Here is a 64,615-nt window from a genome sequence, read left to right as displayed (position 1 = left end):
GGGGGGGGGCCATCAGGTGGTTCGAGTTGACGCCTGCCCATCAGTCTTTGTCGCAACGCCCCGACTATCTGTTGTGGCGGCGTTCGCAGTGGCGAATTCTGTTATGTGTCGGTTGCGGTCTGCGCAGTTCGCCGTCGACATGTGCCGTCGCCTTCTTTTGCGCCTGCGCACTCTGCTGCACCTCCTCGGCATTCTTTGCTTGTGCGGCGTCGGCCGTCGTCGTATCGTGCCAGTTGCCCGCGCCGCCGCGACCGGCCAGCATGCCGTGCTGGTGGTGGCTGCTGTTGTTGGAGGCAGCCACCGCGGCCGCGGCGTCTGTGGCCGTCACCTGCGGGCCCGAGCCGCCGGCTTCGAGATCCTGCAGCCTTCCCTGCGTGTGGGCAGCGGCGTCGGGCTCCGATACGATGTTGCCCGCGCCGCCGCGGCCGGTCAGGGTTGGTGCCGACGCGGGCTGCGTAGCGCGGGCGACTTGGCTCTTGCTAGGCGCAAGCGGCACTGCGTCCTTCTGCGCGCGAGAGGCATCTTGTTAGCTAATAGCTGCTAGTTATGCTGACGACATGGCAAGCCCAGTTCGGCAACTCATGCTTGTCTTTTGCGTGCGGCGCGCAGCGTCCGCTTCCAGCTCTAGAAAGGGGGGGGAAAGCATACATTGACCGGGGCAGAGTGGTAGTTGCCGGCCCCGCCACGGCCTACTCTGACCATGGTATCCGAGGTCATGTTGGCTTTGTGTTTTGCAGCGAAGAGTAATCTTTGCAAGGGTTGGGAATTCTTCCTCTTGGCCCTTGTTTGTTCTTCTTTTTTTCCCTTTTTCTGTGACGCCAAAGTCGAAACCGGGACTGTTTTATCGCACGCCAACCCTAAAACTAGCTAAAAACTTTCTAGGCTGTTTATGCCTCGTAGCGCGTCACAAGGAAACAAGCTCGGTTGAGAAAGCGTCTGTCGCGCATTGACAGCTTTCCTATGGAGTAGTGGAGCATAGAATGCCTGGGCGGATGATTCAGTGGCTGAAGACGGCCAAAAGTACTTGCCGCAAGGTGCAAAGCGTTTATCAACAGTCAATGAACACCAAGATCAATCGTAATCGCACCCAAATAACAGGCTGCTACTTTGCTTCTTCAACGGTCTTTCGAACTCGAGCCCAAGCTTGCTTCGAAGGCTCTGGCTCGTCTCCTCAGATAACAGAAAACCGGGGCGTTGCCATGAGTTTCGCGCGGTGATCCAAGGGGACATGTAATGCGGCCTTTGATGGGGGCATTAACTTGACTGTGTGCCAACACAAAAAGTAATTGGAGAACTCGGATCAAGTTATGTTCATAGCATGACAGTTGGGGGCCAGATCCAGAACATTATGGGCATGAAAGAGGACTGTGTATTGATAAGGAGGCAGCGCTGTTAAAGGACAAGGGAAGGTGTAAGTGGTATCTGAAACGGCTCTCGCCAGTTTCGGACACGATCGGCTACCAAGAGACGGGAAGGCCCGGGAGATGTTTAGCTTCCAGTAGTGTAATCAAGTATGACAAAACTGCTCCTATGGTGTTGCTCTCTTGGCATGGTTTAAAAGGCGTTTGGGACCGAAGAGGGTGCGCATCACCTGCGCTGCTCGTCAACAAATCAAATATTGACATCCAAGATGCTCAAGCCTCCATCGGGGTGAAGATGATGGATGCTCTGAGGATGTCAATGCTGCATCGATGCTGTTGACTTGGACGGTATGAACAACACTTGACAAGAAGCACTGCCGCGAGTCAAGATCAGCTCTTTGATAGTGTCTTCAAAGACTGACTCGTTGGAGTTTGCAGCATGCTTGATACGTATTTGGGTCTCATCGTAATGGTGTGCTAAAGGGGATGTGCTGGCGCTTTACTGGGCTAATGCGTGCAACAAAGCTATATTTGTAATGCGACCTGCAAGAATATATTGTATTTTTATAAGAGCGAAGAAAAAAAGAGAAAAAAAAAGGAGCAGCATAGGCAAACCTTTTGTCTCGCATGTCAGACGAAATGGGCGTGATCTGGGCTAAAGCCGGCTCGGCATAGGGTGGGGGGTCGTTGCTGGACATGCATTGCATGAAGAATCTGCAGTGGAAGCAAGCAGAGAAGCAATGGAAACGCGTAGAGCTGAAGATGGGGACTCGAGACCGAAGCGAGGCAAAAGCCCTAAGAAGCTAGCGAATTAAAGAGGGAGAGCAAGATGTAGTAGGGGATATGTGAGGGATAGGGTTTATGCGCGCATTGGTCCTCTTGCTCTGTTGCCCAGCGGGGCAGAACCGCTTGAAGGCTTGAAGGATCAAGACAGGGTACATGTCCCGCGGTGCTCTAAATAATTACTGATGCTTGCTGCTTGAGTGACAAGTACGGATCCGTATTACTGGTAAAAGTCGTCCCAAGCTGGACCGCGGCTGTGGCGCTGGACATGAAGTTTGGTGGGCACTGGGCACGCAACCCAGAGGAGGGGTTTGAGGTGTGAGGCCCTTCTGAGTTAGAGAGTATGTGTGCCCTGACACGCCTGACAGGCAGCTCAATTGGCCAATTCAGCTGCATTGTTTCATTTCCCTGATTATCCTAGTTTCATTTCGGCATGTCAGGCTTGGGTTGCCTTCACTCGTCTATTGCCTTTTGCGGTGTGTAAAATATGCCGAGTAAATCTGAATCAAGGTGTGTGTGCTGTTTTTAGGGTTAGGTCAATGCCTCCCTGTATTATTACTGGCAGAAAATGCGTATATTTTTGTCTATTTGTCTTGAAGGTTTTTTACTTTTTTTTTTTTTTTTCGTTGTGGTTTCACACCCCAGCGGCCCTGCCCCCATGTCGCGATCGACGCTTTCATCGAGATTCGTAATCATGCGCATCAGGTTTTGCGCTGGTTCCATCGGGAACCAGCCGAGGCAAAAAGGAAAGGAGGAAAAGACTCGGGGTTGAGAAAATTAAACAGTGATTGGACAGGATTACTCGACTTTTGAAGTGACAGGCGGAATGAAAATAGAAATAAAAACAAAAATAAAAACCCCGTAACCATCGATTTTGGGCATCTAAATAGTGGCAGCCTAGGGCTTTGACCCCTGACGGCAGCACACATTGTCCTGGATCGGAAGGAGATCAGCCAATCCAACTGTGGTCAACCAATGACAAAACAGTAAACAGGAGACTGATGGCATAAATTTGCCCAGTAGAAGACCAAGTTCGGCAATTGGCATCTCTCCAGTCTCTTGTTGCTCTTTGGCTCTCCGGCAGCAGTCGTGTAATGATTATCCCGACTTTTTCGATGATCAGGAGACTACGATAAATCATGTATTGGACACACACCACTGCACTGCACGTGGATGTGGATGGAAGCGGCCATGATTGACAAGCGCTCGTCTCTAGCTTGACACCCTTCCCTTGGCATGACCGCTTCGGCTTAAAGCTCTCCTCAATTTTAAAAAAAAAAAACAACCTTGCTTGGCTGCTTGGGCTCTGCTGCTTGCGTTCTAGACTGGGCTGATCGACAAGAACCAAAGAACAAAAAAAAAAAAAAACAAGAGGCCATCGCAAAAAGGCTCCATCTTACAACTGGCAGCGGGGGCCGAATTAGATGCATATTGTTTCGAAAAACAAAGTGTTGTTTTGACCAATCTGATGTCCATAGGTAGTCATGGTCCCCCCTCCCCCCCCATATGTCGCCTATGTCGTTTATGTATAACTCTGGAAATAATTGTATGGTCATATCGAGAGGGACAGGATGAGAAAATTACCGAGCTTATGCTCATTCGTCCTATCTGGACCACTTTTGATGCCATGGGATCACAATTGGCAATCAAGGCCCTACCTTTTTCTTTTTCGCTTCGTTAATATTACTTGGCACAGGGTCATGTGTTTTCTGACCCAAAAAAGTAAACTCTTGTGGCTTAAACCGAACCTGATAACTCGGTGGTACTGGCCGGCACGACCGGGGTAGGAAGTGCGACGAGGGCACAGAGCGAAGCTGTTCAATTCCTGAGCAAAACAAGCTATCGTCTACTCCATTTCGGCTTTCTGTTGTTTTCCTTCTTCCTCTCTTTTCGACCAAAATTTTCCTTTTTTTACAAACATGTGGCATCCGTCAATAAAATAAGTTCCAAATCCTCAGCCGTAGCACAAACATTCACGGAAGGCTACTCAATTGTTCGTTTGTGGTTCTCGCCAGCTTCGCTAGTTAGGCTGGGTCAGTATTTCCATTAGCAAGCCCCTCTTGTATGAGGAGCACTGTCCACCCGCCCGCGCAATTGGGCCAAGGAGTGAAAGCCGGGGGGTGCATGATCGAGGAGCACTCGGGGGCAGCTAGGGCACATTGGGCAGGTCAAAAGTGATTACCCTGGGAGCCATGGCAGATGTGCCCCGGGTTTATTCTGTCTGCTCGATTTGACAGGCAAGAAACGTCAAATTCAGCATTAACTAGAGGGAACCGCCGGACTGTCCACCAAGAGGAGTCCGGGGCCAACAATAGATAAAAACTGGATGCGGGCTGGACGGAGGGGGCCGTCAGCCGGGCTGTCTTTGTACAGGGAGGGGGTGTCCGCGTGGTGTCGGGATAAATGCACGATATTCTTGAATAGGTCAAAAGCTTGACAACGCAGGACGCAGATGCTCCAAATGGCCATCGGAAGCAAGAGCAGCGAGCCTTGGCCAAATGGACACGCCATTGGCAGCCTGGCTATAAAAGGTGTAGAGGAAGTAGGAACTGGTTCGGAGCGGAGGGGAGCCGTCTTTTGCCGTCCCTCCATCAGCTGGCGCAAGAATTATTTATCAATAACAGCCTGTTTGGCTGTATGAGCTACGGCTATCTGATCTGCTGACGACTTTCAATTGGCAGCCAGAGCGCATTGCTTACTCGTACTCCGTGTACCAAAGTTGTCGGGTCCGGTAACTCTTGAGACCCTTGTCGCTCTGGCTTTCAGGAACGCGAGGGGACGAAAAAAAAAAGAATAACCGAATTAGAGTGAATAATGAGTATTGTTGGCCGATTTTCCTTGGTCTACCAGTCATAATACTAATTGTGTGTCTTCCTATTGAACTCTTGTCGGCCTTGCCCCGACCCGCCTCTCAGTACCCCTGTTCACTGAGAACAAGCCTCACTGGGGAAACCCCCTCCATTACTCAACATGCCGACTTCTGCAGTGCGGTCCAAGATGAGACGAATCATCAGCGACACATGTATGAAAATTTCCCTGCTTGCATCAAACTAAAAACGTCCGAGTGCATTGGAGACGATTTCTGGTTAATAATCCATACCTATTCCAAATGATTTGTGCGCGGGGTGGCCGCGAGGGCGATCGTCAAGACAACCGGCGCGGGCTGAATTAAAATAAAAGCCCCGTAGTTATGCATCGGCGCAGCGGTCGTGCGGGGGCGGGGAACGGGTTTTTTTTCTGTGATCTGGCCGTATTATCATCGGCGCGTGTATATCGAAGAAAACCAAATTTGTGCAAGCTTGGTGCATTAATGCCACAATGGCATAATAACGAGGCGGCAATAATTCTAGTCAAGCAAAGGCAAAAAGGCGAATCTCTCTACGCTGCCGTGTTATTGTACTCGGCCGATATGCCGGAGATTGCCGTTATCGGCGCGCCAGTCTCCATCTCGTCACCAACCCGGACATGGTAACATAAATAATGAAAGCAGGATGCTTGCTGAGCTGAGGTTTGTTGATTAGGGTTTGGGGCTAGATTTGCTGGAACCCTTGCCCCGGCTATGCACAAAGATCATGACGGCGGCATTGAGTCAGGGTAGCCCCGTGTAAGATAAACACGATACACTACTAAAAGACATATTGAACGAAAACAAAAGCTATGGGTGAAGGCTTGGAATAGAGTACGTCAAGAAAAGAGTTGCGTGTCCTTGGTGTCAATGACGCAAGGAGACAGATATCACGCATTCGATGGATTTTGTCACGAGTTAATTTCTATCTCCCGTCGTGGTATTTTTGGATGCAATTGGAACAGGCACCAAGAAATTAATAAATTTTTCATTGAGGTATTTCGACACATACGCATTTGGCGTCATGGTGATGAGAGCAATGGCCGGATGCGCAAAAAAAAAAAATTGTACGCATCATAAAATGGGTCGAACTTGTTTTTCTTTGCCATCTTTTCTTGGTACAGAGTAATAATTACAGCTCTTCAAAGTCCCGCCCACAGCCGCCCACATGCCCTAGGCATGCCCGATGGCAGTGGGGGGGGGGAAGCTGGAGACCGGACGCTACAGCCTACCTACAGGGGAGGGGAGCACGGAGGTCAGGCGCCTAAATAAGGTGATGGCACTTGTGGCGCAATTTTTTGGGCAGGCCACGCTGCACCAAGAGTCATGCCCATTGGCGTGAGATATACGGTAATGAAAGGTTTAGCAACAGGGAACAAAACCTCTCATTTTTCTTTTTACCAGTATATTTATTCCCTAGTTAGCGTTGTTGCTTTCTAGAGCAGCAAGCTAACTACACTTCTTTCCTGAAAGATAATTGTTTCCTTTAGTTGTATACGGATATCTGCCTTATCCCCTTGTGTAATTGCCCCGGCCCGCAATGCAGTTTGCCCGAGCCATAAACATCTTTGACACGGAAGCAAAGAAAAAAAAGAAGGAGCAACGGATATTTCCAAACGCCTTTGTTGAGAATTGGTTCTCTTAATGACACCGTCTTGCGACCATTTTTCCGTTTCCTCGCCAGGGGCATACCCCCTTCCATTGGTCCACGTCAGGAATTTTTGGGTTTGAGGACGAGCCACACACCATTGAAACTTTATAGCGCTCGCACGCGCGCCAACTGTTTTTGTTTCTTCTTCTGCAATGTCCGAGACAAACATGATTAGGGCTTTATACGGGACGAACACGTGTGTGCGTGAAGAAGAATTTAGAAGAAAAAAATTTGGTTTGGTGGTTCTTTGCTCATTGACCTTGATACCCCGACACCACCATGTCCATCCATGTTATGACTCCCTTGGGATCAAAATCCTTTCAGGCACAGGCAGCAGCTTTTTTTTTTTTTTTTCCGGTGCCTTGCGCTAGCTAATACCTGCTCACACGCCCCCCTTCCGTGCTACCCTCTGAAATGAAGGAAGCCTGGGCGAGACCCGTGGTGTATTTAATATATATTTTACGTGCCCGGAAAGCAGGGCATCTTACCGCAGAAACAAGGCTACTTCACGCTGTACCTACAGGACGTTATGCAAAACATATCTCCCGCGTGCAGCCTAAATTGTTATGTAGCCAAAGATGAAAAAGTCCACACCTCCATAAACTATCAACTGGTTTTTTTTTTTTCCAAATATCATCATCCTTTATAAAAAAACTTGGCTGCCTACGGGTAGTGTCGCGATAGTCGCTGAATGCCCTGTCCTGGTGATGAACTTGTCAAACTCCATGCGCCCAATCAGATACCGTTTCTCGGCTCCACCGACGACCGTTCACTCCGGCCGGTCTGGATGAGTGAGAGCGTCAAATTGCCAGAACGCCAATAAACCAATTTTGATGGGAAGAAAAAGAGAGAGAGGGAAAAAAAAGGGGGTGTGTGGTTACAAGACTTACAGTCTTTCCAGCACCTCCGTGCTCGATTACCCAACACCTGACGATGTATGCCTGTGCTGATGTTACCAAGTGGCCCTTTTGCGGCTGTGGGCAGAGAGAGAGCACTTGTGGCGCCCCTTGCGCTGGAAACTGCTGGAAGCATGGCTCAGCGTGGTCCGTCCGAGCCTGCCCTACACTTACCTACTTAGGTACTACCTAGGTACCGACTTACGGATAAAGTACTTGTCTCCGCACGCTTGCTACTAAGCTGTCATAAGTATTTACCCTTGCCTCTCACGGTTTTGGGGACGGGGGCCCCATTGCCGTCTTGGGCCCCGCACAGTAACCACCACGGCACCAAATACGAATCCACGCCCAGACCCGCACTGTGCTGCCTGCTGCGTGGCCCTCCCTCTCCGTTGTCGCCGCCACTGTATTTTGGGAAACAGTCATTGCCATGTTCCTCGGACCGGCGTGGCCAGATATTCGCATTGTGTGCCCTGCTGTCAGAGTTGTCAGTATGTACACCGTGTCCCGTGTCCCGTGTCGTCTCAGCGTCACTGCTACTTTCCAACGGTTGATAGGTACCTGCCAATCCTGCAGTCCTGCAGTCCTGCAGTTCTGTTTGGCTGCGGTAGCTTCGTAGATGCTTTTGCGTACCAATATATATTGATACAATCAAACAGCACAAATATTGTGTGTCTTGACCTTTGGCCCATTAGCCCCCAAAATTCCATACTCTTGACTCTCTGCCGTACTCGTCTGCCTCGTTGATACGCTCGCGCCCCTCCCAACGTTAGACCTCCAGCTGGTGGGCAGTGCCACACGCCATACGCCATGCGCTACTACTTACAGAGGTAACCAATTACACCCTCCCTCACCCTGCTCCGCGACTGGACGGAGCACGTCTAGATTCTAGGCACAGAGAGTACCTGCACGACGCTGACTCCGCCCATGCTGGCCAATGTACCTTGTCCATCGACAACTCCTCCTCGGTCGCCGCCGTGTCGCTCGTCGCCCTCCACACACACTCGCACACACACGCCCCTCCGCTGCCCACCAGGGCCACCACTGCCGCATTGCTCCTCCCAAAATATTATTTCTCGTCTCAGCCTACCTTTTCTCACGAAACATTATCTTTTTTTTTTTTCCCTTGTCAAGTCTTTTCGTGCCTGCTTCATGCTCTCCTTTTCCATCCAACAAGCACACACTTGCTCAACCATCTCAACGATCCAATCGCTCCCATCACTTTAAACGCTCGCTAGCGTCATCGTTCTCTCTCGCTATCACGGTCCTGTCTCGTCAGCCAATCTCCCTCGTCTCGCCCTAAGCCTACGACCCATCCGGCGTCCTTCTTCTAGCGCCACACAAGCAATCCAAAAGTCGTGGGCAATGGCGTCGTCCAAAGTATGAATGACCATCCTTCCCTCCCACCGCTTTCAACACTGGATTGTTTATGCCGCTAAGAAGTGACCCCTCTTGCTGACTTGGACTCTCTCAACTCAAAGGAGATGCAGCAGCAGCCTTCGAGACCATTGGCGTACCAGCGTCCCTCGCTCTCGGCAGCCTCCTCGTCACTGCCTACACGCCACACGCACGCGAGAAACTCCTCCCACTCTCTGCTCACCGGAGCTCTTAATCCGAACCACCGCGTCACCCGACGCAAATCTGTCACCAACCAAGCTCCCAATGTTGCCGCCCTAACCGCCGCCATTGCCGACGGCGATCCTGCCACGGCAATCCCCATTGCCAACGCTTCTACTCGACGAAACACTTTGTCCAAGGCTGCCAAGATGTCCATCGCAGCCAGTCTCCCTTCTCCGCCTGCCAGTCTACCGCTGCATCGTTCTCTCGCCGACTCTAAGATGCACCAGGACAGTGCCATCGACGACGATTCCATGTCAGGCGATGATGCCGAAGGCTCCGTGGATGGCAGCCGTGCTCGTCGTGCTAGTGACGGCCAGCCCTTGACAAAGGACGGCAAGAAGAGCAACCGCGTCGAAATTCGATGTGAGACGTGCGGCAAAGGCTACAAGCACAGCAGCTGCTTGACCAAGCACTTGTTAGTCTTCTCCGAACTGAACAGCATGCGCTCATCGGCCGCATAACTCACAAACCAACCGAGTACTAACGTCTTGTATCATAGGTGGGAGCACACTCCTGAATGGTCCTTGACCTCGAAGCTGCTCATCTCCAAGCACCAACAAGTCCAGCTGCTCGAGGCTGCCTCTGTTCTGTTAGCCATGAATGGCCCCAATAAGGAGGCCGACGTCGTTACGCCTCCCGATTCCGCCAAGGACTTCAACAGCGAGCCCGAATCCGCTTCGCCATCCGCCTCTGGCTACTCGGAACAACGAGAGCGTCTCAGCTCTGCCGACACGACGCCACCTCCCGTTGGCGAGCCTCTTGCCTTTAATGGAATGGCTTATCGCGAAAAGCGTCTTAGCGGTGGCAGCGGGATTGCTCAGAGTCTCCAATCAACCCCCATTGGCCCCCAGCATCTCTCGAGCAGCACCCCGCGCGCCGGGTGGAACAGCGGTCGCCGACCCTCGCTAGGTCATGGCGGCACTGGCAACGAGGACCGCGATCTAGCTGCCGCTGTAGAGCTCCTGAGCTGCAGCTTTGGTAGCAACGGTGGCCACGATGTTGTCGGCGTCGCTGCCGATGCTCCGCCTGTACCTCCAGTTCCCGAGCAGTACCGTGATCAGGCACGGTCCTTTTCCACCGCTGGGTTTCTCAACAGTTTCCCCAGCCGCCAGCCTGAAAGTTTCACGCGAGGCGAGTTCCGTCGCGGTAGTCAAGATGTCAAGATGGAAGACAGTGGCGAGTCGGCGGCCGACGACGACGATCTCGAGTTCCGAGCCCGCGCTCGTAGTGACGAGGATGACGATGGTGTGTTTGGCCTGATGGAGGAATAACTGGACAGGAGCCGACCCCTTTTCTTTTCTTTTTCTTTTCTCTTTGGAAACGCATGGAGCATATTGGGAGTCGGGAACTTGGAACTCTGTCATTGGATTATAATCATTGGGAGGAACGGCGTGATGTCTCTTTTGTATAACGATATACACACAAACCTGTATGAGGTGGTTCAGCTCCGCCCGGACGTTTAGCACCGAAGAGTGGAGAGCCCGTCTGAGCAGTCATTTTGGGCCGGGACGCGATTGCTACTCCACGAGGTTAAAGTGAAGGTCTGTAGGCGTCGAGCGGACACCCGAATAAATACCAAACGAAGCGAATATATTCTGACTTTGATGCCTGGACGATGTTGTGATTTGCTTACGGTCAAGAGACAATTGAGTGGATGGTGGTGTTTTGCTTGTGGTGACGGTAAAGTTGCAAACGGGCACCTTGGCGGCGTATTTGTGCCCGCGATGCTGAGGCGATGAGCTTGGGCTATTTAAGATGCAAGCTGGGGCAGGTCCTTTTGCCACTGTGATTGACCTTTTTGAAACGGTAGCTAGCCGTACAAGGAAAGTGCTTTAGGAAATCTGTAAAAAGATGTCAGGATAGTGAGATTGTGCAAAGAAGGGGGGGCTGGTCTGCAGATCGACCAAGGACATGACGGCACCACTACTAATGTGCCAATCAATGTACATAGCAGTGCCAATGTATGGACAATCTTGCGTCTTGTCAAGTCGATAAGCACCACAGGTACATAAGGGTGACTGATAAGTTGAGTTGGCAAGCAATGCAAGTTGGTTGGCTCGAGGTGGACCCCATTTTGGCTCATCCTCTTGCCAGCTGCCAAGTGCAACTAAGCGAAGGTCACTGCCGAATTTTCAGACAGAGTATTCACATATCCACTTCCATCCATATTTCCATTACAATCATCCCAACCTCAGAGTCACATCGGAACCGTTCGAATCCAGCCAGAGCTCAACCAATCGTTGCTGTAGATTCACTACTTTTCTCTTCCACTTTTTCTTTTTTTTTTCTCTCGCTTCAGCAGCTCTTCACGCGAGTCTATCGTCGATAATCGCTTCTGCCGATCAGGTTTACCCACCCACTCTTCAAGACAAACGCGATTCCCCGCCGTTTTCAGCAGCCGAGACGCGCCACCACGCTAGCTCTCAGCTTTCAGACAACAACAAAAAAAGACAAGTTCAAGCTCTTGACGACGCGATCTCGCCACCCACATCAACGGTGATATCATCGCATACGAGAAACCAGATCCCGCACAGTTTTCAATTGATCCTGTCATCGGACACAAGATGCCCAGAAAATCCGTCAAGAGCGAAGCCAGCACGGCGTCGCCCGACCCTGCGCCGGTCAAGTCGACCCCGGCCAAGACCGCCACCGCATCCACGAAGAGCACGCCTGCAAAGAAGAAGGACAAGGACACGTCAGCAAAGACGCTCTCAGTCAAGAGCACGCCAGCCAGCAAAAGCACCAAGGCGGCCCGGGACAAGGACGCGGTTACACCCGCATCCGGCGTCGCCAAGCAGCGTCGCCAGAGCAAGCCTCGCGTGCCGTCAGCCGACAAGCAGGTCCAGCGCAATGGCTTACCCGCTAGTAATGGTACGCGCAAGGCGCCCCTCTCCAGCTTGCCGCCCGCCGGCAGGTTTGTCGCCGCCGAAGTGGTGACGCTTACGCTGCTCGTCGCTGGCCGCTTCGCACTTGCGTCCGCGACCGACAACGAGTTGGGTGCGCTGCGCGCCCTCCCCGAAAGCGCTCGCGAGTTGACTCTGCTGGCTGGCTGGCGCGCGGCAGAGGTAGCGCTCGCGTGGGCCGCAAACCTAGACTTCATCGACGTGGGCCTCGTCTCTTTTGTCGCCCACGCTCCCTCGTTTTGGCTCGTCGCCATGTTCTACGGCATCCGCCCAGTGACCGCCGTGGCCGGCACTCTCGTCGACGTGGCCGCGCCCGCCGCCGCCTTTGCCCTCGCGCGACCCCTCGGCAGCCTGCGCTTCGCCGGCCCCAAGCTGTACAACAAGGACCTTGTGTCTGTTCCCTTTCAGCTGCTCATTGCTGTGCTCGCCAGCAGCGTCTACGCGTCCGCCGTGTCCCTCGCTCTGCGCTTTCTCCTCCCCCGGATCCTGGTGCTCAACTTTCGGGGCATCCCCACCGTCGAGCCTGCCTATGCGGCCTCGTTCCTCGCGCTGCTGCCGACGGCGGCCTTTTTTGGCGTCGCCGCCAGCCAGTTCCTCTTTGCGCCGTATGTGACGACGGGCAAAAGCAAGGAGGACGACAAGATTCGTCAGTTCGATCCCGTCCAGGCCAGCCTCGGCGAGACGGTCTGGTGGAATTTCTGGGGCTACACGCTCCGCAGCCGCGTTGTCATTACGCGCACCGCCATTGTCGCCGGCATTACGGCCGTGAGCACCTACCTCGCTTGTGCTGTTGCCATTGACGGTGTCAGCCGCTTCGGCGCTGTTATGTACGCACTTGTCTGGGCTTTTGCTACTGGCGGCGCGGGTCTTGCTCTGGGCCTCGTTGGCCAGGAGTAAGATGGCTGCAGTCTTGCATGGAGCTGCTCCTGCTCTTGTCTGTCGCTTTCAGAAAGAAGATGAGTATTATTATACGGGAAACATCCAGCCGGTGTAAATTTGTGACGGGCCAATGCAAGGAAATTTAGGAGGAAGGATTATACCCAGAAGTCTTTTTCTTTTGCGGTGGAGTAAAGGGATGGGAATGTACGTGTATTTAGAAGCCACGCTGCTTCGCATGTTGGGTGTCGTTATTTTGATCTGCTCTCCCTGGGTCTGTTGCGCGAAACGCTTTTGCTTACTTAACTATAGTTACAGTCGCTGATGTAGCCAATCGATGCTGCCTTCTCTGAATAAACGCACGACTACTTTTTTTGCTCTCTACACTCCGTGCAAAGGGCACGCGCGGCAATCCCCTGAGCAAGCCACCAGGGCAACGCCTTCCTTTCTCGAGTCCCCCCCCCGGGGTGATCTGTCACCCAGCCTTGCCCTAAGCAGCTGACTGGCTCCTTGACGTGCATGGAAGGATCGTGGAAGCCCCCCTTTCCCCTTTCACCAGGGAGGCATCATGGGCACTGGATACTGATAGACGAACGGGCCAACCAAGGAAAAAGAAAAAGGTGCGCCCGCCCGTCTTGTGTGGCAGGGCTGCGCGGGGACTCGCGACGACAAAGAACCTTTTTGGTGGCGGTCGGGCCAGACCGTGCCCGAAATGAGCTTCTTGTTGTCTCGCCTCGTGTGCTTTGCAGCCCTGTAGCTGGCCCTAGGTGGGCAAGATGGGAATAAAACATGGCCGGTCTATTAGTAGGCCATCAGCAACCCCTAAATATTTATACTGATGACTACCTTTAAGAAGAATTGGGAAAATTTGATGAACTTTGAACTAGTAGTACGATAAGTGGTGGCTGTGGATCGGCGATGTACTTTTTCCATCCCTTTTGGCTGGGCTTTGTTCCATGTCTCTTGATCTGGGGCTGGGACGTCGATCATGGGTGGGATTGACCGAGGGAGAGCCGAACGGACAGGGTGCCGATGAGTAAAAGGAATGCTTATCTTGTTCTTTTTTTGTCTCAGTTGCCTGCGAGGCCAACCACCTCTTGCAGCCCAAACCCACGACAGCCGACCCACGAGGCTGAAGTGTCGGCTTGCGAGGATATATACTGGATATATTAGCTGATTGGTTGCCCCCCCATTGTAGGGCGACTCCGCCTTTCGTATTTCGCATAAAACTCTCCGGTCCGCGATCGAGTTTTAGCCTGCAGGTGTTGGGGGGGGGGGGGGGGGCCGTTTGTTTATTCTAAATTTATTTTTATTTTTATCTTTTACAATTCTGAACCCCCTCAGCTTTTGCATCGAACCAAAGACATGGTCCAATTATGAGCAAGTGAAAATGGGTAAACTAGATTTGCGCCCGGGCAAGGATCATCCAAACCCTCTCTCGGGCTTGATGTCACTTCTTAGGCAGTCGATGTTTCTGGAATGCCCTGCCCCACGGAGAAGCCAGAACCGTTTGTGATCATCACCAAGGGGTTGCTCACTGAAGGTGTTAGTTAGCCTTGGCTGAACTGATGTGCAGGAGAAATTGTTATTTTTGTAAATGGCGGAAATGCATTTCCGTTGTCAAGTGGAACTGCAACACCTACCTCTCTCTCTCTTCCTTCACCCTTGGGACTTGCTCAAGATCCTTGTTCAGCCCTGCCTTCCACTTGCAGTTCAAATCTCACCCTTTTTTTTCCCCCTTCGCTCCTGCGTCTCCTGCCTAGCACGTGCGACCAGAACCCCGTGTGTTGTGTGTCATTTCTTATCTGCATATACCTAGAGTTAAACGGCTTTTTCGCCGCCCACCGTTAACCGAACGTGTGACTCGACAGGGCACCTCTCACGCCCGTCTTACCCCGGCATCTGAAGAAGAAAACTGTTTTTTTGGTCTTGACCCCTGCTGAGACTTTTCCTTTTTTTTTTCTCTTCACTCTTTATAGCTATCACAGTTTGATACGAAACAGAGCATAGTTGTTGGGTTTTCTTTTCCATCAGCAAGTATTGGGACACCTAAACCCAAAGTCACACAGCGAAAGCTATATACAAGAAAAGCGTTTACCAAGTTTTCTCATTCGGAGAAAGATATGGACTCTCCAAAGCAAAAGACGGCGTCGCTGCGCCATCAGTTCAATCCACAAAAGGCCTACCCTTCGCCAACGTCGCTGCCGAGTCCCGAGGTGGCTCAGTTTCAGGAATTCGCCCGCATACCGCACCTCGCCCTCGACCACTACTCGTCGTCGTCCGCCTGGTCGGGGCTGGGACCGGGGCCGCCGCCGCCGCCGCCGATGACGACGCATTGCGCGGGGGTGGTCATGTCCGAGTACTTTCACCACGCGGGCAGCTCTCTAACCGGCGACGTCTACGGCCTCGACTTTGCGCGGTCCGGGGCCATCCACAGTGAGCGCAGCCTGGAGCTGACAGGTCCGCTGGACGTGGCCGGCACCATCACGGCGCGGAGCATTGGTTTTGACGGCGACTTTATCGTCAGCGATGCCATTTACGCCTATGGGAGCATTGAGATTAACGGCAATATGACGGCAGAGTATGCTAACCCCCTCCCCCACCCTCTTTTTTTTCTTTTTTTTTTAGCAGTAGAGCAGTATGATGATGAGGTGCGAATTTGCTAATGGGTTCAGTGTAGAGGCAGGATCAAAGCTTTTGGAGACATTAAAGTCAATGGCAGCTTGACCGCAAGGTGAGTCAATCCGTCGCACCCTTTCAGACGTAGCTCATAGAGTACTAAACGCCCGTGTTTAATAGCGGTAGAATTGAGGGATCCTCGAGATTGAAGCTGTGTGGCAGTATTCACGCCGCTGATGTGGAGATTTACGGCAACGTCACCCTTCGTGGGTATTTGTAAGTAATCAGATTCAAAGGACAAGCGAACCATGCCTGATATCAAGTAGATGTTGTCGCCGACTTGTGGTATACGGCTCGCTCATCTTGATTGGGCCTAATTCAACATATGAGGTGGCCGGTTATGAAATGATTACGGGTTCACGTACGCGACGAGATCATGAACCGGATTGGGACATTTGATTTAACCACATTTTTTCATGATGCATTACTTCATTATTCTTTCTAGCATTGCCAACAGCTTGGTGTAGAACGGCGTTATTTTGGAGGTTGGCCTTTTGCCTTATGTCTTTCATGTTTTTTCTTTCTATTTTTTTTTCTTTGCCTCGGCAGTTGCCTTTACAGCGAAGCGTTGTCTCGTCTCGGGAGCTACATCGTTCAATCTTGGGTGAGCTCAAGTCTAGTGCAGCTTCAGCTGACAACTGGCTCAATGAAAATTCACTACTCATTCTCGCAGCTACAATTTAGATTGCCAAGCTTAGAGTCTGGCGTCGGCAATGCATTCAGGTGTCCGAAAGTGGTTATATTTTTCGAGTAGCAAACACAATAAGCCTATAAAATCATTATGATGTAAACGAGGCTGGCGCGGGGGTGAATCAGGCCGATTCTCATGGAATGAATCTGGCTGCTTATTATTTGACCTTTGTCTTCTCCAGACTCGTCGGAGCCGCATCATCTGTGCGACCCCAGGCTTGGGATAAGCGGCAAAGCAGAGGTCCCGACATGGCCAGCACCATTGCAGCGCCAAGAAACGCCGCAGTCACACCGAAGCCGATTTGATAGCCCGGGGAGTCACTCTTGGGCCAAATACGACTGCCGTAGACGCTGGAGAAGTTGCCAAACGCATTGACAAGAGCCAGCACAATGGCGCGCTTTTCTGACGGCAAACTGATGACATCGCTGGTCCAGGTGAGGATCAGCGGCACGGCGGACCAGATACCCGCGGCGATGAAGCAAATCATGACGTATCGCACGACGGCATGTTGCACGGCGGCGCACACGACACTGCCGACAAAGCCGATGGCGAGAGCGCCGGTAATGTGCCAGCGGCGCTCAATGTGTCGGTCAGACGACCAGGCAATGATGTTGAGGCACACGGCCGCGACAGCGTAGATTGGCACTGTCATGTATTGCGCCTTGACAGTATCGTAGCCCAGTGTTAGAGTAATGGTAGGGATGAAGTATGATATAGTGCCTGCGCCAATGTCGAGCATGTAGAGCAGGATGAAGATGTATGTGCGGGGATCGGAGATTGCAGCTAAAAAAGCCTGCCAATGTGACAGCCGGGGCTTTCCTGCGCTTCCGTTAGCGATTCCATCGTGGATGATTCGTAGCGTGGCCAGCCTTTGTTCCTCTGGACTCAGCTTTTTAGAGGTAGAAGGGTAGTCCAGCAGGATAAAGTACGAGGCCAGAGCGACGGTGACGGTCGCAACGCCCTCAATGATGAAGAGCCAGCGCCACCCGGCGATGCCGCAAGCGCCGTGCAAATTCGCAGTGATGGCGCCCGCGAGGATGCCGCCAACGGCACCCGACGAGACGGCGGCGGTGTAAAAGACGGCGAAGCGCTTGCCGAGCTCGGCCTTCGTGTACCAGCAGCTCAGCACGTACAAGACGCCGGGGAAGAAGCCCGACTCGACGCAGCCAAGGACGAAGCGGAAGCCAAGCAGGGCGCCGTAGCTCCGCGATGCGGCCATGCAGGCGCTCAGCGCGCCCCAGACCAGCATCGTGGTCGGGAGGAAGACGGAGGGCCGGCTGCGGCTGAGGAGCATGTTGGAGGGCACTTCGCAGAGCAGGTAGCCAAAGAAGAAGATGGAGAGAACCCAGGCATAGCCGTCGTCGGTCAGGCTCAAATCGTGCTGCATGCCGGCGATTTTTGCATTTCCCTAAACCACGCGACCCCGGATGAGTTGGCGTTTGCGTAAGAGGTTGTGTGCTGGTGTGGAACTCACAATGTTGGTTCGATCAATGTAATTAAACACATATTTGATCCATAGGATCGGCATCAGATAGAGATCAATCTTGCGTACAAGTTTCTTCTCTTCTGGGGAGCCGGGCACAAAATCGCGAAGCTGTTCTGCCATCTCGCTCTCCTCCATCTCTCGGGATATCGGTTCCATCATTACCATGACTTCAGATTTTCTGACAGAGTCCATCAGAAGAAGAACGACTACCTCATCAGTACTGGTAACCTTTCGTAGCAATGGGTTAGTAGCACTGCCGTCTAGATTCGATATCTGATGACTGAAAATGTGTTTTGATCTGTGCGGTGGGCGGTGAGGTAGGTGCCTGTATCCCCAGGCTTGGCAGCGGGAGCGCCGCCCTTTGACGACCGCGTCGGGGGTCAATTGCAGCAGGTTTCCATGCTATTTCCGTCTTTCAAGGTGCTGCAGCTACGGCAAGCGTTTCTTCTCGCGCATCCGTCGTTGTATGATAATGCAGCTAGGAACGGGGAGGGGGCGGAGGCAAACGGCGGATGAGTTCACGGCCCACCGACCTGATAATACCCTGAGAGTTTTTTTTTGCGGGATCCATATCACGACCTTGCCACGAAACCTTTTTGCCTTCAATAGGCAAGTAATGAGAAATTTCATTGCTCCGAGATGTTTTCTTTTTGTTCTAAAAATGTTTGAGCGGGCAAGCTGGAGTAGAAATGTTTACGTGGAATGTCAAGATGTATAGTTTAACCTGGGACTCGCAGCTTTGCAAGAGCTTCGCTAGCAGTGGTGGATGCCAATATTTGATATTATTGCAGGCACGCCATATACAGAGCAAGGATTATTACTTGTTCTTTTGGACGTGAGACTTGACAATGTGCAACCTATTAATAATGAACCATAGAATTCCCCATTATTTTCTGCAATCCGTTTTCTTGATGTGTCTTTTCATTCTCCCCGATTTTTTCTTCATTTCTATCCATTTTGCCCATTTTTTCCTATATCGGCTTCAAGTAGCCAACTACAATACAGTTTACAAGAATTAGTGTAAAGGTAGCAAAAGTGAACACTGGTACACGTTGTAGGAAGAGCACGCAGTTCATCGTCGAGCACAATACGGGGAAAGCTCGTCATTTTTTTTTTTTTTTTGCCAACAGCTTATGATGAGAATCGCTTCCAAATATGTAACAGGAGCGTTGGGCTAGTAATGTACAGTATGACATTAAAACGAGCAAGACCAGTATATAGAATCAGTAAATGTCCTCGAATCCGTTTCTTTTTATGGTGTGGCGTAAAATGTGTTAGTGGAGCTAAAAGTTGTCTCTTGCATGTGCCAAGTCCGATCGGTGGTGGTGGAGAGTCCAATGACCCCCTACCCCCCCTCTCTCTTGTGTAGATCAGATGGAACTGTGATCATGCGGTCTTCTCTCCGCGCCAAATTACCCCATGGGGTATTGTCTCAGTGCAAACCTGCAGGCACTTGCGTTGCGTAACCCCAAACTGTGTAGCACTACTTTTGATTCATCATGCTTGTGTAGAAATGGGCAATGGCCAAAATGCCTGTGTAGAAATGGGAACAATGGCGTGGCTCAGCCCGGCATTTGCGAGTTGAGGGCATCCAAAAAGTTGAGTCCATAGTTGTCCTGGGTCAGGGTTTGCTGCGACAAATCGCCGTTGCCAAACATCCATACGTTCCAGTCGGGCCACATTTCACCCTGTGGCCAAACTTGTTGCGCAGAGGCCGACTGGTCCCCGTTCTCTGGCTTGCCCATGTCAAGATTATAATGCTCCTTGAACTTTCCGAGCATGCTGCCGAGGCCGTTGCCAAGATAGTGGGCAACGTGTCGAACACAGGGCCTGGTGGCGTTGAGAACAGCTATGGCTCCTTCAATGAGTGGCACGACTTCCTCGTAGCTAATGTTGAGGTTGGCAGACTTCCACTGTGCTTGGCACTTCATAAGAAATAGACATGCGTAGGCCATGGTCGTGAGCAGATATAACGGCACTCCAATGATTGATGCCCTCATATCAGGGTCGTTGAGAATCAGGTCCAGGGCAGCAGTAGCACTGCTAATGGCCTTGTTGACGAATTGCCGTCGCTCCGGCGACATTGCATAAACGCCAGACGGTCGCAAGCCGCGCAAGCAGATGGAGAAGAGCAGTAGCCGGGCGAAATGATAATGCAGGAATACACCTTTGGAGGGGTATTGTGATACATATTTGTTTGGCTCTGTCACGATTAGTATCTTTGGACTTGTGTTTACTTTAGAGTGCCAACTCACGTAGCTTATCCTTCCAGCGATCGCGCCAAAATCCCATGTCAGCATCAAAGCGCCGCAGAGCCTCAAACTCATCATTGCCAATCATGCGAGATCTATCCGGGCCAAAAGCATGAAAGACTCGGCTGAGAATAATAAAGATACCAACTTGGCTGTGGAGTCTAAAGTCGGACTGTGTCGCATCTGGCCGTTGTAAAAAGTGCTCGTGGCAAGTGATTGTCGGGGTTTCGCTAATGACAGGCGGCCTTCCGTAGGCGATGCTGAAATGATGGTCGCATACATAGAGAAAGTACCACAGTCGAGCCTCGTCTCCATAGCGACTACCGTCTCTCAACGACTTTGCGCAAAACTGGTGGAGATTGAGCTCTGTGGCGATGCGGACGGCAAGACCAGACAGCTTCCAGCTCAAATCTGAGAGCCAAAAGGCTCCGATGCACAGGCCGCGAACGTCATCCAGGGTATGGTAACGATCAAAAACGGCCTGGCTGACGAGGCCTAGAAAAACAGGATAGCATACATCAAAGGCTCGGCCCTCGTCTTGTGTGTGCAGAGAGGTGACGGCGAGAATGGCCGAGGTGAGGATAGAGGACGAGGCGCGCGCTGCGTCTAGCGTTTCGTGAACCAGGGCAATGCCGCCCCAGAGATAGGCGTTGAGGGTTCCGCGAAAGGTGTCGAAAAGGTATTCAGCGTCGCATAAGCTGACCCGACCTTGGGCGATGAAATCAGTCTCTGGCGATTTGAGCGATGGGTGCTGTTGACCGTGATGGGCCCAGGGATCGCTTCGGATGTTTCGCAGCTTGGTCGCTTCAAATAGACTGGCCATGGGGGCACTGACAATAGCCTGGGGGTCATTGTCTGGAGCTCCGGGCTCGATTGAGTTTTCTCTGGTCATGGCGGTTGCCGTTCGCTGCAGCGACGGCGACAAGCTGGATTGCGCGCCTTGCGACACCACTGGTGAGGGGCCACGCAGCGGCTGAGGTTGGGATTGTGGTTGTGGTTGCGGTTGCGGTTGCGGTTGGTGATGGACGTGCGACACTGAAGTATGACGGCTGCCCGCTGTGCCTGGCGTTGTGTTGGTCATGTTACCGTTGTGTGCGCCGAGGAGGCGTTGTACGTCGGCCAATGCGGTTTGCAGAGCCTCAACCTTGGCTTCCATCTGATTCTTCCACTCATTCTCGCCATCGAGCAGCGTCTGGAGGCTCTTGTTGACAATGCACTTGAGATCCAGGCGCGTGCAGCGACCGCAGCGCTCCTGGCCATTCTCGAGATCGCACTTGACCTTGCGATGCTGGCACGCCTGGCCTAGGCGCACCTCACGTTAGTTACTTTTTTTTTTTTTTTTTGCCTTCTTTGCTGAATTGCTTCTCTCCAAAGACCAAAGGAGGGGGAGAGGAGGGCGAGACAAGAGCGCGCGGCCCATTTATTTTTCCCTCTGGCCAACAAACTTACAGGCACGTATCTTTCGCGAAATCTTGGGCTGGTGGGCAGTCGTCTCTGCATCACCAGCCGGCGGCGGGCTTGTGTCCGGGGACCTCGCCCGCTTCATTGCGTTTCCAAAGCAGTGGAGTCGCAGAGGTAAAGGGATATATCCAGAGGTCCCAGAGGCTCCAGACTGGGGATCGAGAAGCTTGTGGGCTTGTGGAATAAAGGCCGCCCCCGTGGTCCCAAGGCCAGGCGGGGATGGGGATGGGAATGGGAATGGGGATGCGCGAGACGTTGCATAATTAAAGTGACAAGATGGCGGTGCGTTTGGTGGGGAAAAAAATCACGAACCCTGTCTACCTAGGCAACTACCTTAGGTAGGCTGACAAGAAGCCTGTCGGAGCTTGTCAGAGCCTGTCAGAGTCTGTCAGAGACAAGCAGAACCTATCAGAGCCCACCAGAGCCCATCAGAGCCCATCAGAGACAGACTAGTCATTACTTTGTAGTTACATGGCTACCTATCGGGATGATCTCCGCGGTTGCTTCTGTGCATAACAAGCTAAAATAACCAACTACTACAGTGGCTGTATGTCGTGTGGCAACCAACTACCAGCTTGGCTGCCATTTTCTCTCGAGGGTACGAGGTGCGGCTGATAGAAAAAAAGAAACACCGATTACTATAAAGCTAGTTAGTGTCAATACTGATAATTGAGTGTGTGAGGGAACCCTATTTACCCGTCAACTTGTTCTTGTTTGTTCTTCTCTACTCGGTACTGTTTGTTGCCAGCATGGCTAGTGCTAATACCATTGCCGTCATTGCCAGCGCCAGTGCCAGCACTGACAGTGACTGGTAGTACATTGATGCTCCGCAAAACTCGTGTACCACTGTCCAGCGGTATTCTTTATTCAGCAAATTCCATCACCTCGCCTACTAGCAATTTAACAAATCTGCAAATATTGTCATGTCAGTGCGCACCCCTCCCTGTCTCTTTCTAGCTGAAGAACTAACTGGCTTACAAGGCTTCTAGGCCTGCCTCGTGATGCTTTGATTCGTGTCGCCGTACCCGTTACAGACGACTTCTATTCATCCTTGGAGACAGTCTGTTGCCGGACCAAACCACGCAGTCAATGTCTGGTCACCACTACTGCAGAGTCCAGGCATACCTGTCCATCGCGTGTCGGATAATTTCAGCTCGGCTGCCAAAACTGCGCCTTGTTCACGACCACTTGCTACGAGTTCATGTTGTGGCGGCGACAGAGGCCATGGGTCTGGCAGCCAAGGCTGGACTCAATACCAGCCAAGTTTACGACATGATTGTCTCGGCCGCTGGCAATTTCTACAGGATTCGAAACGAGGGCCAAGAAGATGCTCTCCGCGGACCGGGCGCCTGTATCTACCCTTGAGTCAAACCACCGATAAACTGGCAAAGTCCTCGTCACCTCTCATATTTACCTTGCTTGAGTTCTCACATTATTACCTAAAAAAAGTCCAGAGTGGTGGGCAGAGCACGAGACCTGCGTTTTTCCACTGCCACTCGCTTCTGCAGCAGAACAGCTGTACATCATGGCGTCTTCTTGTGGGCACGGCGCAGAAGATGACTCTGGATTGATTCGCGCCTACATGTCTACCTGCACCGACAGTGTCGAGGAAGCGAGCACAAGACCAACAAGCACAAGTGAACTTACACAAACGAGTAGCCCTGGTGAGGTTGCCTCCATCGGCATGGTCGGCTTAAGCGCCATGGGCCAGGGCATGGCCGCCTCGCTCCTACCAGCTGGATTTGCCGTGGATGACTTTGACATGAATGCTGCCGCAATTAGCAAATTTGCATCATTTGGCCCCAAGGCACGAGTCATCGTCTCCGCAGCAGATTTTCTGAAAAATTCTGCCGTCGTTATTCTCATGGCCCAAAATGCAGCACAAGCTGACAATATATTGTTTGGTTCCGGCAATGGAGCCGACGCCTTGTCTGACCATACGGTTGTGATTTTAAGCTCGACAATTCCACCATCTTTTGTGCGAATATTAGAAAGTAAATTACAAAGTCTGGGTCGAGGAACATCTCTATTGGATGCTCCCGTAAGCGGAGGTGTCGCACGTGCAGCAAATGGCACACTTGCGGCAAGTTTCTGGTGTGCGCCACTTTGTCTCAGCCAGCAGCTAACTCTCATGGGGTTTGAGTAACTAGATAATGTGCTCAGGAAAAGGTTCATCTCTTGCCAAGAGCAGAGCCGTGCTACTGGCTATGTATGGCTGGGCCAGCCACAAAATCTGCACACCCGTTCAGGGAGGTTATAGGCGCGGCTTCGTCGGTAAAAGCTTGTAAATCAACTCCTCGCAGGTGTACACATTGCGACGGCGGCTGAAGCGACCCTTGGCATTGCACACTAGGGGTTGCGTTTTGAGATCCTAATCCAGACAGATGCATGGAGAGCTGGATCATGGAAAACCGGACTGGTCAGATGCTCGATGCTGACTGGACTCCGCATTCTGCTCTTTCTAATTTTCTGTCCAAGATCTAGGCATCGTTCTTGACGAAACAAAGCGTTTCGCTTTCTACTCATCAATGGCTTCCGCTGCACATAAACTGCATCTCAACGGCGCGGCTCAGGCTTGGGACAAGGAAGCCGATGCTGGTCTCGTGCGTCTTTGGGAGCTGACAGGCATCTCCGTCTCCTCCGGCAGCGCCAACACGCGGCCTGATATAATACAGTCAGCCGAAAAGAGCCTTGTGCGGTTGCCGGCAGCTGAAACGCTCGAAACACTACCGAAAAAGTATCCTGATGACGTCTTTAGCTCTATTCAACGTGCGGTTGTGGGTGGGCAGGTGCCGACGCTGGTAATTCTTGATGACGACCCTACCGGGACGCAGACCTGCCATGACATCAATGTTCTCGCTGTTTGGGATACAGACTCCTTGGCGCGTGAATTCAGCTGCAATCCTGCAGGGTTCTTCATTCTGACAAATTCCCGTGCGCTGCCATCTGCAGATGCTCGGCATCTCATTGCCGAGATTTGCGCAAATGTCAAGGCTGCAGCGGCAAAGGCAAACAAACTCTTTGAGATTGTCCTACGCGGTGATTCTACGCTGCGCGGGCATTTGCCAGAAGAGCCAGAAGCTGTCGAGGAATCCTTGGGCCAGTTTGATGGCTGGGTGCTTGCTCCCTTCTTCGCCCAAGGTGGTCGCTTAACCATTGACGATGCGCATTACTTGAAAGAAGAGGACGTACTTGTTCCTGTAAGCCAAACTCCGTTCGCTCAGGATGCTTCTTTTGGCTATAAAAACTCGAATCTGCGTCAATATATCGTCGAGAAGTGCGGCTCGAGGTTTGATCAAGAGTCATTTCTGTCCATCAGCCTCGACAACATCCGGCGCGGGGGTCCCAAGGCAGTGGCAAAAAGGCTGCTCTCTGCGCCTAGCAGCCCAAACCTCGTCGTCATTGTCAATGCCGTCGTGGATGCAGACATGCACGTCTTTGTTGCGGGTCTGCTACAAGCCCAACAACATGGCCGGCGCTACCTCTTCAAAACAGGTGCCGCTTTTGTCTCTTCCAGGCTCGCCATCTCACCGATTCCGCCGTTGACCTTGGAAGATCTTGGCATCGACAAATCCGCCGCATCGCAGTCTGGCGGGCTCGTCTTGGCGGGCTCGCCCGTCCCCAAAACGACGGCCCAGCTTGAGAGATTGCGGGAGCGCAGGGGCAATCAGCTGCACGTTGTCGAACTACCCGTGACGCAGCTCGTCAGCTCCGCAGGAAAAGAGGCAGCAGAGGTTCTCGTCAGCGCAGCTGCACGCGAGGCATCCGAGACACTGGCTGCGGGCCAGGATGTGCTGGTCCTGACCTCGCGTGAGCTGGTCAAGGGCACCGACGCGCTCAGCTCGCTCGGCATTGCTTCCAAAGTCGCGCAGGCCTTGGTGGCCCTCACGAGGGGCATCACTACGCGACCGCGCTACATCATTGCCAAGGGTGGCATCACGTCGTCTGATGCCGCCACAAAAGCCCTGGGGATGCGTCGGGCCAGGGTGCTCGGTCAGGCAGCGCCAGGGGTGCCTCTTTGGATGTGCCATGAAGAGACGAGCCGCCACCGAGCCGTGCCGTATGTTGTCTTTCCCGGAAATGTGGGCAGTGACGACACGCTCGCTGACATTGTGGAATCATGGGCGGTCTACTAGTTAGACAAGTATTCCAAGTTTAGCAGAGATTTCGACTGTAGCTGCCATGAGCCTACATTCTTAGTTTAGATCATCTGATAAGCTCCCTGCGCCATGAATAGTGATCAAGTCATCAATCATCAATCAACATGTGCGTTCATTTCGTTCATTTTGCGCTGTTGGCTTTGACACACCTACCGATCCTGTCTACCTGCAGCAGCAAATGATTCTATAATAAGGACCAGCAATAAATACAATAAATACTACCAAGGTTATGAAATGACCCCTGTAGGCCTGAAAGTATCAATCTTATATATCAATTTAGTACTCAGCCACAGATCCACAGCTTACAGCCTCCATGATACATCCCGCTTGTCATTACAGATCATCACTCGCACTCTGTACATATTACTCGAGCCATTACTCCGTAGATACCGTCTGTGTCTTGACTTTTCTTTCGTCGTTTATGAATACAAGTCAGATGATGGATAGGTCTCTGTGCTTGAAGCGTAGGTTTGTCTATGTTTGCGTGACACGCCAGCTCTCTCGAAAGCGCGTCCCCTTTTACTCGTGAAACAGGTCCTCAGTGTGAAGCAGTTGTCAGGCTTGAATTCGCAGATAGACCATCCAAAGTTCCCCTCGTCAGGATCCTCGAAAGACTTGGCCGGCTTCCACGCGTAGATGTTGGGAACAAGACCACCGAGTCCGACCAGAGTCAAAGCTTGCCGCGCCAACGCGGAGCATGCCGCTTCATCTTCTGCTCGATTTGTATGATTCAAGTCATGCACCTTCAAGTTGCCCATACGGATGATGAAAGTGGAGAGACCCCCATAAGGCGCTTGAGCAGTTCCTGGCTGCGTACCAGGAAAGTGTGCTGCAGATGCTGGGCTCTGTAGTTCAATTTTGTATATGAAGTTGTTGTAGGGCCATTCATAATTCGAGAAATAAGCTACCGGTGCTACATTCTCGGACTGTACGGCGCAAATCAGCCTTTGCCAATGAAGTATATCCGTTGACAGTGTCTCTCGCCTTCAGTTCATATTCGCCTAAGATGGTTTGGATGACAGTCAATCGCTGGTGATATCCAATCTGGTTGACATTCATATCGCATTGACCGATTATCTCGTGTCGTGTAGTGGTGGATGCAGAGAAGGTCGGCGATCCAGATATTTATGAATCGCGAGGCCACCACTAACTCGTGCCATTATACAGCAGTGAAGTTGTTCACAATCACTGTAAGGCTCAGGGAGTTGAACCAATTACTGGCTCGGTCCCTGCTAATATTAAGTCATATTTAGTGGCTTTCAGCAGGGGATGCTGGTCCACTCTGTCGTAAAGTTCGCAGCTTTGTTAATGACCATGTTATACAGTTCACGGTGGTACAATGAGAGTCCGGCTGGTCGCTCTTGATAAGCCTGGTTTGCTCGATTTTTCTCCTGCTTCGTCCTATTGTGCCTCCTTTTCAGCAGCATCATGAATCTCCTCGACTTTGGCTTTAGGCTACGACACTGCAGACATGGGGGTGCAGCGAGATGATTCGGGATATCAGGACCAATAAGGAGTGCCAGACGAGCAAAAAAATTGCAAATGCTGCCATTTTTTAATGTTGGCAAATCTTTGTTGATCAGGTTAGTGTACCTCGCTGTAACCAGAATCCTGATTAGCTAAGCCAACGCCCGCGGGAAGCGGCCAAATGGCTCCACTAAGCTTGAAGGGTAGCGCCACAAACGCGACAACGTAAGCCAAATCGCGAGTCGAGGAACTCGGTCGCAAACCAGCTACCAGTCATTCTACGCATGCCGATGGAATTCAATCGACTGGATCCTGAAGTGCCTTCGATTCTGTGGTGACGCTACTGTGAGTGCTAGCCGCGCATAGGGGCCATGACGGACGGAGACAAGGCGCCCGTCGCCAAGGTTGAGGTGGTTTCACCAAAAGACACCTCCGGCATCAGCGATGGTCCCGTCGCATCGCTACGAAGCTCTCTAGAGGCGCGCGCAGATCCAGATGCACAAAACACAGTCACGGATTTTATCGACTTTACTGAGTACTTACCAGCCGATGTCATCCGATCTCTTACCCTCATCGGCAAGCTCGACGAGACGTACTACCAAGCATCCCTTAAAGTCGATGACTTGACAACGACATGGGCTCGGTTGCCCTCGATACCGGCGCGTGAGCGCCCTGTACCACTCAATATTCGGGCCGATATATCAAAACACCTCAGGCATGCTGTTGATTCGCGTACCTTTGCGCACACGGAGGCGGTTCGCATGTCGGAAAATGTCAACCGCCATTACTTCAAGGCCAAAACTCTCCTCGAGAAGCTACAGGCTATGATGGATTGCTACCCCACCGAAGACCAAAAGAGCCCAACCGAGGCCAAGTCGCCGCAAATTACCCGCGCAAAGCTCACAGCTCGCCCTACCGGGGAAGATGGCAAGAAGATCAGTCGGCGCAGGGTGCCCAGAATTACGGTTCCTGGTGAGGTCCTCGCGCCCTACGACATTGAATATGACACTTTCTCGGACGATAGCGACATCAGTACCGACGAAGAATCCGATGCCGCTACCAACCGCAGAACACCTGGCCCGCCAAAGATCAAGCTCATCACCAGTAGAGGGGTGCCAAAGACGCTAAGCCGGCCAATTCGATCGCTCTCTTATCCTTCTGCTGCAATGACTGCGGCAGCCGCCGCAAATTCCGCTGCCTTGCTGAATCCTCCACCACAGAATGCAGTTATTGGCAGCAAGGATGCGCCGTGGCTACAGCTTACCCAATACGAATTGGCTGTGCTTAGAAAGCGCATGAAGAAGAACGCTGCGTGGGCTCCCAGCGAGACTATGATTGCCAGAGAACTCAAATCCCTGGGGCGCGGGCCGGAAGCCTACCGGGAGGCGAAGAAGAAGGCCGAGGACGAAGGCCGTATATTCGACGCGCAAGTTCCCACTCTGGTGACGGATGATGAGTCTGGTTCCCAGCAGCTACCTGCAGGCGCGATCAGCGCTGATTTGCTCGATTCTACAGACATACCCACTAGCAACAAGGGCATGAAATTGAACGAGGCTAAGAAGCTCAAGCGGGAGGCTTTGGCCAAGCAGGCTGCCGAAGAAGCTGAAGAATCGGAGCGAAAGATGCGGGAGGCTGCTCAGATGTTTCTGCATACTGATAAGCCCAGTGGTGACAAGAGCCAGCAAGCGAGTAAATCACGCTCAGCCTCACGAAATCAGCCAAAACGTAAGCGTGACGGCGATGCTGAAGATGACAAAGAAACACCCGCGCCGGCAGAAACGCCGCGAAACACAAAGCGCACAAAGATTGAAACACCCGTGCCGCCGCCTAGGCATCCGAGCTTCAATAATGAAACATCGGCGACCTCGAGCGTTGCTACACCTGCCAGCAGTGTCCCTCCTCCGGCCACGCAGACACCTGTCCCTATTCCGATATATACCAGATCGGCATCAGCGGCATCAGCGGCAGATCATAGCAATCCTACGGTGACCACTTCAGTGCCAGTGAAACCGCCAGCGCAAACACCCGTGCCTCTTCCGAAAACAGAACAGAGACATACCATAACACCAGTCTATCCGCCGGTGCGGGATATCCCTTCGCGAGAAGCTAAAAAGACACAACTCGCAACACCGCAGCCGCCGGCGCAGCTTGAACTTGGCTCTCGGCGATCTGTGTCGCGCGGCCTCACACCGAGCGCAGAATCAAGCCGGCGTCCTGGGTCGCGGGGCAAGGCTACGAGTCAAGAGCCGCCTACCCTGGCATCAGACCGCCCGCGCCGAGCAAGCACTACAAGAAACACGCCAGCACCGGAGGCCAAGCCGCCGGTGCGCCGCACCAAGCGTCCTGCTCCTGGCATAGTAAGCACCACTAGCAGCGGCGGTAACAGCGCCGTTGGCAAGCGGAAAGCCGCGCCTAAGAAGAAGGCTCGCGCCCTCAAGAAGGACAGGGGCCACGGGCTGCTGGAGACGGAGATTGAGATGGAGGAGGTTGACGACGAGGGGAACCCCATTGACCCTAACGAGCCGCGCTACTGCGGCTGCAACGGAGTCAGTTTTGGGACTATGATCCAATGCGAGAATTCCGAGGTATGTGTTCTCGTAATCACTTGGTCTGCTTTTGTCCATGTCACTAACAAATGTGCAAGAATTGCAAGTACGAGTGGTTCCACCTTGAGTGTGTTGGACTTGAAGAGGTTCCTGCACGAACCACGAAATGGTATTGCCCCGGATGTCGCCGGCTTCTAAACATTGGTGAAAAGGGTGAAGTGAGCGCGCGTGGCGTTAAGAAGTAACTAACGCCACTGCACATCTCCTGCCCTTTCACGTCAGGCACGCCCCAAAGACAGGGAAATACCGCGGGCCAAGTTACACATGTATTGCTCTGTACACGATTCAAATACCTTGGCAGCTACGCGGCACCAATAATAGAGAGTCCTTCATCAAGGGGCCTCAAGAGGTGGCACTCGGCTGCAAACACTTTTCTTACTTGTCTTTTGCGAATATGGAGCGGGCCAGGCGGCGCGATACGGTTGCTTGTTTGCGATTGCCACTTGATGTGTGCTTGGCGTTTTGCTTTTTTGGCAGTTCATAGCAATATGTAGGGTTTCCGTTTCATGAGAAGCCGGGGGAACCAAATCTTGGTCGAATGATAGTTGCATATGTCAAGTGATGTTTGTTCCAGCTTCCCTCACTCCCGTCGGATGTATGCGCCAGTCGGATGTGGGGTGGCAGACTCGGGTATGGGGGGACCCGCCATTGCCGTCATCCGTCACATCAGAGTTGCGAAATCCGATGTTGCCTCTCTTGAATACTACGATAAGATCATTCTGGATTCTTTACAAATCAAACAAATTCCAACTTCCTGTTGATTCATAGTCATCACTATAACAATGGCTTCCTCGGTGCAAGGAGGATACTTTCCCATTTATCCAGTCCAAGACCTCCTTCCGGACCCGGAGATCCGGACCTTCATCACCAACTTTTATCACATATCGGACAAGCCGGACTCCAACGAGCTCTGGGTCAGCCATTTTACCGAAGATGCCCATGTCACCATGGGTAATGATACGGGCCATGGTCAAGAAGGTGCGCAGCTTGGACTCTACTCCCCCGGGCAATGACCGTGACAGCAACTAACTACCCGTTAAACATAGCGATTCGGGAGCTCCGCAGCCGAATGTGGAATGTCGTGGCTGAGCGCAAACACACGGTGAAAAAGGTCTTTCCGGCCAAGTTTCTGGACGAGGACGGCGAGTGTGAATGCATGCTGTTTGGCGATGTGCATCTCAAGACCAAAGAGGGCCAGGAACTTGTCGTGCCGTGGGCCGGACACGCCACTCTGACCAAGGTTGTCGATGGCTTGAAGGAGGAGTGGAAATTCGCGCAGTATCGAGTTTGGCTTCAGAGGTGATTTCTACGACCTTGAGATGCATCCAGAAATGTACAAACAAGACTGCTGATGTTGGGTGTTTCAAAAGTCTGGTGGGCCCTGTAACAAGCAGCAAATATAATATAGAGACAAGTCATTATTATTGTCCTGAAAGACCCCCTTTACGATAATGATTTTTCCGGCTAATAACTCATGACCTATCAATTCCACTCGATGCTGTTCTTCAATGTATACCTCTTTGGAGGATGTACTAAATAATATCGGATTGAAAGCAGCTGGGTGAGCGCCGAGAGGGCTGCATTGCAGATTCAACATACGACGCGGATGCCTGAGAGGTAGTCAAGCTTCCTGCAGCATCTCGAGGCTTCACGGCGCAAATCTTTGCAAGCAGCATCTTCGCGGTGCCACATCGTCCCCATCTGTTTGCATGCGGCCAAACCGGCCCATGGCGGGGACTCGCGGAAAGGAATTCCTTTGGCGACCCATGCATGACTCATGTCTTTGCATAAGTACAATCATTATTGTAAATGAGGATTATCTTGCATTTCAATGGTCGGTGAGTAGTTGACGAAAAAACGGCGATCGGGGGGGCAGGCTAAAGCTGCAGTACTCGCTCACCACAACAGACCCTGAACGCGATCGCGAAGGCAGATTTAGCATGCAGTGCCTGCCATCAATCACTGGTATGAGTAGCAATGTATGGCGGCATTTTCTCCGAGTTCTGAGGCCTACTGTACAAGCTACTGCAGGATGCCGAATGCCGAATGCCACGGCTTTCGAAAAGCGCAACGTCCGCCGCCGACAGTGCAGTGTAGATGATGGGTAACGAGGCTATAGCTTAGGGTAGATATGGTAGATATGGGGCCAAGCTTGGGGCCAAGCTTATAAGATGATATTATATCTCCTATCAATCTATCTATGCTTGTCCGTAATCTTGTTGCCTTTGATATTCTTCTACTTGTGTAGAACAATATTGGTAGCACTTATACCGGCAAGCTGCCTGATATTTACCAGTGCCCGACGCATGCAGATTCATCAACTGATAAAAACTGCATCCATGTCCCGCATATAGCACTTTGGGTCAAAATTTTCATGTATCTCCTCGGGCAGATATTCATGACCGGAGGCGCACTCGTGCTATGTCGCGAGAAAGAAGTCCCCTCATAAAATTTTCGTTATACTTCTGTTGGACCTACCCATTTGTGTCTGCCGATGCCTGTCCCTTGCAGAACCGTAAGATCCAATCCCATTTTTCTGGACGCCACTTATATAACCCTCCATCTATATTCTATCTTAACACTATCGGCCAAGTAGCGTTAGCTGGGTCCTTGAAGGCAGTGACAAGTGACAGGTCTTGCGCGAACAAGCCGAGCCACGCATCGTTTAGCAATCGCTGAGAGGCGCTTCCCGATTGAGAGAGCCAATTGCCGTGACGGCAATACTGGGTTCTCCGGATCGGTGTTGCGTGTGCGTAGTCCTGTAGCAATCGCATGTATTAAAGAAGTCGGCCAGCCTTTAACGTTGCTCCTCGACCTTCTCAACCATCTCAAGCCACATATTGCAACACTCTCATGTCATTCTTCTTCTCCTTCTTCGTCGCTGCGCTGGCTGCCAGTGCCAGCGCGCGCAGCGTTGTGCTCGAGCACGTGCCTGTTCTTCCCGCAGACTGGAAGCAGTTGGAGAATGTTGTCGATTCTGCCGGGGAGGTCAGCTTCTCGATTGCTCTCAAGCAGCCAAACATTGACATTCCGGCCTTGATGTCCCAAGGCGGCAAGCACATTAGCCTGGATGAGGTGCGCGCTATACGCGCTCCGGACCAGTCTTGCGTCGACAGAGTCATGAAGTGGCTCAAGGATAAGAACATTTCCAATGTCAGACAGGAACGTGACATGATTCACGTTCATACCACTGTCGCCGACGCTGAGAAGCTTTTGAGCGGCAACTTCAGCCACTACGCCTATGACGGCAAGGTTTCCAAGCTTAGGACCCAAGAGTACTCTATCCCTGAGGAGCTCGTTGATTCCATCAGCTTCATCAACCCGGTTTCCAACTTTATGAGACCTGCAGGTGATGACGTCCACCTTTCTCGTCCTCTTGCGAATTTCCATGCTGCCAAGCAGAACCAGACCGCCGCCAAAATTCCCTGCCACGACGGTGTCGGCATCAGCTGTCTCAAGAAGCTTTACAACATTACGTATGAGTCTCCCGATAGCAACTCTCCCGCGCGCTTGGGCATCTCGGGCTATCTTGAACTGCATGCCAATCATGACGATGTCAGGTCTTTCCTTTCGAAGCAGACTAACATCACCAACTACGACTTCAAGGTCGAAAAGGTCAATGGTGGCGAGGACCCCGGCACTCCGGTCGGAAGCGAGGCTGTGCTGGATCTCGAGTATGGAATGGGCATTGGCTATCCTGCTGCAGTCACATATTATGCTACTGGCGGCCGCGGAGATATGATTGAGCCAGACGGGCAGCTAGTCAAGGGAAACAAGTCTACCAATGAGCCGTATCTGGACTTTATCAACCATCTCCTCGAGAAGCCCGATGACCAGCTCCCGCATGTCCTGTCAGTTTCATATGGTGAGGATGAGCTAAGCGTCCCGAAGCAGTATGCGAAGCGTGTTTGCGATGCGTACGGTCTCTTGACTAAGCGTGGCACCACCATCGTCCATGCCTCTGGTGATGGTGGATCTACTGGTGGCCACGATGGCAATTGTCGTAGCCGAGACGGCAGGAACACCAATACCACCATGCCAACGTTTCCTGCTAGCTGTCCCTGGGTCACGACTGTTGGCGCTACGCACCAGGGAAGCAACCCTCAGAAGGGTGCCAACTTTGCCTCTGGCGGATTCTCTTACTACTTTGACCGCCCTTCGTGGCAGGCGAGCGCCGCCGACGGATACATCAAGGGTCTCGACGGCCATCTCGACGGCTACTATAACAAGAACGGCCGCGCTATCCCCGATGTCTCAATTGTAGGTGATAATTTCTGGGTCATGCACAACGGTACGTCCAAGTACATTTGGGGAACGAGCGCCAGCGCCCCCGTCTTTGCGGCTATGATTACGCTGGTCAACGATGCTCGTCTCCGGGCTGGCAAGCAGTCTGTGGGCTACATCAACGAGTTGCTCTACTCAAAGGAAGGCGTGGCGGCCTTTTCTGATATTACCAGGGGCACCAGCTACCACTGCGACTTTGCCGCCCGCGGCTGGCCGGCAACGAAGGGCTGGGACGCTATCACTGGTCTGGGAGAGCCAAGGGATTTTAGCAAACTGATGAAGCTGCTATACGCAGCCTAAAACTCGAGGAGGTAATATAATGTTGGAAGAGTAAGTGTGTATCAGAAATGGGGTGGCCAGGTGTGGAGAGCAGGTCGCGGTACCGGGAAGAAGGGTAACACAGTGGTTTAAAAATAGCATACCAAGTACAGACTTTGTGCAGAACAATGAAGATGATTGAATATGCGTAGTAAGAATCGGAGAGTAATTTCATCGTCATGACTTGAGCAGCGAGGTGATGCCGCTTTCAATAGCAACCCGATAACTATTCTCGAACACAAGATGAGCTATAGGTCACAGTGTGTCGTCATGACTGCATGGATTGACTCATGGGATCCGAAAATGTCAGTGTCGATGAGTGCATTGTGTGGCTTTGAGGCTGGAATCTCCACGTGATTGTCCATGTTGGGCCCCGCAGAAACCGATACGCTGAAAGTAGATTAGCTGGCAAATTTGTACCAATGAGCAACTGCTTGGCCTGCGCCTGTTACTCACTTGGCCGAATCGGCGGGGTGGCGCTGGCTTGCTGGTCTCTGCTGTCTGCGGCGCGAGCTGCACGTCATAATAGGTAGCTTGAGTAGCACCAAGTACAAGATACATTCTTCACGCAGCCATTGGAGCCCAGCGCTGCAGCCCATGTGCCAGAGACTAGCACACTCTGAATGCGGGCTGTCATGTAGACGAATCGGCAATTAGCTAAAAAGGGCGTGCAGTAGGCTGCAGCAACCTGCAAAGAGCGCACCTCCCGGTCGCGGGGCAGAAGCCGCACAGCCTTGATAGGTACTCGGTACCTACATTCTCTTTGGAGACGCATTGGACGCCCCGCGGAAAAACCCCCCCCCTTTCTTCAGCGCTCTTCAGTGGTCCACGAGACGTCTGCAGCGTGCTTGGACTTGCTTCAGCAGGCTCCGGCGCCTGAGCCACAGTAGGCCCAGACACCTGACGACTCCCTATCCCCCGTCAGCGCCCATACAGGTGACATCAGTCACGTCCCAGTCCCTTTTCCTCGACGTGCTGGCGTCCCATCTTCCCTACTCCCTTTCCAATCAACTCTGACCAGTTCCAAACGCTTCCAACAAACGAAAAGAATACAACACTCGCGCTCTTTAATATTACGACCCTTGGATCATTCACTAGATTTCTTTACTTGTCCATATCTTCATCGTTTCTCTTCACTGTTTATAGACGACTTGTCGCTACGGCTGCGCCGTTTGCCCCGCCACCTTTGCTACTCGAAGCCCACGCCGTTCCCCAAGACTCCCCTCCGAGGGTTCTGATAGCTTACGCAAAATCAAGCCCGCGTGCAAGAAACCGACTTCCGAAACCTGTATATACTCGCGCAAACTCGTCGAGCGGCTTTCCAATCTCCCAGATATCACACCGCATCCCGATATACCACCCGGCTCGAAGCTCATCAGATCGCGTCGCAACTTCGGTAGCTACCCACCACACCCCGCCATAGCTAATACTGGCTGTATGCCCGTTACGCCAACTACCGTATCGTGACACCAGAAAGGCCGTCTCGGCCTCCAGGGCCATACAGCTCCAGCTCTCTGCGCATAGTGACCATGGCGAAAAAGGACAAGAAACGTGCCAGAGCCGCTGCCGGAGGCATCACTGCCGCGGTGACTGAGCACGGTGCCGCCCAGTTCTCGTGAGCTTCCCTGACCTGCCCCCCTCTCTTTAGTCCCCCGGCACCCCGCCCCGTGACCTCGAGTCTACCGTCTGCCTGCTACCCCGGCATCTGCAACAAAGAATATTCCCTCATTATTAAAGTCTTTTTCTTCATCATGCTGACTCGATTCTCGTAATGGATAGACTCGGTCATGCTACCAGCACCGCCTCGAGCCAGAGCCAACCCACCTCGGACGCGTCGTCACCGCTCGATACCCCGGATCTCCATCCCGCCGCGGTCTCAAATGGCCACGCCGAGGTGTCGCCCATGCTGGATGCCATATCCGCCAGTACCGCGCCAAGCATGGTGAACGAGTGGGCTCGTGGTGCCATGGCCGGCTCTCCGGGCAATCTCATTAGTCTGATGGGCGAGTCGCCTCCGACCCAGCCGTCCTCGTATGAGGACTCTGGCCGCCTCCACCAAGGCTGGGGCCAGCGCAACTTCATGACCCCGTCCCCGGCATCCCCTTCCCCTCCTAACCGCCGACCGCTCAGCTACCACATGGATGCTCCGATCCCGGCCGGCGAGACGCCTCCGCGCGGAGCAGGCGCTAGTGCTGGTAGGCCGACCTCGATGCACTCGCCCTTCCCGCACGGTCGCCTGTCCGCGCAACCAGCACTCCCTCACCAGCCCCAGGCGCACTTCTACGGCGCTCCGGATATTGACATTAATTCGGGACCACAGACTGGACTCAAGGCCGGCGACGAGGGCCTCTATTTTGGTTTCGACACCCTGCCCCGATTGGATGATGTTTCTGCTGGCTCAGATGACGTGGTACTGGCTGGATTCAACGGTGGTCTGGACGTCTATGTCATTACCAAGAGAGGCCTGGAGCCTACTGCATGTCTCAGAGGACTGCGTGGTACAGTGCATGCCGCCAAAATTTTGCCCTGGACGTTCGGTCCCAAGGACACCATCGGACCCCTCATTGCCGTGACCGTGCATGGACCTGTGCTTCCGGCCCGTAATACCGGTGATGCAGCAACACAGGATGCATCAGACAATCTCAGGAGAGATGGCGGAGCCAGTCCGAGATCGGTAACAACCTACCAGGATGGCTTCAACCGGACAGGACCTAGCATCGACTTTTACCAGACCACTGTCGAGGTTTATTCCCTCAAAACATCCAAGGCCGTCGATTTACTTCTTGAGGCCCCAAGAATCGCCGTCAACGCCGGAGTGTCTATTGCGAGTACCCTTTTCAAACCTCCCTCGCCTAGTGGCGCTTTCACAATCAAGGCAGACGGAGGAACCATCTTGGTCTGCTCGGGTAACACAGGCGAGTGCTGGGCTTACACGCACCTTCCGGAGCCGCAAAATGGCCATGCCTTTGCCTGCATTGGAAAACTGTGGACATGTCTACAGCACAGTTATCGGAGTGAAGTTGTCGAGGAGCCAGGTAAGGTCATGCCGTCGACAGCCCAAGTCCGCTTCAATCCTCAGACTCCCATCGTCTCAATCAATGGTCGCTGGATTGCCTATTGTCCTGCGGCGCCCTCATCGCAGACATCTCTGCGTGCCCATCTTCCTGTACCAATTCTCGGCCGGGGCCCCGGTGCTGGATCACTGGCGCCCCCTCATGTACCCCAGTCAAGCCTGTCTGTAGATTTGCCAATTTCCGACAGCATGGTGAACAAGATCATGCGAGAAACAACACAGGAGCTTATTCAAGGAGCTAAATGGGTTGGAAAACAGGGGCTCCAGGCGTGGAACGCATATTGGAACAAGGGTAACACTGCACAAACTCAGCAGCAACAAGCTCGATCACCTCCTCAGCAGCTTTGGGCCGCCCCGCAGACTACCAAGCAAGATGCAACACAGTTCCCGCCCACACACGGCACGAACGGAAACGTCGCATCCAAGGATCCAGGGCTAGTCTCCATCATTGATATCTTGGCACTACCTCTCTCCTCCACCGTTCATCCGCTGGCCACCTTTGCGCCTCCCGGCGGCTGCAGCGTTTTGTCCTTCTCCCCTTCGTCCATGAACTTATTCACGGCCAGCACCAAGGGAGATGTCCAAACGGTCTGGGACTTGTTAAGAATTCAACATACGCACTCTACTCCGCTTCAAGCATCCGTCTCACCAAGCTCTAATGTCGGAACGCTAGTGAGGCAGGTGGCGCAGTTTTCTCGCATGACTGTCGCGCGCATCGTTGACGTGTCCTGGACAGGACCTCAGGAAGACCACATTGCAATGGTGACTGAACGCGGTACTGTGCACCTTTTGGATATGCCATTCAGTGCCTCCATGTGGCCCCCGCCTCGCCGGCGTAAGATTGCACCGACGGCTGGCGCCGAATCGTCGGAGCCCACGAGTTCTGCCGTTTCGATTGCGTCTGGAGCTATCGGTGCTGCCTACCAAGCTGCAAAACCCTTTGTCGCTCGTTCCCGTCGCAGCAGTAGTAACAGTGCTGTGGTGACGACGAGCACATTCAGGGACACAGCTGCGCAGGGTGGCCGAGTCATTGCCGCTAGCATTAGCAGCTCCTTCGGCAAGACTGGTTCCGCCATCAACCAGCTTCGACACACCGGCGAGAACAGAGTCTCTCTGCCTTCAATTTTGAGTCTGCCTTCTTCGCAGTGCATCAGATGGCACTCCACGCGCAAGTCACAGCACCTCTATGCTCTCGGCGGCGGTATTGTGCGAAAGTATCCTAGCCGCAGTCGACGCGTCACTTCCAAGGAGAACAAGAGATTGTCTCGCGCAAGTCGCTACAAGGATATGAACGTGCCCATTCTTCCCCGCGATCGGCTTGCGCCTATCGTTCGGCGATTTCTGGATGGTGACATCTCAGAGGACCACATGGACCTGTCTGACCTGGAAATGGATGCGGGTAACACCATGACTCTGAACCGCCACACTGCCAAGGCCAAGCGAAACAAGGGCATGATTTCTGCTATTCCGCAGGCCGAGATAGAGACTAGCGCACCATATCAACCCTTCCATTCAGATCGCCGGGTTGCTGTGCATGAATATGCCAGAGATGGACAGGTGGAGCCCGTGACGACGCTGCTCACGGACACTAGCCTCGACGATGATCAGCAATCATCCAAGAAGAAGAAGAACCGGCAGCCAAAATCATGCGCAATTGGTGACTTGGATACTAGTGTCTGGGCATTTGGTCTCGATATTCCCACCAACATGCTGGACATGGGTATCCTGGCGTCGGCAGACGATGACTCGAATGGCATCGATGATAGTCAGGCGCTCCCGCCCTCTGCCATGGAGAGACTTATGCAGATAGGTGACCAGGAGCAGATTGTGGTGACAACAAGACGCCGCCGTGGTCGCCATGGCGAGCCGGATGAGGACGGGTTCTTCGAGGACGACTGCGAGGTGCTTGACTTTGCTGACCAAAGGGTTTAGTTCAGCATGTGAATTCCCCGGTAGCGGAATGTTATGGAGTTTTGAACTTTGGTGCTTTTTCCGGACTTGTCTTTGGCTTGCCACTCCTTTGCTAATGGTATTGCGCGGACTTTATACAAACACGATGCACTATTTCTCGCAATGCCTTACTCGTTGCGTGGACTTCTCAACTTGATATTTTTCTGTTATCTTTATCCTCTCTGGGTACGTAACACACTCGTTTTGTTGCACGACTTACTACCGGCAACTGAATCGACTGTTCATCACCGAATAGAAACCATATTAGATACCCCCAATAGTACCAATTCAGTTTGGCCGCAAAAAAAAAGGCATTTCTTTTGTCCCAGACTTTTCCCATATTATGAGTTGTAGATTCTTGGGTGGTTTATCTGCACCATGTCCTGGCCTTCGTTTGATCGTGGCAAGCATTTTGCGATTCGGGAGGGGTTTTACGCCTTCTTCTTGTTGGCGACGGCAGCCTTGGCCTTGGCGGCCTTCTTGCGGTTGCTTCGAATCATGACCATGCCGAGAAACGAGCCGACGACGGCGGAGCCGAGAAGGATGAGGATGACGGGGATGCGGATGGCCCAGACGCGGGAAAGGAAGAAGTTTTGGAGCGGGTGGTCTTCATCAACAAAGGGCTGTGCGAAGAAGAAGGTCAGCGTTGGTCTTGAGCTGTAATTATAGTCGGTGATGCGCCCGGGGCGCAATGGAGAAAGGAGAGGTTGGTGCGTACCATTAGAAGCGTCCAAACGGTATAGTACACAAAGACAACGGTGGCGGCCACAAGCATGGCGAGACCGACAAGTCTGTCCAACTGTTATAATAAAAGGCCACCAGGTTAGCTTTGCGTGTCACGTTTTTGCCTGTTCTTCTTCGTCCTAGCGAGGCGCATTTCGAGGGAGGAGGGGGTGTGCGCCAATCTGTCGACAAGGCAGTAACTAGGGGCCCCCGGGGGAGAGGATCCGACGAACCATTTTTATGTATGCAAAGAGAGGCAATTTGAGCGACTACAGTCAATGGTAGTGAAGAGAATCGAAAGAAAGAATACAATGCGCTCCCAAGAGATAGAGTGGACTGTAAAATGAGCGTGTGGTTAGGGAAGGGATGGGAGAAGAAGGGTCGTGTTGGTGTGTCGTCGCAGCTTGGGTAGCTTTGCGCTTCTTCACACGTAGCCGCAAGCAAAAAAAGGTCACCACTCCCGTAGGTAGTAAATCTGGGGCTCAACGCGACTTTCAGGAGGCGCGTGCGGGAAGCTGTGGCCGTGCGGACAGCCACATGTGGCGCAGCTAACTTGCATACATTGGACTTGACAGGTGCCAGACAGCCAAACTTGCCTCGTTTGCAAAAAGGGTTTGGAAATTACTACAAAATGAATCAAAGTATATTGCCCGCGTGATATATAGAACCCTTCGTTACGAGTTCCAAAAATTGTGCTATGGTTGCGAGTGCAGCCTTGCAGCTCTCGCGTGCCGTCACCAGTGCTGGCGATGGCTGTCTAAAGGGGTTTTACTTTTTCAGTGAACTTAAGAAAAGACAATTGATCCTTCGCTTCATGTGGCACAAGATGTTTACACATTAATTTGAGTATGTTTTCGAGCGTTGCGATTACAGGTTGTAATAGTAGAGAGGCTGATGGCTGCCTGCTTTGGGGTCCACTTTAATTTGCTGTGGCGCTTGCGATGGACTTTTTCCTCTTGCCTGCAAATCACCAGCCTCGTAGTTCCACAGGAAAAGCATCACCGCTTTATAGGCTGTATTGCCTTTGCCTCCGGCTCTTTCATCGCTTCCAACCACACGTGGGGTCACGGAGGAGCAGCTCTGTGATTTATCGGTCGACACTACAGCGCTTTGCGCCCCCCCGCGAACGAAACCCCCATCTTCGACGGTCTACCTAGCCCAAGGCACAGAATGGCGTCGGCCGAGGTGGGAATACCGCGCCGCGAGCGCGATCGCGACCAGCGCGACGGCAACCCTCGTCGCCGTGACGGTGGCGATTCGTACCGTCCCGGTGGCCGCCCGCGATCGCGCACGCCGCCTCCCGTCCCGACTGAGGAACAGAAGCAGGCGGCGGCCAAGGCTGAGTACGAGAAGCTCCTGACGTCGCGATCCGGAGGCACGTACATTCCACCCGCGCGTCTGCGTGCCTTGCAGTCGCAGATTACCGACAAGAGCAGTAAGGAGTACCAGCGCATGGCGTGGGAGGCGCTCAAGAAGAGTATCAACGGTCTCATCAACAAGGTCCATACGGCCAACATCAAGCACATCGTTCCCGAGCTGTTTAGTGAGAACCTGATCCGCGGCCGCGGCCTCTTTTGCCGCTCGATCATGAAGGCACAGGCTGCCAGTCTGCCCTTCACGCCCATCTATGCCGCCATGGCAGCCATTGTCAACACCAAGCTACCCCAGGTCGGCGAGCTTCTCGTCAAGCGCTTGGTCATGCAGTTTCGCAAGGGCTTCAAGCGAAACGACAAGTCGGTGTGCTTGTCGTCCACGACGTTTCTGGCACACTTGATCAATCAGCAGGTGCAACACGAAATGCTTGCCGGCCAGATTCTCCTCCTCTTGCTCAACAAGCCCACGGACGACAGCGTTGAAATTGCTGTTGGCTTCTGCCGCGAAGTTGGTCAGTTTCTCGAAGAAATGCGGCCCACGATCGCCAATGCCGTCTTTGACCAGTTCCGCAATATCCTCCACGAGGCCGGCATCGACAAGCGAACACAGTACATGATCGAGGTCCTCTTCCAGGTGCGCAAGGACCGCTACAAGGACAACCCGGCTGTCAAGGAGGAGCTCGATCTCGTCGAGGAAGAAGACCAAATCACACACCAAGTTGAGCTTGATGGCGAAATCAACGTGCAGGACACCCTAAACATTTTCAAGTTTGACGAGCAATATGAGGAGAACGAGGAGGCCTACAAGAGACTCAAGGCAGAGATTCTCGGCGAAGCGAGCGACGACGAAGATGACGAGGACGCCGAAGATGAGAGCTCTGACGAGGAGGATGACCAAGAAACCAAAGCTATGGAAATCAAGGATCAGTCAAACGCCGACCTGGTCAACCTGCGCCGCACCATCTACCTGACCATCATGTCTAGCGCCGACCCCGAAGAAGCCACGCATAAGCTCATGAAGATTAACCTGCCCGCGGGCCAAGAACCAGAGATGCCGTCCATGATTGTGGAGTGCTGCTCGCAAGAAAAGACTTATACAAAGTTCTTTGGCTTAATTGCGGAGCGCTTCGCCAAGATCAACCGCCTCTGGTGCGACCTGTTTGAGCAGTCGTTCCAAAAGTACTACGAGACCATTCACCGCTACGAGAACAACAAGCTGCGCAACATTGCCATGCTATTTGGCCACATGTTTGGCTCCGACGCCCTCGGCTGGCACTGCCTCTCCGTGATTCGCCTCAACGAGGACGAGACGACGTCGAGCAGCCGCATCTTCATCAAGATTCTGTTCCAGAGCCTCGTCGAGGAGATTGGCCTGCCCAAGATCAAGGCGCGCATGGCCGACGAGGTGCTGCGCCCCAGCCTCGAGGGCCTCTTCCCCAGGGACAATGCCCGCAACATTCGCTTCGCCATCAACTACTTTACCAGCATTGGCCTCGGCGCGCTGACCGAGGAGATGCGCGAGTTTCTCCAAAACATGCCCAAGCCGACGCTTCCCGCACCGGCGGCGCGCCGCGGCGGTGGCGACGACTCCGACTCCGACTCGGTGTCGAGCTATTCGTCTCGCACTGGATCGTCGTACAGTCGCTCCCCCAGCCCGCGCCGTATTGACGACGATCGCGGCCGCTCGCTGTCGCGCTCACCCTCACGCCGTAACCGTGGGCGGTCATATTCGAGTAGTCGCTCCCGCTCCGCTTCCTATAGTAGCCGCAGCCGCAGCAGGAGCCGCCAGTCCGTCTCCGACGCCGGTCGCGGCCGCCGCCAATCCTCATACTCGGCCAGCCCTCCTCGCCGCGGCCGCCGCGCCCCCTCCTACAGCCGCTCCCGCTCCCGCAGCCGCTCCTACGACTCCTACAGCGACGTCTCGCCCCCGCCCTCCCGCAGCCGCGCTCGCGACGCCAGCCCGCCCCGGGTCAAGCGCCGCAACAGCTCCTCGATCAGCCGCAGTCCTCCACCCCGCAAGAGGGGCCGCTCGCCCTCGTACTCTCGCTCGCTGTCTCGCTCGCGCTCGCCGCTGCCCGCGCGCCGCATCAAGACGGAGGATCGCAGCCGCAGCCGCAGCCGGTCACCGCTTCGTGCTACGCGCGGCGACTCGCGCAGCAACGGCAGACGACGGTCGTCGAGCCCCGTGGCGTCAAAGAGGAGGCGTGCTAATAGCTCGAGTGTTTCGCGGTCGCCGCCACCGGTCAAGCGTGGCCGTCGTGGTAGTTGAGGATCAAAATCATGGAGAGGAAGAGAAATTATAGGAATTTGGAACCATACGGTCTTGTTTATTTGTACGTTTGATAGCATCATCTGACTTCATAAGGAAGAAATTGAGGTGGGAAAAGGAGGATAATCGTGTTACACACAATCGCAATTTCCATGTATCAATAGCGAGTTGAATTGGAATGATTAAGAATAAATCATCAATAGTGGGTGCCAATTAAGCCACCCCAATCTTTAAACATGGCAGGATACTCCAATGATAGTATCAAGACGAAGCATTTGGTGTTTATGTCGTTACATGATTATTTCTTTATTTCTTATATACTGGTCAGATGTCTTGCGGTCGTCGTCCTCCCCAATGACCGATGAGACGGTTGAAGCTCATCCCAACTGGGAGGGAGTGAGCTTTCTTACCAAGATGGTGTGATACTGTGACGCCAGTGCCGGCCGGGGGGTACGATAGATGGCGTCTGTAAACAAGACCATCGCTACTGTGCTGCCTACAGTCAACGGTAACTATATGGATATATCACAATCGAAACTTGAAACGTAGTCGTTTGTGACGTAAGTCAGCGACTTCTTAGGCCTCTCCCACGCCGGCAAACCGCTGCGCCGTAGGAGTATAGTATTTAGTCTCCGCACAAATATGAGTAGCAAGCCGTCATGCCAGCGGCATCATATCCGGCGGCACGCTATCCTCGCCAAGGAACATGCTCCAGTCCATCTCAGTCAGCTGCTCGTCGCACCAGCCAAAGAGGTCAAGACCGCCATCGCTCGCCGACGGGGTGCGCACAACGGCGTCCGTGTCCGCGGTGAGGGCCTCAAACATGGCCGCGACAATGTCCGGGGAGCGATCCGAGGCGCGCATCCACGCACGCATCTCCGAGAACGCGCCGAGTGCCCTGGCGAGGCTCTCCTGCCAGGCGAGGAATTGGCGGGACGTGAGTGTCGGGCCATCCCCCGTGCTGGTGGCGGCGGCCGCGCGGCCGAGATTGCGCTCCATGGCCATGGCGAGCAGCGGGACGGTGCAGGCCTGGAAGAGGTACCAGCCGGAGCCCCAGACGAGGAAGCGGTTCGGGGTCCAGTAGAGGGCGATGGCGTTGATTGCGTCGGCGGCAACGGCGCAGCAGCGGGCGAGCGTGCGGCGCTGGTCCTGCAGCAGGTCCTCGACGATGCGCCGGCGCCAATTTTGCGCCATAAGTAGCACCGCGCATCGTGCGAGGATGACGCGCGCGTTGAAGTAGCGCGTGCGGATAAACTCGCGCGCCACCTGCACCCGCGGGTGCGTCGACGCCGTGTCCACTTGCTGGAGGACCGGCGGCAGGTTGGCGTGCCACGCCTGCAAGTCCTGGTCAAGCGCGAGGATCTCGTCCTGGGTGATGCGCGCGAGACGCGCGAGGCGCTCCTGAATGCGGTCGCAGACGAGGCACAGCTGGACGCTCGCGCGTAGGCACAGCGCCGCGTCGTCGTCGTCGTGCAGGGCGGCCGGCAGCGCCGTGTCCATGGTTGCGGGCTCCCACCGGCCACAGGTCGGTCGACCCTGCGTAACACACGCCCAGCAGTCGACGCAAAACAGACTCCACCATGTCCGACGCCGCGTCTCGACGCGTCTTGCCTCGTCGGGGTCGGATGTGTGTGTGGTACGCCGCGGCTCGCGGTGCAGACCAAGCGCAAGGGCGACGCGGTGTGCGGCGCCGAGGATACCGTAGGCCATGTTCGGCGAGTTGCGGTAGTGGAGGTAGAAGCCGCCGAGCAGGCATAGGGCTTGTAAGCTGTAAAGGTTGCCGGAGCCCAGGCTGTCAAGGCTAAAAGAGGCCCGCGCGGCCTTGTAGTAATCCTCGTGGAGGCTCTCGCTGCCGGAGGCGATGCTTCCTAGGGCAAAGACCATATTCAGCAGGCCGAGCCAGGAGCCATCCCGTCTCCCGCCCGTGGCGTACTGCCTGCGGAAATCTTCTTCGTCTATGAGTGGCGTGACTGCGTGAAAATGGTCAAAGTAGAAATCGATACAGCGCTGTTCGCGCAGGAGACTGAGGGCAGGATCTCGTGTGAGAAACGGGACGCCGAGCTGATTTGGCGGCGGCGCCGCGGCGCAAGCTCTTGCGCGAGCGGCTGTATGATCTTTGGTTGGTGGATAAAGCCTGAATATGGCGCGAAAAACTGCGCTCATGGACGATATGCCGAGGTACGATCTCGTCTGCTTGTCCGTGGCGAGCCCAATGGCGTTGATGTCGTCGGTGGCCACAGTTTCACGCTGGTCGAGTGATTCGTCCCATTGGGGTTCAGGCGCAGCATCACCATTCTCGGAGGGCGGCGCGGAGTCATCCTCGCCGTGGCTCGAACTGTCCTTGTGAGAAAGTGGCACGTGGTGCGATGGCTGGCTCTGTGGTGGCTGGCTCTGAGATGACTGGCTTTGAATTGCCAATTTGCGCATGCCAAGCTCATTCAAGAGCTCCGGAGGAGTTTTGGCTTCAAGCTGTGCCAGTTCGTAACCAGGGAATAGTCTTTGGATAATATCTTCATGTCTCTTAAGCCTGAGTAGGACATCGTCGTAGGCACTTGCAAGGTTGTATTAATTAGCGGCCTTGGGCAGTTTAGTGGCAGCAATTAGCTTACCTCCTGCTCACTGCGTTTCTTCTAGATCTCTGACGGTACTCGCATGCCTCGGCAGCTCTGTAGTACACGCAGTTGCTGCAAGGGAAGCGGCCATCGCATTTAATTTTGCGCCTCGTGCACTCGATACACGAGCGATTGACTCTACGACCAAACGACGGCTGGGCCGGAGGCGAGACTGGAGACGACTGTGACTGCTGGCCATTGTTCAATTCGAGTCTCATCGAAGACATTGGCCAAGGCAGCCTGCGTGTGGCAGAGGAATGCCGGCGCAGGATTGGGTCGCCTGGTGGAAGCGTGAGCTTAAGACGGAAAGACGCCGCGGGCGACGGCGACCATTGACTGAGCTTCTGGAAGAGAAGACATGAGACGGCAGAAACGACCGACAAGCCGCCCGTATGAGGCCAAGAGCGTGGACTAAAAGTGAAATCGAATGGCCAAGGGTATCGGAAATGGACTGTTGCAGAATGGGCTTGTCACCAATCTTTGGTGGGAGTCGGTAGTCGTCAGCCACGGCGCCCCTCGCCTGGCTGGCAAAAACAAAGGTGGCATTCAAGCCACACAGCCACCGGGCAAGGGTCGTCGAGTGTGGAAGGGCTGTGGCGCTAGCCTGAGAACGCTTTGTGGGGGTCAGTAGCATAGTACTACCCTGGGCCACGGTACTCAGTGTCGCCAGTCCTGGATAGCTATCAACATGGTTGATATATCGGTAGCGAAAGATGTTTGAAGAATGCAAAATCAGGACAGGCCTCCAATAAAAAGCGGCAGCTTTTCCGTAAGCCTTGGCACATTGGTCTAGGGCTCCCCTGCAGCCCGATCTGTGGGGAAGCAAGACGACGCAAAGGGACCTCCAACAACAGCTTCTCGAAACATCATGTCACGCTGATGTATAGAGGCGCCGGAAACCTAGTGAAACTTGTATCAGAGGGAAGAAACATCAAATACCGTGTTTTCCATTTTTACAAATTCTCGTCTTTACCAATACATAATCTCATATCTCACCTCCTCGTCGCTCTTAGGTTCGGTCAACTGGCAACCCCCACACAGCGGGGAACGGGTTCGTGGGGGACCAAACGACCGTCACTGCTTGTGGGGAAGGTCTCATTCTGGTGTCTTAATTCGTAGTCATATAACTGCTGCCGTTTCCTTTCCGATTGCTCTGCTTACCTTTATACTTTGTAACCCTTCACCTTCTTCGCCATGGCTCTCATCAGACAACCATTGATCCGCGGATGGACCTTTCAGCAGCAGGGCTGGGCCAGTGACGAGTGGCTCCCCGCAGCCAATGTCCCGACTCAGGTCCACGTCGACTTGCTGGCAAACGACAGGTAGGACGACAGCTGTAACTACATCATCACTCAGGAGTTAACCTCGATTTCTCAGGATCCCTGACCCATTTGTCGACTTCAACGAGAGAGCTGTGCAATGGGTCGGCGAAAAGACATGGATTTACCGCGTTGAGTTTGTCGCCCCTGCCGCCTCCACAGCCTCAAGCAATTCGGATCTCGTTTTCGAAGGCCTTGATACATTTACCACTGTCATATTTAACGGGCACCGAATCCTAGAAACCGAAAACATGTTCGTCTCCTACAGAATCAACGTCTCGCGGTTTGTTAAGGCTGGAGAGAGCAACAGTCTCGAGATCATCTTTGACTCGGCCCTGCTTCGTGGCCGGGAGCTCGTCAGAAAACACAGTCATGAACATGATTTTCTCGTTCGGCAGACAGAAGCGGGCCGGGTTCCCGTTCGGAAAGCGCAGTACAACTGGGGTTGGGACTGGGGTCCTATTCTCATGACTGCTGGCCCTTGGAAGCCCGTGTTCTTTGAACAGTACGTTGCCAGAGTCGCTGATGTATGGGCACAAAACACTGTCAGTGAGGATCTCCGAACGTGCACAGGGACAATCCTTGCCAAAATAGATGGCAAGGTTTCCTCGGATGTAAGAGCTCAACTATCATTGAAGCTAGATGACAAGGTCATCTTGCAATGCGACGCGCGAATAGAAGATGGTATTGCAAAGTTGCCTTTTACATTAGAGGCTCCCAAACTCTGGTATCCTCTCAACTACGGGCCCCAGACTAGGTACAGGCTTACAGCTCGCATCATTGGGTCAGGCGGCGAAGAGTTGGATACACTTTCACGACTCACTGGTTTCCGAAGAACGGCACTCATTCAGGAACCTGATGCATACGGAAAGTCCTTCTACTTTCGCGTCAACAACATCGATGTCTTTGCCGGAGGTTCTTGCTGGATCCCTGCTGATAGCTTCCTCGCCCAGATCCCGGCCCAGCGCTACTACGATTGGATCAAGCTCATGGCGGAGGGTAATCAAGTCATGATCCGCGTCTGGGGTGGTGGCATCTATGAGGACGATGTTCTGCTGGACGCTTGTGATGAGCTTGGCGTGCTCGTCTGGCATGACTTTCAGTTTGCTTGCGCCAGCTACCCGGCGTACGACTCATATCTCCAGAATTTTGAGCTCGAGGCCAGGCAGCAGGTTCAAAGAATGCGATGGCGACCAGCAGTCATCATCTGGTGCGGCAACAACGAGGACTACCAGGTCCAAGAGCGCTATCAACTCGACTATGATTTCGAAAACAAAGATCCAGAGGCTTGGCGCAAGTCAACATTCCCGGCACGGTATATCTATGAGCATTTGCTGCCAAAGATCATCTCCGAGGAGGATCCTCATAATATTTACCACCCCAGCAGCCCCTGGGGAGACGGGAAGCCAACCGCTGACCCTACTGTTGGTGATATCCACCAGTGGAACTGCAAGTATTCTTCCCCACGTGTATCGCTGTGTACTAATACATCTGTAGTGTGGCATGGCGCTTTGAACAAATACCAAGAAGTTGAGCAGCTCGGCGGTCGTTTCATCAGCGAATTCGGCATGGAGGCATATCCTCACCTCAGCACAATCAAGAGAATGACGACCAAGCCGTCGCAGCTGTACCCAGGCTCCATGGTGCTGGACTTCCACAACAAGGGTATCGGCCACGAGCGCCGCATGATGACGTACATTGCCGAGAACTTTCGCGTCCGCACCGACCTCGCCTCGTACACGCACCTCACACAGGTCGTTCAAGCAGAGGCAATGCGCTTCTCGTACAAGACTTGGCGCTGCCACTGGGGCAAGCCCGGCGCCCGGCGATGCGGTGGCGTGCTGGTATGGCAGCTCAACGACTGCTGGCCGACTATGTCGTGGGCCATCGTGGACTACTACCTTGTCAAGAAGCCTGCGTACTATGCCGTGGCGCGAGCACTGCGTCCCATTGACGTGGGCGTCGTGCGGACGTACCACGACTGGACGCAGACGGGGTACTACATTGACGATAACTCGAAGCTGTGCACCGGCCAGGTCGACCAGACGCGGCCGGCCCGCGAGGGCACCAGCACATTTAGCGTCTGGGCCTCCAGCAGCAGCATGGACGAGGTTGACGCCATCGTGACGGTTCGTTTCATCTCTGTGCGGACGGGCCAGGATGTGCAACCTGCGATACAGAGGCGCATCACGGTCGGCGCCAACTGTACGACGGGCATTATCGAGGAAGGCCCGCTCGCTGCGTCCATTCAAAGCCCCGAAGACGAGTCTCGGCCGTTCGACACAGATGAATACGATCCGTATGTGGTACATGCCCGGCTGACTTTTGACAGAGGCAGCACCGCTGTCACAGATACTGCATGGCCAGATCCCGTCAAATTCTTGGACATGGCAGACCGTGGCGTCTCGTTTGATGTGTCTGACGTAGATGGCAAAGTGGCCGTGACTGCGAAGAGGCCTGTCAAGGCATTCGTCTTTGAGGAGGTCGAGGGACTTAAATTGAGTGACAATGGGTTCGACCTATTGCCAGGTGAGAAGCAAGTGGTCAAGGTAGCTGGGCCGTTGAAGCCCAGCCAGTTGCGTTGGACGCATATTGAGGCCAGTGGACCATCGCTGAGCATTGAATGAGTCTCCAGTTTGGATTGTGAGACCTGAACGAGCCAGGAATTCAAGACGATATCACTAGATAACATAGACGAAGATGAGGAGAATACGTCGCTCTGAGAGACCAGTAGTGATGTGCCTGTAATTAAAGTGAATCTGCCATAAACCACAAACGCGGTGTAAGCCACTGTGTATCCGATTACGAGCGAATCAATGGTCCCGCGAACGAGACGACCTGGTGGCATTTTGGCAAATACCCAGACTGCCGGAATCAGCAGCAGTGCTGTCTGCACTGCACCGGACAGACATCTGAGTCGCCGAGTCCATGATAGTGTTGTCACAAAACAGCCGGCCAAAAATGTCCCCCAACTTGACGCTGGCCCTTAGACAGACGTTTGCTGATATCCTCCAGCCCGGAGCGCCTCCGCACCGCGGCGCCTCGTCCGACGAGATGCCGAGCAGCCTGCCGCCCACCACCCGTGACTACATTGGTCGCACAGCAGGCTTTCCTGAGGTGAGTTTTGGCGACGATCATGATTCACTCGCAATCGGGTTGGACAGGGTCCAAGTGCTCCTGGGGGTCAATGTCATCCGGGAAGACACCGAAGAGCGAGGGCGTGCAAGAGGACATTTCTTTGTCCGTGACCGTTGTTGCATGCTCTGATGGTTGACCGCGCTAGGATCACCAGCACCGCCATGCTTTCAACGGCACTCCTTCAACGCCCGCAGCAGCAACCTTGTTCCGTTTGGGATTCTGGTGCGGCGTCCTTTTAACTCAATCGATCTCGGGCAACCATCACCGTTTTGAGTAGTCGGTGCTTCTTTCCTTTGTGATTGGATGGAAACAAGATCAATTGCCAATCGCCAGCCCCCCGTTTGTCTGAGTGCGTGATTGCGGCGCATGGCGGTGCAGGGGAGCCATGCCGCAAACAGCGAAGGTGTCTCAAACAGTCATCAGTTGCGGCCAACCAAGACTAGAACATGATGACTACCAGTACCACCAGAGCTCAGCTCTGGGGTTGTGCATATTTGTTTGGTTGAGGTCGAGCAATTGCCAAAAACAGACTTGAATATGAGCGTCAAATGCCATCTCGAGATGCTATGTCTGAATACGCGTGTCTGAGGCTGATCCTCGGGCGACCCAGTAAGCTAACCAGTGCTACTTTGGTCTCACAGCAGCCCGGGGCAAGACGCTAATCAGGAAGACCATGGGTAATACGGAGAGCAAAGTAAAAGAGAGATTGAAAATCAACCGAACATAATGGGAATTGTAAGGATAAAGCAAGGAAGTTGGAAGTCCGCGTATGTATTCATGCACTCCATCTAACTCCAAGTCGGTCACAACTGGTCATTCGATGTACCAGCCTGGAGGGACAATCAATGTACGCGACTGAAGAGGTCAACCAGGCAACTAGGACAGGGTAGCGTGATTGAACAAAGGCACCATTCCGAAATTCTGATCATCATCAACTTGCAAATGCCTCTTTGCCTGCCCCTTTGTGAACCCCAGCTTTTACGAGGACTTCTTTTCTACCCTGCCCTGCCTGGTTCAGGGCGGACGGAGATTGTGGCTCTAGAAGAGCCCCGGCTGTAATTCGCATCTAGCGACGGCCACATGAGTTGACGCTTAGCGGAATAGGTATTCGTAAAGGGGGCTGTTAGCCTGTTACGGGGCCTCGTCTACACGCAGCCAACAAGAGACGACGATCGCGAGTTGCGTCTCCAGAAAAATTCATGCCGGGATATTTGGTGGAGAAGATGGAAATGTCTTACTTCTACGAACCGGGAAGATGAGATACGTATTACCGCCGACCGGGTAATCAATTAGGCAGGGGCTTGAGATTTTGATGGTCAGGAGAAAGCTCACATGGGTCGTATTCTGCGAATAAACGGCACTTGAAGCCAGAGCGGGCGCTAAATAATTGCTCGTTGATGCGCTGTGCCTCTCGAGCTGAACCTGGTTTCAAATCTGTGGAGGAAGGGTCGCCAAGTGACGATAGTGGATAAGAGAGAGGGGGGGGGTGGGCGACTATATCATCCGATATTACAGATACTTTCTGCGTCTATCCTGCCAACGAGTAAGTGAGTATTATATTTGCCTCATGCTGAGTGTTTGAGAAGAGAGTTTGCGTGGGACCTTTTTTCCGGCAACGTGCGTGCGGGCAACATCTGATACAAGCCTGAAGTAAAAAAGTGCCGTGTTGTGTAGAGTGCTTCTGCTTGTGCGTGACAGAGCACGCACTGCCCATCATGCGCACGGCAGCAGCCAAGCCCTGGTGTGTACGCCGTGGCCCATGGCGAAGGAGAATTTTTTGGATGGTCAGGGAAGAAGAAGAAGAAGAAGAAGAAGAAGAAGAAAGAGGAGGCCCCAGCTACGCGCAGCAGACATGTGCAAGCTTGATCCCCATCATCATTGCCATTCTCCGTCTTTCATGTGAAAGAAAAATCGCCTTTTAGGGCTAATGCTGCAGTGCAACTCAAGTTCAGACTAATAAGAAAAAAGATGTCCAACTAATGAAAAAAAAAATCAATTTTATTGCATCGGATTCTGTTGAGTCTGTGTGAAACGAAACAAGTGTAACTAGCGCGGCACATCTCCCTGGGTCGTAAAATCAAACCTTAAAAAAAATTGGCAAAATGGCAATTGGAGGAATGGGCAAATGCAACGCCATGGGTGCGTAGTCTCGGGATTTTTTTACGGAAGTTTTTTTAAACACCCTCGTACAGTATGCGATGCACAAGTCCTGGACATCAAGAGCTTTAGATAAAGAGATCAATATCTGCATAATACCCAATCTCTGCATGCAGGCGTTTCACGTTGATGAAGAAATGGCCTCTGGTGCAGTGACGAAATTGAAGGGCGATCCTTCAAGGCTAAGCTATATAAGACGGCGCGTGCATCATGCAGTGTACAACGTTATAGCTGTAGTTACCCTATGTTTCCCAGATTTTGGACGAATTTTCAAGGACCAGCAAAAGTTACTAGGTCGCCAGCCTGAGATTGTTAGCGTCCAATCCAGCTGAAAAGCATGAGCCGCGAAAAGGAAAAGATAATCCACCATGAACTTGGTTCCAATACGTTCGTCTAGTGTCGGCATTGAAGTTGCAACAGGTGGGCGTCGACACTGGGGATCTGGAAGGGGGGAAAGACCTTGCATGCATGCAGGTGGCTTTCATATCTGCCATCTGCTGTACGGGGAAGCCGAATGCGGTATCCGACGCCTCATGCTGCAGCGGACATTTTCAGTCAAAAACATGACGATGTATGTGATACGCGGGTTTCCTTTGCATCGTGCGCTTCGCCAAAGGTCAAGCATGCGTTGCTGGTGAGGCGCTTTCTTCTGCCTGCAGGCTGCGGGTTCATGCAGCCAGACACCGATTATTCGCATTGTCGGGCATCCGACTTGGCCGCGAGACGAGATGCGCAATGGCGGCAACTCTTGGTGCAACCCGGGCGGGATGAGGGTGCTCGGAAAAGTAGGTTGGAGGAGGGGGGGGAACGGGGTTGATGAGCTCAATCGGATGGGTGGTTCGTTTGCTGCTAATATCTACGATGCCATGGTAAGGCTCAGATTGGCTTGGCGACATCATTCCAGCGATGGCGACGAATGCCAACACAGGGGCTGCATCGTATTTATGGACAATTATCCATAAATTAAGCAAAAGTATTCTGCAGGGGCTTTGCTTGATTATCTTTTTCTGTGCCGTAGCTGTAGCATCTACTGATACGCGCCAACTAACTAGTTATGGGCGCTCTCAAACTCCCTATAATACGTTGGTCGTGTAGGGCAGCACGTATAGGTGAGTTGCTGATAAGTCAAGGCATGATGTTAAAAGAGGCCACTTTTACAACCAGTCGCTGCGAGGAAAACAAAAAGGAGTAAATAAAGTTGAACGAGTAAAATCTAGGTCCAGGCTAAACATCTCTCAACGGCATCAATATCCCGTTTTCTTCGGCAATGGCGGCGTTGTTTTTCTTATCATTCTCGTGGTAGTATGTAATGGGAAGTAGGCACCGCCTTTTGCTTGTGAATTCCACACATGGAACGGAGTATCCGTTGTGGCGATAAACTAGTTAGAGCTGCGCAACAAGGAAATAAATCGGAAGCTAATCAGGCAAATGGAACCTGTCAGGCCTTGCTTGCCATTCGGCCCATGTCGTGGTTCCTCATGGGCCCCAGCTGGTTCGCTTCACATTCGATCTGCTTCGTTGAAAGTTCCACATGGGGTTCCCAAAAGTTCGCGTCCCAAGTCCAAGTTGCAAGGTCTGGGAGTTTGTGCAACGAATACCAGGCAGCACGACATCTCTTCTGTGGCTGGTTTGCTTGTCCCAAGACCGACATCGACAACATGTGGATAGATCTTGGGGCATTCTAGATTTTATGCAAAAGACGCATGGTAGAAGACAGTTTTTCTTGCGCCAGTTGTCGATCTGCCAGCGACCGCATTTCGCGAAACTCAATAGATAGTTAGTGTTGTTAGTACAGATTAGAGCTATATTGGTTGGTGCCAATCTGGCACCGTTTGGCGGGCGTGCAAATGCATAAAGTCTTTCGATATATTTGGTCCCCTCCCTCGAAGCCCGCAAAAGCATATCCACCTGGCAAGTTGCACCATGGTCCATGGATATGAATGGGCGTCGTCCGCTCCCGGTCAGTCCCCCTCACATCGTCCCCCTGGCTAGCGCGGGACGGCTTGGGTGGCAGGCTTGCGAGCAGGCCCAATCAGTCGCGGATAGGAGGCTGCGCCATTGACGCGACCCGCTAGAGGTCGAGCTATGCATGCGAGAGCTGCATGAAATGTCTCTAGGCATGGCGTTGGTGGTGGATCGTTGATGGGCGGACGGAGCATTATTACTCTGCGAGCAGCAGGAGCAAGGGGCGGGGGGGATTTGTCGATGGGACAGAAGCGAGTCGGACTGCAGCAAGGCGAGCTGGAGAGCATAAAATGTAATCTGTAATCTGTTATCTGTATGGAGTACATACATACTGGGATGGGTATTGCGAGCTCGTCTCTGGGTAGCGTCTCATCCAGGCATATTTGTGGCTTTTGAAGAGATGTATGGTGACGGGTGCTGCATCAGCTCGAGCAGCAAACAAGGGCTTTGCATACGATTCGAAATAGTTGATTGCATTGCAGGCTTGTTGCAGAGTGAAGAAGAGGAAGCCGGCCAAGGACATCCGCATGTTTCTGCGAATCTGCGCCAATGTGTGCGAATATGTGTCTGACTGTCAAGGCAATAACCGTAAATCCGTTCAGAGCAGCCCCATCCACCCTAATAATAGGTGCCACAGCGCCAACACCAGGCTAGGCACCTCTGCTGTCCGCTGCCACCCACACGTTCTGGCGGGCTAGCAGCGCTATTCTCCCCATTCAGCCTGGTGGCATCGCAGCCAGCCCGCCGTTCCAGTAGTTCATGCGGGAGCCTTTGCCACTCGGCTCGAGAATATTTGCGCACACATTTTTTATTTTTTATTTTCTTCTTTCTTCCCGACATTGTCATGTACATGTCTTTCAACGCGCAATCGTGTTCCATGGATTTCCGAGATTGACCTTGATGACCCCGGCTGCTCGTTACCCAAACTGGCCGTGTCGGGGCAGGCTGTGACGCAGGCCTTCTCCACGCGCAGAACAGAGAAACCCGGCCAAACCCTGTCAAGTCGGAGGGAGCTCGACCGCAAAATCTCGTATTGCTGGTCCCATCGCCCCTCCAGGCCGATGCTGGTCAAGCCAGTCAAACTGGGCCAGTGTCAACAATCTGGTCTGCCAGTGATGCCAAATGGTGCGAGCGCCCTGCTGATGGCCCCTCTTTGCCTTTGCCTCTTGTCTTTGCCCTTTCACTCATTGCTGCCCCCCTGATCGTGAAAATAGGTAGTTGCTGTGCACGATTTAATCCGTACGGAGTAAGGTAATAAATAGTAGGTACTCGTGGCTAATACACTAAATTATACCACTAAATTATACCACTAAATTATACTACTAAATTTATGATAACGGCAGCTGTTGTGTCCGCGTTGACTGGCCGCGTTAAACCGTCTTTTTCTAGCGCTGTTAGTGCTTAAACCCGCTGTAGTCTCGCTATAATACTCAACGTACCTACAGTTGCTCGTGGCGCTGTGCCTCGCTATAACCGCCGACGCCACAGCGTTGTGCTCACAGTCGAGTATGACGGACCGTGAATAACCTCCCGCTCGCTGTTCCCTTTTTCTCTGTTCTCCAAACTCTCTCTCATGTGAGAAAAAAAAAAAAAGAGATACGCTTAGCTTCTTCAAAAGTCACCAGCTATTCTGACAAAGCTTTGCTCACCCTCTAATAAATTCCTGCTGCTTCTCCCGCTTCTCCCCTTTCTGCCTCGGTGCTGGTGCGTGCTCTGTTAGTGTAATATTGGTCTTGTTGCTTATACTTTTTTTTTTCTTCCTCGCCTTGCTCACTCACCTCAACGCGCTTGGCCTGTTGCTGCTCCCTCTCCTCCTTTGTCCCCCCCCAGAACTCTCCACCACCACCACACTTGGACGCCTCTCGATCCTCTCGTTTTCTTTTCCTTTCTCACCCCTCTTCTTCTTCTTCTGCTTCTCATCGCCTCTATTCGTCACTCGACCTTTTTTGTTTCCTTTCCCTTTTCCTCACCCGTTTCCTTTCTCTCGCCGCCTCTCTGCCTGTGTACCTGACGACTTCCCCCTGCTGCAAAGCTCTTTCGTCAGCCAGCCTGACAAGCGCTCTGCCCCTGATTTCAGTCAATCCCGTCAACTCCGAGCCCTCTGCCGATTTCGTCCTCGTGCTTTTTCATTCTCTTCCCATCTCATTCATCTCCTCAGCTGCTACCGTGTCCTGTCCATCGCTGTCATCGTTCCCGTTGCATCATCTCACGCTGCATATTTCGACTTGCCTTCCTCGACTCTCGTCCGTGTTCTCTCGCACGTTGCTGACGTACGTGCACCGAAAGCTCCCTTGACCTCGACTTCTCCTGCCAATAAACACAAGACATTTCTGCAAGACACGTAATATTTCCGAGTCTTCATCTTGTTCCTCTCAGGTCTCGTATTCACGGTGATCTGATTGACAATTCCATACTTGATCCCATTAGCTTGGTGATCTTGCCATTCCTGCTCCTTTGGATTTCTAGAGCCTCCTTTTCTTTGCCTCTCGTGCCAGTAGGGACGGGTTCGCATCACAATCCTGCGAGCTCTTCTTCCGACTCCAGCAATACTCTATACTCGCTGTTTTTTTGGTATCCCCGGATTCCATCAGACTTTCGCTCGTTTGTGTTTGACTGCTTGATTTTGCCTCGACCAAATTCAGCCCTCATCAAACCACATCTATTGCCTGCTCTTGACAAGCCGATACAAGGTCCGCTCTCTCTACCTTCATTATTGTTTCTTCCATGCTGCATTTCCATTTTGTGCCGCCTCTCTGTCATATAAACTTGCCCATTGCTGAACCAGAAACAAAGGACGGTTACTAACACGCTCAGTAGCCAGTTGATACCTCATCTTCTGCAACTCGATTTCTCAGCCGCTACCCCAATTGTTCTTCGAAGCTACGTCTTGTACGAGTTGAAATACCCGCCCGCGAGCCGCACACGCAATTTCTTCGGATAAAAATGGCTGCTATGATTCAGACATATCCTCAGCAAACTTCAACAGCCACTATACTCCAGACGCGTCCTGCCTCTGCCACCGCCATGCTGCCTGGGAATCAGAACCGTCAGGGCGGCCAGTATGGCCACAATTCCAGAGCCTCTTCCTACGGCAACGTCCCTACGGGCTATCGAGGCAGCTCTGGCCCTGGCCAACCCCGAAGCTTCAACCAGCTGAATCATAATATGCAATGGCAGCAGTATGCAGCGTATCGTGCCAACTCAACACCCGCCGTTCCTACAACAAATACATATGATCTGACGGGCCAGTATCGAGGCCAAGCCAAGAACGTCCCGGGTTATAACTTCAATTTCACCGCGCCAAACGCCACTCGCGACGATTCTGCCATAGCACGAAGCCTTACCGCTCAGCAGTCGCCATATTATAATGCTGTCGCCAACGGCAAGACTACTCCGGACAGGTATCGAAGAGCGATTCCTCAGCCTATCCACAATCGCTCCCAGAGCACCAACTTACCTGCCGCCGCTGGCATCTACCAGCTTCAAAATGGCTCCATGTCCGTACCAAACCTCTCGAATGGCATGAACGGGCCTACCCCAACTTCCGTCGAAGAGCTCTACAACCGCACCGCACAGGACGAGGCCATGAGACTGCGTCGTCGCAGCATCCATACTTTGGAGACTCAGGGACCCTTGCCCGTCGTTCGACCTAGCTCAGCTGGTCGCCCATCTTCTGCTGGACGACGTGCAGACCAGAGTACTAACTCGGCTACGCTCGCACCCGCTGCTGTTGTGCACACACGCAAGGGAAGTTCGGAAAGTGTCTCATCCAACCGCAGCACTAGCTCCCGACCATCTTCCGTAAGTCAGCCACATTTCCAAGATACCCTGTCGGCCCCAGTCCTTTTCTTCTGCCGCACACTGGCTAACAAGGATGACATGCAGGCCAACCGCACCACGCCTCCACCCACTGGCACCCCCTCTTTCTCTGCGGACAATGTCTCCAGGACTGAACAGGCCAAGCAGCTCAATGTTCCTCCCCGTGCAGCCTCGACCGACGCAGTCAAGCGTACTCACAGCCCCTCGCCGTTGTCCAAGCCCGCTACTATGCCTGCTGAACCTGCTGAACCTCGTCCAGCCACCGCATCTGGTTCTCCAAACTCCAAGCTGGAGAGCCCAGCCGCGAAGCATCTGGCGGCTATCAACCAAAAAGGCAGCAAGGCTAAGAGCAAAACGTCGAGACTTCGTCGTGCATTTTCCTTCGGTAGCGCTGCCGAGCTTCGCAGGGTTGTCGAAGAGGAGCCCCTTGCTACCCCAGCATCACCAACAAAGCTTCACAAGGACCCTTCACCTGAGCAAGCCTATGATGCAGAGCAGGCTCGTATTGCAGAGGCCCAGGAGGCTAGTGGGCTTGGAAACAGCATTTACGGCTCCCGCTTTTTCGGATCGACTGACAACCTCTCCATCTCCTCCACCGCTTCGTCGGCCTCGATCATGATTCGCAAGATGGGCCGTGGCATGAAGAAGAGCACTCGATCCTTGGTTGGTCTGTTTCGTCCGAAGTCTGTCATTGGTGTTCCGGCCGCCGAGGCCGCCGTTCCTGAGATGAGCCACGCAGCCGTCTCCATGATTACCGTCGAGGCCGAGACGCAGCGTGTCAATGTTACTGCGGACCCTACGGCTACCAACGGTGTAACCGGTTTCCCTCATCTGGAGCGAAACTCGATCGACGCTGCTCATGTTTCGGAAATGATATCTGAACAAGCTGGAGTTTCTGGCCAGGACCAGTCCGGACAAAGACGCAGCATTGTCGGTGGTGACAAGGAGCGTGCTGAGGTGTTGGCTGCCGTGCGTAAGGGCATTCTCAAGCGACCTGGCTCTTCCAGCCCATCGACAAGACCCAATGATTTGGCATCCCCGGAACTAATCTTGCCCAACGTGCCTGCTATCAGTGACTCGCCTAATTCTAGCGCACCTAGCACGCCCAACGATGAGGGTCAGGGCCATAGAAGGACTGGATCTATTGCTCTCGGCAATGAAGACTACTTTATGAACGCTCTGCGCCTACGTTCTGACAGTAAGAGCGCTCCGGGAACGCCTTCTGCCAGCAAGAGATGCGCTACATTCTCACCTCGCATCATCTTTCACGATACTTGGCCTCCTCAGGAGTATGATCGCCGAGGCGAGATTGCTACGTGCAACCGTCTCACCCCCATGCTGGCTCAGCAGATTAAAGAGGAACTCAACAGTTTCAAAATGGTTAGTAATGGGAACCTTTCTGTGTCGGGTTGCTTGCATCGGGGCATGCTAACGTTGATGACAGGAGATGGAAGTTCATGAAAACTCCAAGATTTACACTCACTTTTTCTAATGATGTCAGTTCCGACATTCGCCGGACTGACTTGAAATTTGGATGTTTTGACCAAGGCATGGCAACATGCAAAGTCATATTGTATTCAATCATGTTTTAACATTGGTGGCGTTTGGGAACTGCATATTTGGTGTTAAGGGCGTTATCTTGTTCGACCTTCATTATCATTAGTATTCTATTTGTCGTTTTTCCGCGTGGAATTTGTCATAAGAATTTAGCGCAGCAATCATACAAGCATGTAATCTGTTGAGCAGAAGAGAAGTGAAGTTCCCTACAGCAGGCTGTGTGATGGTCTGAGTAGCACGGCTTTTCCGCACGTTCTTATAACTAAAGGCGTTGGCACGTGTGCCTGGCAACCTGCGTCATAGTCCGATTAAAGTGAAGGAAACAGAATGTGCAATTCTGCTATAAAAACTGGCAGGGTTTTTAAAGATGCGCAATGGCATGATGGGTTTTGCGTGACAGTGACATGCATAGGTACCTAGATTTCCAAGCGACAGGACCCCACCATGTTCCTTTGGTGGAAGGCCGACCCCAGCGCCGGGTCTTTTTTTTTTTTTTCGTTGGAAAAATGTAACAATGAGATCCCTCGATATTTTGTCATGTCACTTCCCTCGGACGACGCGCCGCAATTCTTACAACCCCACGGCGCTCCCGCGCAATACTTGCCACGAGAGTCCAGTTGAAAGGTATTCATGCTTGGCATTTCGTACGGCAGACTGTCTCGCTGGCGACTCTTAATCACCAACTCTCGACAATCGCGATACCTGGCTGCCATGACCGCGGCGCAGGAGACAACCCAGTCGGTGGCCACGCTGGCCGTGGAGGCGACGGCTGCGGCCTCCACGACCGCTGCAACGAAGAAACTGCACGGAAGGGCATTCTATGAAAGTATCGGCAGTCCCAAATTTATCGTGGCCCCCATGGTGAACCAGTCTGAGTTTGTGAGTGCCCCGAGACTGAGAACCCAAACGGTCTGCCAACATATGCGCAGTGACTGACCGGTATTTACCCACCAGGCCTGGCGCATGCTCTCTCGATCCTTTCTCTCGGCCGACGAAAAGTCCAAGATGCTTGCCTACACGCCCATGTTCCACGCGCGCCTCTTCTCGCAGGACCCGAAATATCTCAAGGCGCATTTCCAGGCCACGCGCCCTGGCGCGACCGGCGATTCTTACGACTCCAGTCTCTGGCTCGATGGTAACCCCTCGGGCGACCGCCCCCTCTTTGTGCAGTTCTGCGCCAACGACCCGGCGCACCTCCTTGCGGCGGCGCGGCAAGTGGCGCCGTACTGTGATGCAGTCGACCTAAACCTCGGCTGTCCGCAGGGCATCGCGCGCAAAGGCCACTACGGCGCATTCCTGCAGGAAGACCAGGACCTCGTATTCCGCCTCATCCACACGCTGCACACGGAGCTGTCAATTCCCGTCACCGCCAAGATTCGCATACTTGAGACCAAGGAGCAGACGCTGGCGTACGCGCAGACCGTGCTCAGGGCGGGCGCCTCGATTCTCACGGTGCATGGGCGGCGGCGTGAACAAAAAGGCCATCTGACGGGCGTGGCTGACTGGCAGATGTTGCGATTCCTGCGGGAGAGCCTACCGCCGGAGACGGTGCTGTTTGCGAACGGCAACGTGCTGCAGCACGGCGACGTGGAGGCTTGCCTGGCGGCGACGGGGTTCGACGGCGTCATGAGCGCAGAGGGCAACCTCAGTAACCCGGGCGTCTTCGCCAAGCCCCCGGCGGTGGGGAAGGAGGGCCGCGAGTACTGGCGCGGCAAGGACGGCAAGGGTGGCTGGCGCGTCGACGCTGTCATGAGACGATACATGGACATTATACACAAGTACGCGCTCGACGCGGAGCCGCCGGCGCGCCGTCCGCTGTTTTTGCCCGGCGACGACACCGCGTGGCTGACGGCCGAGGAAGACGATCTTGACGAAGGAGACGAACGCGGGCAGAAACGCCGCAAAACGACGGCGGCGTCGGCGACGGATAGCGAATTAGGCGGTGCCGCCGCCGCCAAGAGGCACGACCCGTCGTCGTCGCCCAACATTGTCGCCATGCAACCACACCTCTTCCACTTACTGCGGCACTTTGTAACCAAACACACGGATGTGCGGGATATGCTGGCGCGCACGCGCAAGACGGGCATGGCAGGATTCGAGGCAGTGCTAGACGCCGTGGAGCGACGCGTCGCCGAGGGCCTGCTCGAGTACGAGCGGACGAACGGCGGGAGCTTCGAGGAGGAGATGAGGATGGCAGCGGAGCGCCCGCGCGAGACGGCGGACGGAGGCGAGAGCTCGATGGAAGCGCTGCTGCGGTGCAAGAGGCCGTGGTGGGTGGTGCAGCCGATTGTACGGCCGCTACCGAGTGAGGCGCTCGCCAAGGGCTCAATACGGCCGAGCAAGAAGGAGCTCAAGGACAAGGCAAGGGGGGAGGAGGAGGATCAGAAGAAGAGGGTGGAGTTGGAGCAAGTGGTGCAGAAGAATGAGGCTGTCGAGGCGTAGAATTCATATTGATGAGCGCATAGAACTGTATATAATTACTACGGAGATTTGAATCATCTCTCATTTCATCATTACTTTACATCACACCCAATGACGAACGCTATTGTAAACGTGAACGCCTTTTCAAGATGAGGGAAAAGTTTCAGAGATAGAAAGACCGCCATCATACCCAACCTACCTACGGGATCTGGCCGTGGAGAAAATTAACCAAGAGCCGCATCATTTACGTCTCGCCGCGGCCCTACCTACACTTGTTGATCCCCACGTGGCTGATGCATCTTTTTACATTTAAGTTATCACGCTGTGTGTATATACTGTATCAATACGAATAATTTTGGTTCTCTAATTCATCTTTCTAGTCTCGCGCAACCTTCAGTTGAAAATCATTGCACATCTGCTGCGAATTCCACTGATTATGAGATGCTGCGGGTGTGGACCAATCTTAAAGAAAAATTGAGCAAGATTGCAATTTGATCACTACCTAAACATATCGCTTGCATCACAAATATACCCCGAGACATTTTGCGCGGTAAATAGACTGTGCTGCCAGCTCAACACCAGTGGTGGAGAGCTAGCTTTCTCCCTGAGGAACGGGACAAAGGTACATGGCGCAATTCGCAGGTCCACAGCCATTGCTTTGTACCCCTGCACGTGAGGGCGTTGGCTTCCCTTGACGCCAGATTCGCGACACGTCAACGCGCCTCCGTCTGCATCTCGCTCAGTCCGTCGCTGAAAAATTCGACTAGCACGTCGCGCAACGCTCAATCGCGAGTTTTGCCATCGCTGCTGATGCCTGTTCTCCTGGCCCCCTATTTCTGATTGATTCCCCGCCTCAGAGCTGCCAGCGTGGACAAGTCACTTGCGTGCATGCCTTCACCCCCGACTGTGTCAGCTTTGCGCCCGACGGTTTGCGCCCCAGCGGTACGTGCTATTACGCTGTGGCTTCATCAATGGCAGAGAAAAAACATCTGTGCATTGCTCAATACGCTAGGAATGCTGATGCATTTATCTGCACCTGCTAACTTGGACACGCCTAGACTCAGCAAGTCGAGCTCACACGGAAACGCTAACTCCCGACCCGTACTTCAAGCCCTCCACCACAGCATCCCGCTGCCTGTATCACAACATGGTCAGCAAACGGAAGAGAGTCCTCGAGGAGTTTGATCCCAACAAGTCTGATTCCGATGACGAAAATTTTGATCCCACAGAGCAACGTCCTCGCAGAAGCTCAAAGAAGGCACGGCCAGCTGGCAGTAGCCGTTCCGGACGAAGAAGAGGCCATCGCTATAGAGGATCTGACATTGAAGACGACGAAGACGAGCTCTCCGATAGCCAAGATGAAGGATTTCTAGATGATGACGATGACGAGGACGATGATGCGCCCATCAACGCCGCCGGTCGCCGGACCCGCAAAGCAGCTGTCAAGCCCCAAAACTATGCCGAGAGCAGTGCAGAAGAGGAAGCGCAGCTTAGCGATGAGGATAAGGTAGAGAGCGCCGATGACAGACCAAGCCGAAAACCAACACGGTCCTCAGGCCGCGTCGTCAGGCTCAAGGTTTCCAGCGGCGTACTCTCTGACATGCCACGCCGCGCCACTAGAGCCACTTCCCATGATCAAGAGGATCTTGTCGAACTTTCAAATTCCGGACGGCATGCTGTTGCATCTCGAGGTTCAGCGAGCCGCAGCCCAGAACCTGTCACCCGTAGAAGCTCACGCGCCTCCAAAGGCATCAAGATGCCTCCCGAGACCATCGAGGAAGCCACACAAGAGAGCAGCGTCAAAAATACCGGTGAGGATGATGATCTCGACGAACTCGACAAGGATATTCGCGATTTGCACAAAAGTGAGGAATTGGATGAAGACACGGACGATGTCCGA

The 64,615-nt window shown here is 53.3% G+C and overlaps 21 protein-coding genes across 21 annotated transcripts in view; 14 read left to right on the top strand and 7 right to left on the bottom strand.

Moving 5' to 3' along the window:
- Positions 1–64: 64 nt before the first annotated feature.
- BBA_05968 (uncharacterized protein) lies at positions 65–717 on the bottom strand (the record flags this gene model as incomplete). The annotated part of the gene is made up of 2 exons (XM_008601065.1): positions 65–505; positions 649–717. The coding sequence occupies 2 exons, from the start codon at positions 715–717 to the stop codon at positions 65–67; spliced, it is 510 nt and encodes a 169-aa protein (XP_008599287.1).
- Positions 718–7,375: 6,658 nt separating this feature from the next.
- BBA_05967 (uncharacterized protein) lies at positions 7,376–8,001 on the bottom strand (the record flags this gene model as incomplete). The annotated part of the gene is made up of 4 exons (XM_008601064.1): positions 7,376–7,423; positions 7,531–7,710; positions 7,742–7,769; positions 7,808–8,001. The coding sequence occupies 4 exons, from the start codon at positions 7,999–8,001 to the stop codon at positions 7,376–7,378; spliced, it is 450 nt and encodes a 149-aa protein (XP_008599286.1).
- A 1,019-nt stretch (positions 8,002–9,020) lies between these two features.
- Positions 9,021–10,427, top strand: BBA_05966 (tat pathway signal sequence; the record flags this gene model as incomplete). Its single annotated transcript, XM_008601063.1, has 2 exons — positions 9,021–9,571; positions 9,656–10,427. The coding sequence occupies 2 exons, from the start codon at positions 9,021–9,023 to the stop codon at positions 10,425–10,427; spliced, it is 1,323 nt and encodes a 440-aa protein (XP_008599285.1).
- A 1,293-nt stretch (positions 10,428–11,720) lies between these two features.
- On the top strand, positions 11,721–12,956 carry BBA_05965 (uncharacterized protein; the record flags this gene model as incomplete). Its single annotated transcript, XM_008601062.1, has 1 exon — positions 11,721–12,956. The coding sequence occupies one exon, from the start codon at positions 11,721–11,723 to the stop codon at positions 12,954–12,956; it is 1,236 nt and encodes a 411-aa protein (XP_008599284.1).
- Positions 12,957–15,058: 2,102 nt separating this feature from the next.
- Positions 15,059–15,834, top strand: BBA_05964 (uncharacterized protein; the record flags this gene model as incomplete). The annotated part of the gene is made up of 3 exons (XM_008601061.1): positions 15,059–15,516; positions 15,616–15,669; positions 15,735–15,834. The coding sequence occupies 3 exons, from the start codon at positions 15,059–15,061 to the stop codon at positions 15,832–15,834; spliced, it is 612 nt and encodes a 203-aa protein (XP_008599283.1).
- Positions 15,835–16,462: 628 nt separating this feature from the next.
- On the bottom strand, positions 16,463–17,956 carry BBA_05963 (major facilitator superfamily transporter; the record flags this gene model as incomplete). The annotated part of the gene is made up of 2 exons (XM_008601060.1): positions 16,463–17,713; positions 17,780–17,956. 2 exons carry the CDS (start codon positions 17,954–17,956, stop codon positions 16,463–16,465), a joined length of 1,428 nt encoding a protein of 475 aa, XP_008599282.1.
- Positions 17,957–19,353: 1,397 nt separating this feature from the next.
- BBA_05962 (fungal specific transcription factor, putative) lies at positions 19,354–21,589 on the bottom strand (the record flags this gene model as incomplete). Its single annotated transcript, XM_008601059.1, has 3 exons — positions 19,354–19,994; positions 20,047–21,345; positions 21,493–21,589. 3 exons carry the CDS (start codon positions 21,587–21,589, stop codon positions 19,354–19,356), a joined length of 2,037 nt encoding a protein of 678 aa, XP_008599281.1.
- A 1,440-nt stretch (positions 21,590–23,029) lies between these two features.
- Positions 23,030–25,640, top strand: BBA_05961 (3-hydroxyacid dehydrogenase/reductase; the record flags this gene model as incomplete). The annotated part of the gene is made up of 3 exons (XM_008601058.1): positions 23,030–23,498; positions 23,668–23,778; positions 23,983–25,640. 3 exons carry the CDS (start codon positions 23,030–23,032, stop codon positions 25,638–25,640), a joined length of 2,238 nt encoding a protein of 745 aa, XP_008599280.1.
- Positions 25,641–26,083: 443 nt separating this feature from the next.
- On the bottom strand, positions 26,084–26,723 carry BBA_05960 (phosphotransferase enzyme family protein; the record flags this gene model as incomplete). The annotated part of the gene is made up of 2 exons (XM_008601057.1): positions 26,084–26,509; positions 26,592–26,723. The coding sequence occupies 2 exons, from the start codon at positions 26,721–26,723 to the stop codon at positions 26,084–26,086; spliced, it is 558 nt and encodes a 185-aa protein (XP_008599279.1).
- Positions 26,724–27,502: 779 nt separating this feature from the next.
- Positions 27,503–29,922, top strand: BBA_05959 (PHD-finger domain-containing protein; the record flags this gene model as incomplete). The annotated part of the gene is made up of 2 exons (XM_008601056.1): positions 27,503–29,716; positions 29,776–29,922. The coding sequence occupies 2 exons, from the start codon at positions 27,503–27,505 to the stop codon at positions 29,920–29,922; spliced, it is 2,361 nt and encodes a 786-aa protein (XP_008599278.1).
- A 597-nt stretch (positions 29,923–30,519) lies between these two features.
- Positions 30,520–31,040, top strand: BBA_05958 (Fungal specific transcription factor, putative; the record flags this gene model as incomplete). Its single annotated transcript, XM_008601055.1, has 2 exons — positions 30,520–30,715; positions 30,784–31,040. The coding sequence occupies 2 exons, from the start codon at positions 30,520–30,522 to the stop codon at positions 31,038–31,040; spliced, it is 453 nt and encodes a 150-aa protein (XP_008599277.1).
- A 1,550-nt stretch (positions 31,041–32,590) lies between these two features.
- BBA_05957 (tripeptidyl peptidase precursor) lies at positions 32,591–34,321 on the top strand (the record flags this gene model as incomplete). The annotated part of the gene is made up of 1 exon (XM_008601054.1): positions 32,591–34,321. One exon carries the CDS (start codon positions 32,591–32,593, stop codon positions 34,319–34,321), a length of 1,731 nt encoding a protein of 576 aa, XP_008599276.1.
- Positions 34,322–35,868: 1,547 nt separating this feature from the next.
- Positions 35,869–39,344, top strand: BBA_05956 (uncharacterized protein; the record flags this gene model as incomplete). The annotated part of the gene is made up of 2 exons (XM_008601053.1): positions 35,869–35,954; positions 36,119–39,344. The coding sequence occupies 2 exons, from the start codon at positions 35,869–35,871 to the stop codon at positions 39,342–39,344; spliced, it is 3,312 nt and encodes a 1,103-aa protein (XP_008599275.1).
- Positions 39,345–39,793: 449 nt separating this feature from the next.
- BBA_05955 (dolichol phosphate-mannose biosynthesis regulatory protein) lies at positions 39,794–40,137 on the bottom strand (the record flags this gene model as incomplete). The annotated part of the gene is made up of 2 exons (XM_008601052.1): positions 39,794–39,985; positions 40,081–40,137. 2 exons carry the CDS (start codon positions 40,135–40,137, stop codon positions 39,794–39,796), a joined length of 249 nt encoding a protein of 82 aa, XP_008599274.1.
- Positions 40,138–41,255: 1,118 nt separating this feature from the next.
- Positions 41,256–43,727, top strand: BBA_05954 (MIF4G domain-containing protein; the record flags this gene model as incomplete). Its single annotated transcript, XM_008601051.1, has 1 exon — positions 41,256–43,727. The coding sequence occupies one exon, from the start codon at positions 41,256–41,258 to the stop codon at positions 43,725–43,727; it is 2,472 nt and encodes an 823-aa protein (XP_008599273.1).
- Positions 43,728–44,384: 657 nt separating this feature from the next.
- On the bottom strand, positions 44,385–46,566 carry BBA_05953 (fungal specific transcription factor; the record flags this gene model as incomplete). The annotated part of the gene is made up of 2 exons (XM_008601050.1): positions 44,385–46,278; positions 46,337–46,566. 2 exons carry the CDS (start codon positions 46,564–46,566, stop codon positions 44,385–44,387), a joined length of 2,124 nt encoding a protein of 707 aa, XP_008599272.1.
- A 967-nt stretch (positions 46,567–47,533) lies between these two features.
- Positions 47,534–50,285, top strand: BBA_05952 (beta-mannosidase; the record flags this gene model as incomplete). The annotated part of the gene is made up of 2 exons (XM_008601049.1): positions 47,534–47,661; positions 47,717–50,285. The coding sequence occupies 2 exons, from the start codon at positions 47,534–47,536 to the stop codon at positions 50,283–50,285; spliced, it is 2,697 nt and encodes an 898-aa protein (XP_008599271.1).
- Positions 50,286–50,619: 334 nt separating this feature from the next.
- On the top strand, positions 50,620–50,925 carry BBA_05951 (uncharacterized protein; the record flags this gene model as incomplete). The annotated part of the gene is made up of 1 exon (XM_008601048.1): positions 50,620–50,925. The coding sequence occupies one exon, from the start codon at positions 50,620–50,622 to the stop codon at positions 50,923–50,925; it is 306 nt and encodes a 101-aa protein (XP_008599270.1).
- A 6,936-nt stretch (positions 50,926–57,861) lies between these two features.
- Positions 57,862–60,229, top strand: BBA_05950 (dihydroflavonal-4-reductase protein; the record flags this gene model as incomplete). The annotated part of the gene is made up of 3 exons (XM_008601047.1): positions 57,862–58,719; positions 58,804–60,117; positions 60,182–60,229. 3 exons carry the CDS (start codon positions 57,862–57,864, stop codon positions 60,227–60,229), a joined length of 2,220 nt encoding a protein of 739 aa, XP_008599269.1.
- A 776-nt stretch (positions 60,230–61,005) lies between these two features.
- Positions 61,006–62,736, top strand: BBA_05949 (dihydrouridine synthase; the record flags this gene model as incomplete). Its single annotated transcript, XM_008601046.1, has 2 exons — positions 61,006–61,173; positions 61,249–62,736. The coding sequence occupies 2 exons, from the start codon at positions 61,006–61,008 to the stop codon at positions 62,734–62,736; spliced, it is 1,656 nt and encodes a 551-aa protein (XP_008599268.1).
- Positions 62,737–63,862: 1,126 nt separating this feature from the next.
- Positions 63,863–64,615, top strand: part of BBA_05948 (ATPase protein) — a gene marked incomplete at both ends in the record, with an annotated part of 4,650 nt that continues 3,897 nt past the window's right edge. Inside the window, one exon of the mRNA XM_008601045.1 lies at positions 63,863–64,615. This exon is cut by the window's right edge and continues 3,897 nt beyond it. Coding sequence (XP_008599267.1) covers positions 63,863–64,615 — 753 coding nt within the window.

Source organism: Beauveria bassiana, assembly GCF_000280675.1.
Source record: "Beauveria bassiana ARSEF 2860 unplaced genomic scaffold BBA_S00016, whole genome shotgun sequence".
Taxonomy (NCBI): domain Eukaryota; kingdom Fungi; phylum Ascomycota; class Sordariomycetes; order Hypocreales; family Cordycipitaceae; genus Beauveria; species Beauveria bassiana.
This window is presented reverse-complemented; position numbering and strand designations above follow the sequence as displayed.